The sequence below is a fragment of the Pseudophryne corroboree genome, chromosome 7 (assembly GCF_028390025.1).
Source record: "Pseudophryne corroboree isolate aPseCor3 chromosome 7, aPseCor3.hap2, whole genome shotgun sequence".
In the NCBI taxonomy this organism is placed as follows: domain Eukaryota; kingdom Metazoa; phylum Chordata; class Amphibia; order Anura; family Myobatrachidae; genus Pseudophryne; species Pseudophryne corroboree.
Genome location: NC_086450.1, coordinates 446,063,637 through 446,135,146, shown reverse-complemented (window position 1 = coordinate 446,135,146; position 71,510 = coordinate 446,063,637). Strand labels below are relative to the sequence as shown.

General features: G+C 49.0%; 2 protein-coding genes across 6 annotated transcripts; one reads left to right on the top strand and one right to left on the bottom strand.

Annotated features, from left to right (window-relative positions):
• Positions 1-28,461: 28,461 nt before the first annotated feature.
• Positions 28,462-39,331, bottom strand: SPSB3 (splA/ryanodine receptor domain and SOCS box containing 3). Of its 5 annotated transcripts, none has more exons than XM_063934994.1 (8): positions 39,077-39,331; positions 37,323-37,466; positions 35,637-35,704; positions 35,326-35,495; positions 35,050-35,237; positions 32,581-32,683; positions 32,359-32,484; positions 28,462-31,859 (listed from the first exon to the last, which is right to left on the bottom strand). In XM_063934994.1, the coding sequence occupies exons 2-8, from the start codon at positions 37,449-37,451 to the stop codon at positions 31,498-31,500; spliced, it is 1,146 nt and encodes a 381-aa protein (XP_063791064.1). In that variant the 5' UTR covers positions 37,452-37,466; positions 39,077-39,331; the 3' UTR covers positions 28,462-31,497. The 5 variants fall into 5 exon arrangements, with proteins under 5 accessions (XP_063791064.1, XP_063791063.1, XP_063791065.1 ...); XM_063934993.1 differs by lacking the exon at positions 39,077-39,331 and adding an exon at positions 38,950-39,062; XM_063934995.1 differs by lacking the exons at positions 35,637-35,704; positions 39,077-39,331 and adding an exon at positions 38,950-39,059 and having other exon boundaries at positions 35,326-35,500.
• Positions 39,332-42,400: 3,069 nt separating this feature from the next.
• NUBP2 (NUBP iron-sulfur cluster assembly factor 2, cytosolic) lies at positions 42,401-62,286 on the top strand. Its single transcript, XM_063934992.1, has 6 exons — positions 42,401-42,481; positions 53,129-53,327; positions 54,442-54,596; positions 55,019-55,129; positions 60,296-60,365; positions 61,558-62,286. Exons 2-6 carry the CDS (start codon positions 53,174-53,176, stop codon positions 61,698-61,700), a joined length of 633 nt encoding a protein of 210 aa, XP_063791062.1. The 5' UTR covers positions 42,401-42,481; positions 53,129-53,173; the 3' UTR covers positions 61,701-62,286.
• The last annotated feature ends 9,224 nt before the right edge of the window (positions 62,287-71,510 follow it).

Sequence of the window (71,510 nt, the reverse complement as noted above, 5' to 3'; positions counted from 1 at the left end):
TCCGGACTCCAGGTCGACAGCAAAAAGGTCGACACACCTTAGGTTGCCGCCAATTGGTCGACACACCTTAGGTCGACATGGACAAAAGGTCGACAGGAACAAGGTCGACATGGAAAAAGGTCGACATGCGTTTTTCAGGAATTTTTTTTCTTTTTTGGAACCTTTTCATACTTAACGATCCACGTGGACTACGATTGGAACGGTAATCTGTGCCAAGCGAAGGCACCATGCCCGGTCACTCTACGAAGAAAACGCCAAAAAAACATAAAAAACTCATGTCGACCTTTTTCCATGTCGACCTAAGGTGTGTCGACCTTTTTGCTGTCGACCCTGAGTCCCAGACCTACTAGGGTAATATCTGTTGGGCTTACAGGTATGTCTAGGAATTATTGACTGGTATTCATCCAGAGTAACAATTGGGAGGAAAAATTTAATTTGTTAACAAAAAAGGTGATTTTTGTTACTTACCGTAAAATCTCTTTCTCTGATTCCATCTGGGGGACGCTGCGCCATTACTTGTGGGTTAGAGGTGTGTGGTTGTGGAGTTTGGCACAGAACTAATAAAACCTGACTCCTCCCCCCTCTAACCCCTCCCATCTCCTTCCTGCCTAGCCAGTACCTCAGTTAACGTTTAGCCAAGCCAAAGGAGATAGATCAAAGAAAATTAACTGGTTAAACCAGACAAACATCTGGGAGGGATCGCAGCGTCCCCCAGATGGAATCAGAGAAAGAGATTTTACGGTAAGTAACAAAAATCACCTTTTCTCTTTCATCCATCTGGGGGACGCTGCGCCATTACTTGTGGGATTTCCCAAAGCAAGCTAATAAGAGGAGGGAGACGGGGACGGCATAGCCGTCTTTAATATACGACGCCCAACAGCGGCAGTCTCCAAACCAAAAGTATGAAAACGGTGAAAGTATGTGTGAAAGTATGAACTGACGACCAGGTTGCCGCCCTGCACAGTTGCTCAACAGATGCACCACCGCGAACAGTTCCAAGAGGCTCCAACAGCTCTAGTGGAATGAGCCCTAATTGAGTCAGGAACCGAAACATTAGCAGACACGTAAGCCTGTCTTATGGCCGAAGTTATCCAACGGGCCACAGTATTTTTGGAGGCCGGCCAACCTCGTTTCGGAGCATCAATCAAAATCAGCAAGTTATCCGTACGCCGGAATGACTCGGTGCGAGACAAATAGACACGTAAAGCTCGAACCACATCCAGGAGAGCTAAATGAGAGTCCTCCCCAGGAGAAGATGTCGGAGTAAAGGCCGGAAGGACAAGGTCCTGATTTAAATGGAATTTTGAAACAACCTTTGGAAGGAAAGAAGGCTTAGTCCGTAGAACCACCCGGTTCTCATGAAACACTAACAAGGGGGGTCTGCAAGAAAGAGCCGCCAACTCAGATACTCGTCTAGCTGAGGCAATAGCCAACAGAAAAAACAACTTTCTGTGTCAGATAACGGAGTTCAACCGATTCTAAAGGTTCAAATGGAGAGGTCTGAAGAGTCGTAAGGACCAAGTTTAAATCCCAGGGAGGAACCGGAGGGACAAAAGGTGGTTGAATCCGAAGTACTCCCTGCAGGAATGTTTGAACCTCTGGAATATTTGCTAGTTTCTTCTGAAAAAGAACCGATAAAGCTGAAACCTGACCTTTTAGTGAAGAAAGCTTTAGGCCCTTGTCGAGACCCTCCTGAAGGAAAGAGAGTAGGCGAGGTAGCCTAAACAAATGCGGAGTTAGTCTCCGTTTTTCGCACCATGCAATGTAAATACGCCATATCCTATGGTAAATGCCAGAGGTCACCGGTTTCCTAGCTCGAATCATCATCTGAACAACCGATCGAGAAAGACCTTTTGCCTTCAAAATCTTGGATTCAAGAGCCAAGCCGTCAAAGCCATCCGATGTAAATCTGGGTGGCGACAAGGTCCTTGAATAAGAAGATCTGGTCGCAGAGGTAGGCGAAAGGAGTCTCCGACGACCATACTGCGCAGTAGAGTGTACCACTGTCGACGCGGCCAATCTGGAGCCACTAGAATCACTGCGAGACCCTCTCGCCGAATGCGTTGAAGTAGACGCGGGATCAGTGGAATTGGCGGAAACACATATCCCAGTTGAAACTGCCATGGAGCAGTTAGAGCATCGATCAGGAATGCCTGTGGATCCTGAGTCCTTGCGCCGTAGTGAGGAAGTTCTGCGTTGAGGCGAAACGCCATCAGGTCTGTCTGGCATTCCCCATCGGTCCACTAGAGAGAGGAACACCTCCTGATGAAGTTCCCATTCTCCCGGATGAATCGTGTGATGACTCAAAAAGTCTGCTTCCCTCCTGGAATGTGGATCGCGGAGATCACCGGAACCCAACGTTCCGCCCACGCGAGGATCTGAGCGACTTCTCTCATTGCGGACCAGCTGCGAGTTCCTCCCTGTTTGTTGATGTAAGCCACTGCGGTGGCATTGTCGGACTGCACACGAACTGGTTGACCCTGTACCATGGTTTGAATGTGAAGGAGTGCATACCGAATCGCCCTTAGTTCCAGAATGTTGATTTGCAATTTTGACTCCTGATTGCTCCTGATCACTGGAAGTGATGAGTCTGGAACACTGACCCCCAACCACTGAGGTTTGCATCCGTGGTGACCATCATCCAAGACCAGATCGTGAAAGGTGTACCCTTTTTCAAATTCCGACTGTGAAGCCACCATTGAAGAGACTGACGAGTCTTTACCGACAAGCGGATCAACTGTAATTCGAGACGCGGTTCCGTCCGAGTCCAACAGTTGAGAATATGAGTCTGGAGAGGTCGGGCATGAAATCTGGCATATGGAACTGCCTCGAAAGAGGATACCATCTTGCCCAACACCTGCATACATCTGAGGACCGACACTACTGGTAAGTGTAACAGGGTTCGGATTCTGGACTGTAGTCCCTGAATCTTGTCCGCCGGAAGAAACACCTTCTGGCTGTTGGTGTCGAATAGAAGTCCTAGAAAAATCATTTTCTGAGAAGGAAGTAGAGATGACTTTTGGAAAGTTGATTATCCACCCGAACGACTGTAGCGTCTCCATCGTGAGATGCAGGTTCTGAGTGAGAATCTCCGCTGATGGTGCCTTGACCAACAGGTCGTCCAAATATGGAGTGATGTTGACCCCTTGACAACGGAGAACTGCGACTACATGACCTATGACCTTTGTAAAAACCCGGGGAGCCGTAGAGAGACCAAAGGGAAGAGCCTGAAACTGAAAGTGCTCCGGGCCCACTGCAAATCTCAGTAGAGATTGATGTCCTACCCAAATCGGGACATGTAAGTAAGCGTCTTTTATGTTCTTGAATTTTTGGGTTGAGGGATACGGGTTGAGAGCCTTCAGATTCAGAATGGTTTGAAACGAACCATCCGGCTTGTCTACGAGAAAAAGACCTGAGTAAAAACCCCGACCCCTCTGATGAGAGGGAACCGGAATGATTACTCCATTTTGTAAGAGGGTTGTTATTGCCTGAAGGAGAGCTTGACGTCTGGAGGGATCGTCTGGGAGAGGTGTTATAAATAGTCGGGTTGGGACTGTTTCTTCGAAATCCAACATATATCCTCTGGATATGACTCCCATTATCCACCGATCCGGTTTCGATAGGAGCCACACATCCTTGAACTGAAGTAACCGGGCCCCAACCTTCTTTGATCCCTCCAGGAGACCTGAGGCGTCATGGCTCAGGTTTGTCGGCAGGCTTACTGGCCGGCCTGCGAATAGCCTGGGATCCTCTTCCTCTGAAAGACCCCCGTCTTGGAAATCTGTAGGAAGCACGAAAGGATTGGAAACTACCTCTGCCCTGTGTACGAAAGGACCGAAACCTTGTAGGTTTTGGTTTGTGAGGTGCAGATGGAAGGAAAGGACTCTTTCCTCCAGTAGTGTCTGAAATAATCTTCTTTAACTCTGATCCAAAAAGAAACTCACCTTCAAAAGGCACTGCCGTCAAGGTTTGCTTTGAGTCAGAATCAGCATTCCAAACTCTAAGCCACAAGGAGCGTCTTGCGGATACTGTCAAGGCTGAAACCCGAGACTGTAGCGCAACCGAATCCAACCAGGCCTCACCCACATAAGTGAGGGCCTCCGAAATCTGCTCTGCTAATTGGATGGCTTCTGACGGATCGTCCGACTGCATTCCCGATACCACCTGTGCAAGCCATTCATCCACGGCCTTAAGTACCCAGGCACTCGCCAGTACTGGACGGAGGGAAACACCTGATAAAGAAAACATAGATTTTAGTAATGCTTCTATCTTCCTATCGGTAGTGTCTTTTAAGGTCACAGACTGTACCGACGGAATCACCGTAGCTTTTGCCAGATGTGAAATAGGAGCGTCTACCTTTGGGGCCGTCTCCCAAAATTTTGTATCTTCCTCCGTAAAGGGATATAGAAACTTTAACTTTTTAGGCGCCTGAAAACGAGAATCCGGCTTAAGCCAGGGTTCTTTTAAAATATCTGCAAAGTGAGAATAAGAAGGGAAGGCAGTAACCTGTCTCTTCTGTCGTTTGAAAAAAGGGGGAAGGAGTCTCCTCCACCGCCGCGTCCTGAATATTAAGAGTCTGACGAATGGCTTCTATTAGCAATCTAACTTCCCAAGCCGAAACTTCATCCCATTCAGGATCTACCTCCCCCTCCTCCAAAGGAGATGACAGAGTGTCCGCCTCCTTACCTGGAAACGCTATAGCTGGTAACGGCTGCGATCGCTTAGTAGCAGTCGAACTGCTGGCCGCATTTACAAACTTATTTAAGGACTGAGTTAAATCAGTGATACTCCTGCCCATATTCTGGGCCCACAAGGGCTCCACCTGAGTCCGAGCAGATTCAGTCTCTCTAGACTGACGCCAATCTGAAATTGCACCAGAACATGCTGTACATAGGGTACCCGCGTCAGTACTACCTTTTTCTAGCTTTGAGCCACACTGAGTGCAGGAAAATTTAAACCACTGAGGCCGTTTTTCCCTTTGAAGGTTTGTCCGGTTTACTAGTCATTTTCTCTATTCTGAATGTACTAAAGAAAGTAGCATACAATTGTGACTAGTGACCTTTCAATAGGAAATTTATAGCTTGAAGAGATCTCTGGGACTGTAACCCAGTATGCTGGCTCTCTTTGCTAAGTAATAAACAGCCTTAGCCCATTAGCTTGATTGTAATCTCCCCCTATGAATAGCCCCTCTATACTTGCGGTTTTGTAAATAAAGTCTCCCCCTGAGAGGCTCTCCTGTACTGCACAGCGTCCCCCTCGGAAGATGGCGTCAGGCAAAGTGACGCGCGCGCGGGCAGAGCAGGGCGGGAAGCCGTCCCTGCACTCCTGTTACTACGCGATCAACCGGAAGTTCGGGCTGCCGCGCGTTGCTAAGAATAGCGACTTACGCGGCGGCTTCTCCGGGATCCCCGTCCGTCCCCACAGCCCCTCAGACACTACTGCGGGTGTAGGGATACAGGTCTCCGGCATAGCTCCCGCTGGTGGGCTTGCGCCGGGGGAGAGGGGGTCGGGAGAGGGGGTCGGGGGGTGAAATATTAATAATCAATAAAATAAATCAAATAAAAAAAATATATATATATTAAATAAAATAATAATAATAAAATAATAATAAAAGCAGTTTGGGGACAGCCCAATACTGTCAGTGACAGATTGTGGCTGTCCAGTACCTTTTTGATCTGTCGCTTTAGTGAATAAAAAGGCCCCAGTGACCAAGGTATGGTGGCCCTTTCTGACAGCATCCTTGTTCCATTTATACCTGTCACCTGTAGACAGGGACTAGGTATAGAAAAATAAGAAAGGAAAAAAAAAAAAAAAATCTAAGGAGAAAGAAAAACTGTGTCTGTACTCCACAGGCACAAAACTAAAACTGAGGTACTGGCTAGGCAGGAAGGAGATGGGAGGGGTTAGAGGGGGGAGGAGTCAGGTTTTATTAGTTCTGTGCCAAACTCCACAACCACACACCTCTAACCCACAAGTAATGGCGCAGCGTCCCCCAGATGGATGAAAGAGAAATGCCATTCTTTTCTCCAACCAGTGGTCTGACATGGCTGCTCCTTAAATGAACCAAAATGTAGTTTGGTAGTGTACTAGAGTGATAAAGCTAAATATTTATCTTATATAAAACCCTTTAAGAGGTCTAAGAACACAGTACGCTATTTACGTATGAAGTACCGTAAGGGTACGCACGTTGCGTAACGATCGCTTAGCCGTAGTCGAGACGCTCAAGCGTCACGTTCGCTCACGGCCAAGAGATCACAGGCAGGCACGCTATTGGCTGCCGACTAACGTAATGATTCGCTATAGCGTAGCGGACGCTCGGGACCACGAGGAGATCACCAGCGGCGCTGACGCTCACAATGTTAAACCTTTATATCTAAACCATAAACAGTGTATTATGCAGTAAGACCTTAGTGTAGTGATAGAGTGTAAATGCAACACAGTATATCCTTATTAACTTAAAAGCTGTTCGAGCGTCACCGACGCTCTGAGAATACTTAACACTATAAGAAATACACAGGTACCGTGCTTAGGGTCCAACGCCATATATATATATATTATGAATGTTATACTTGCAAAAGAATTAATACAATACAAGTCATACACTACAATATAACATAGACTAACTAACCAGATAACTACACAGGAAATACAATACAATACTATTACGTTTTAAGGGAAAATAAGAGAGAAAGAGGAGAAGAGAGAGAGAGATATGGCTCACAATAACAATAAGTACAATATGATTGCAGCGAAGCTTACACATGTGAGGAACAATCGCTGTGCAGTTAGTCAATGCTGAATACCGCATGGGATGGAAGCTAGACTCCATTTTGAGAAAGCCCCCATGATTCCAAAGACTGCACCACATGGTTGAAAGGGGGAGGGGAAAATACCTGGCAGCAGCCATTTTAGATTTGCAGGTCCAAACACATGGCACTCTCTGCTACACCACAATCACATAGCCGAAGACACAAGACTCCATTTTATTCCAAAATGTCCAAGCCTCAGAACAATGCATATGTTCTGATTTTACAATTCCAAACCATCTAAATCACCTTTCACAATTTCAATCCAACTTCCTAGAACCATCTTATTCAATTTCACATTCCAAACAACTTCAGTATCTCAATAACCAGAGCATATGAGCTATCACAAGACCAGACCACCAGGTACCCACAAGTATCAGCCTGCCACTGCTACAAGCACATATTCAAAAGTACTGCATGGTCTTATTCATGATTAACAAGATATATTATAACAAACCAGCACAATCTATTTTAAATCACCATAGGCAAACAAATACCACAAATACTATGCTACAGATTGTCTACTGTTCCAATTCATCACAGACTTCACAGAGTATCAACACAAACACGTATTTAAAACTATTCTATGCCAATCAGCCATGAGATATTGAGATTATGATACTTAGCCTTTTGTAAGGAGCCTGGTGATGATCCAGCCATGCTTGCTGTGTGTAAGGTAGCTGTGTGAGTGAGTTACAGTATATCTGTCCTCAGAGGCCCCCACAACTGACCCCGACCCCCCCAGACAGGAACTATTCTCCTGTGTGTCTGTTCCTGGGGGAGGGGTCTCTCTCTCTCCTTTATGATTGAGTCACTATTCTCTTTGTATATGCTGATCAGGTTCAGCCCTGAAAACTTTCTAACAAAGTGATCTTAGCTTTTATACATATAATCATATCTATCCGCTGCAATGTCCCACAACTTCACAACAGGCATCAAACTAACCCACACATCAATCTGCTTGCTTCAATACCAAACATGACGGGCGCATCTGGTTCTGTTCAAATAATACACATTCATGACATCAATTCATCAGCCAATTCTAAATCTCCATGATGTCTGGTGCCCGACATTATTATAACCATGTACTGTATGAAACAAGCGCCGAATCCATCTCCGTGCCATGTCCGAGCAAATGCGTGTGTTACTATATATTGCTGTGCTCGCTGCGCATATTTGCAAGTATAGCGACTTAAATGTGTGCAGTTTGTATGTTCTCTCTATGTAATATTTTTGACTTTGACAAGAGTCTGGGAGCATTGTTGATGGTTCTTGGAAACTTCTTCTACCTGCCCTTGGTCCTTCATCCAGACTTACCTGGATTTCAGGTCTTGAATGGCAATTTGTTGTGTGCCTGAGTGTACGATAATTTTTGATGTCACCAAGGTTATCAGTTTCCCCAAAGTGCGTGAAAGAGAGAATGATTTGTAATGGTTGAGAGTTTGATTACATCTGTATCTCCTGTGGGTTAAGTTAGTACCGAAGTGGGCCAGCTATGGTCGAGGAGAGGAGCTAGGGTACAAACAAGATTTAGTTTGACAATTAGTACCTAAAGCAGCACCCTCTATACCCCAAGGTTTCAGTGTCCCCCAGCGTAATTGATTTAATGGTCCAAAATTTTTTTAACATATAGAATTGATACTTTGGGCCTTATTCAGGTTTGTTAGCAAACCAAAATAGTAAGCAATTGGGCAAAACTATGCTGCACTGCAGGTGGGGCAGAAGTAACATGTGCAGAGAGAGTTAGATTTGGGTGGGGTGTGTTCAAACTGAAATCTAAATTGCAGTGAATAAATTAAGCAGTCTGTATTTACCCTGCACAGAAACAATATATCCCACCCAAATCTAACTCTCTGCACGTTACATCTGCCCCACCTGCAGTGCAGCATGGTTTTGCCCAGTTGTGTGCTTTTTTGATTTGCTAAGAAACCTGAATCAGACCCAGAGTCCTCCATTTAACAAAATTTATGTAGTAAGTGGTAGTTGTAGCTTTAAAATATGTTTAATATATATTTTAGGCTGCTGCCTTTTACATTGTGCACTTCTATTTTAAATCTATACTACGTTTACGTTTTCTATTAGTTCTTTCACGTAAAAAATGTTTTCGTTCACTCAGTACTTTGTTTGGAAAGATCTTACCTGTAAGACTTTTTCTAGGAACACCCTCAGTTTCAATACTTCTATCTGTTCATGGACAGCTGTTTCCTTTGCATAGTTTTGGTTTCTATAAGAAATGTAATGGGCACAACTGAGTTGATGCGCACTAATCACATTAAGAAGGGCTTTGTAATCTACAGTTTTGTTTTAAGAAAGAATAACCATGTACAATCTCTTCAATAATTAACATGACTCTATCTCAAAACTCTCTACTACTATATTATGACCTAAAAGCTAAATTCATATTGTTACTCTTTATAGACTCCAACTACTATAAAACAGATACTTCTCACTTTTTCGATAAACATTATTTCTCCTTCATCCACTAGGGGACACTGGAGCGCAGTTACAATGGGGAAATAGTAGGCAGTAACTGGGAGCTGGCACTTTAAAACTCTAACACTGTGGCTAGCTCCTCCCCTACTATGTCCCCCCTCCAAGCCAGTCTTTGTTTTGTGCCCAAGGGAGCTGGTCACTCTTCAGTTTTCTCTTAAGAATTTTCTTTTTTACTTTTTTTTTCTTCACAGACTGGCAGCTCTGCCTCTGCCAGTCTGCACCACGGGAGCTGCCGACGGGGTCCCATCGCAGCTGCATGCGGCTCGGGATAGTCCCCAGCTGAAGGAGACACTGAGCTCTCAGGAGCTGGCCGGACACCGCGGCGTGTGCTGGGGCCGCTCCGTTGGCAGAAGATTCCGGCAGCGGTAAGTATATGCGGCCGGACAACGCTGCGCGCGGTGCGTGTCGGGGTCACTCCACCAAGAGCAGCAGTGAGTAAAAAGCTGTACTTTATTGAGCACTATGGTGGCTATTATATTATGTACTGCTGGCACAGCACACTAATAGCAGGGACATGTATGCACTCTGGGCAAAGCTGCGTTGTGTCTCTGCTCCAGGTCCCCGCTTCCCCCGCACAGATCCCCGCTCAGCGCGGCTCACAGAGCCAGCATGGGGATACCGCTGGAGGTGCGCTGCAAGTTTGAATCTGGCGCCATTACGGGGGGGGCGGAGCTTAGTCCCGCTCTGCTTCACCGGGCTAAGCGCGCGCTGGCGGCCATTTTACAAGGCTGTAGCGCAGAAAGGAGACGCTCAGATGCTTCGTTTGTCACAGTGAGAGAGTTACAGTGGGGACAGGGGGGCACCTATACTTTATGAATGCTGCACAGTAGCGTGCAGGATACCTAGGGCTGCTGTGGCTGCGCTTCTCCCCCTCCCCCCCCCCCCCCCTTTCCCTTCTGCCTATTGCTTTGTTTGTGTGGGGAGGGTGACAGGTGCTGCCATGGCTGGTAAAGGCTCCAAGGCAACACAAAAACAGGGACAGGCTGATAACTCCCTTTTATGTGAGGATGGTGGGTCAGGACCATCTGCTCAGTCCTCACCAGAACCCCAGAGCACCCGTTTGGACAACACAGCTCACACAGGTTATGTCCCTGTTGACTGGGGAACTAAAGGCCTCTCGGGAAGATAGAGAGGCGGCCTGGTTCCGACAGCTTGTACCGGAGCCAGAACCAGCAAGGGCAATTTCCCTGGCAAAATCAGTTGAAGGGCTCTCTAGGGCTGTAATCCCTTCCCAAGCCCCGTCCTTTAGTTCCCCCCCCCTCCCCCCCCTACAGGCTTCTAAAAAGAGATTGCTAGCCCCTGTGTTGCAGGAATCTGACAATGATATGCCTCAATTAGATGAGGCGGTGGTAGATATACAAGATACTGATGACGATCAGGTGTACGAGGACTCTGAACCAGTAGCTCAGGGTATAGAGGCTCTTATTACTGCTATTCGTTCAGTATTACAGGTGGAAGAGACGGAGCAGGACGCCTTACGCCCTTCAAGGTTTGGCGCCAACCAATGCTTGCCGGTGACTTTTCCAGTTTGGGAGGAGCTAGATGCGCTCATAACGACAGCCTGGAAACATCCAGACGCAAAGTTTCAGGTATCAAGGAAAATGTTGTCTTCCTATCCTTTTCCCGCAGATAGCAGGAAGCGTTATGAGACCTCTCCGATTGTGGATCCTTTGGTGTCTCATCTGTCAAGAAGACTGTTCTGCCGGTTCCTGGAGCGACTTCGCTTAAGGAGGTGTCGGATAGGAAGTTGGAATCCACCTTGAAGACTATTTACTCGGCGGCGCAGGTAGGTTGTTGGGTCAACAAGGCGATGGAAGCTTGGGTGGAGCAATTGTCCTCTGGAATTCGTGACAATTTGCCGGCGGATCAACTGATATAGTTGGCCGAACACATCCGTGAATCAGCCCTTTACCTTTTGCGAGGCTTCCAAGGACATCTGTATTCTCTGAGCTAGGATTTCCGCTCTAGCAATTTCAGCCCGCAGAGCTCTCTGGCTGCGGCAGTGGCAGGCGGATACAGAGTCCAAAAGGGCAGCAGAAGTATTGCCCTTTACAGGAGAGGTCTTGTTCAGTAAGGGTCTGGATGTCTGGATTTCTTAGGCCACTGGAGGTAAGTCGACTTATCTTCCTTCTGCTGCTCCAGCCCCTCGCAGGCCATATAGGGGTACCTCCTTTCGTGCCCCTTCCAGGTTTCGAGGCCAGGGGAGGAGCTTCCGCCTCCCGTGGCCATAGGGGTAGAGGCAGAGGTTCCACAGCCTCCACCGCTACTACCGCATGACTGGCTTCCCTCCCACCTGGGAGACCACAGGGTGGGAGCTCGTCTGTGGGATTTCAGGGAGGTCTGGGTACAGTCCTGTCCAGATGCTTGGGTCAGGGATCTCATAATTTGCGGTTACAAGCTCGATTTTCAAGCCAGACTGCCCCAGCGTTTTTTTACCACGGGTTTACCAGTTTCCGACAACAGAAGCTTCTATCCGCAAAGGTACTGATCCCTGTTCCCTCTCATCTTCGGAAACGGCTATTACTCAAGCCTGTTTCTCGTACCGAAGCCGGACGGCTCGGTCAGGCCAATCCTGAACTTGAAGGATCTCAATCCGTATTTGAGGGTATTCAAGTTCAAGATGGAGTCCCTCTAGTCTGTTATTGCAGGGTTGGAACAAAATGAGTTTCTGGCGTCCTTAGACATCAAGGATGCATACTCACATGTTCCCATTTGGCCTCCTCATCAGGCTTTTCTCCGGTTCGCGATACAGGACGCTCATTTCCAGTTCCAGGCCCTTCCGTTTGGTCTCTCTTCTGCTCCCAGAGTGTTCACAAGGGTCATGGCGGTCATGATGGCCCTACTTCGGAAGCAGGGTGTGACGATTGTCCCCTATTTGGACGATCTGCTAATTAAGGCACGCTCGGCAGACCTGTTACTTCAGAATATCCGGATAAAGCAGGACCTTCTGATTCGGCACGGGTGGATCCTGAACTTCCCGAAGTCTCACTTATGCCCCTCACAACGGTTGCTGTTTTTGGGGATGATTCTCAACACGGTCCGTCAGAGGGTTTTCCTTCCTCAGGACAAGATCCCGTCTCTGCAGGTGCTGGTAAGGTCGGTACTTCGACACTGTCGGGTGTCAGTGTATCTGTGCATTTGCCTTCTGGGAAAGATGGTAGCGACGTTCGAAGCTCTTCCGTACGGTCGCTTCCACTCTCGACCGTTCCAGCTGTGTCTTCTACGTCAGTGGTCGGGATCTCATCTGTTCCTTCATCAGCGGGTGACTATCTCTCCAAAGGCACGGTCGTCTCTTCTCTGGTGGCTCCAGTCGGCGCATCTGTTGGAAGGCGGTTCGGCGTTTGGTATTGGACTCTTCTCACCACGGACGCAAGTCTGCGAGGCTGGGGGGCAGTGACCCTCGAACATCGGTTTATGGGGCACTGGTCAATTCACGAATCCGCTCTCCCCATAAACATTCTTGAACTGAGGGCGGTATACAACGCTGTACTTCAGGCACATCACCAGCTGCGCGGTCGAGCGGTCAGAGTTCAGTCCGTCAACGCCACAACGGTAGTGTACATCAACAGTCAGGGCGGCACTCGCAGCCGTGCGGCGATGAGGGAGGTCACCAACATCCTTCTCTGGGCGGAGGAGTATGCTCATTCCTTCTCGGCGATATTCATTCCAGGAGTGGACAATTGGGAAGCCGATTACCTCAGCCGACAGGACATGCACCCGGGAGAGTGGTCACTCCATTCCCAGGTGTTTTGTCAGCTGGTCCGCCGGTGGGGAAAACCACAAATCGATCTCATGGCGTCCCGCCTGAACCATCAGCTGCATCTGTATTGCTCTCAAACGAGGGATCTGGCGGCGGCGGGCGTGGATGCCCTCACGGCTCCTTGGAATTTCCGGTTCGTTTACCTCTTTCCTCCTTTCCCGTTGTTGCCTCGGGTTCTACAACTCATCAAGAGAGAAAACACTCTGGTCCTCCTGGTGGCTCCAGATTGGCCGTGCAGGGCTTGGTACTCCACCCTACACCTGTTGTCAGTAGCCGAGCCTTGGCCCCTGCCACTATGGGACGATCTGCTACAACAGGGTCCTTTTCTTTATCCAGACTTACGCATGCTACGTTTGACGGCGTGGCTGTTGAGAAGGCCATCTTGGAAAGGAAAGGGATTCCTCGTACGGTTATACCTACTGAGCTTCGGGCTAGAAAGTCAGTTGCATCGTCTCACTACTACTGCATTTGGAAGGCTTATTTAGCCTGGTGTGAACGTAGACGTCGAGAGTTTTCTTTTTCAGTTTTTCGCTTAGCCTGCCTTCTCAGTTTTTTGCAGGTGGGTTTCTCGGCAGGACTACGACTGGGTTCACTAAAGGTGCAGGTCTCTGCTCTTTCGGTTTTCTTCCAGAAGAAATTACTTTTGCTGCCAGAGGTTGACTTTTTTTCTTTCAGGGAGTTCTATGGATACAGCCTCCCTTTCGCCCTCCAACAGCACCATGGGACCTCAATCTGGTACTCTCTTTTCTGCAGTCTTCGTTGTTTAGAGCCTCTGGAGTCAGTGGAGATGAAATATCTTACCTGAAAAGTGGTCCTTCTCCTGGCTCTGGCTTCAGCCAGACGGGTGTCGGAACTTGGGGCTCTCTTGTCGACCTCCTTACCTGGCGTTTCATGCGGATAGGGCCGAGCTCCGTACTCGCATGTCTTTTCTACCTAAGGTGGTGTCCGATTTTCACATGAATCAGCCACTTGTGGTTCCGGCCCTCTCGGTGGACTCTCCGGATTCGAGATCATTGGACGTTGTCAGGGTGCTCAAGATCTATGTGGAAAGGACTTCGGCAATTCGGAAGTCGGACTCTTTATTTGTTCTATACGATGCTGCCCGCCGTGGTTGGCCGGCTTCTAATCGGACTTTGTCCCAATGGATTCGGCTGACCATCAGACAGGCTTATTTGGCAGCTTCTCGGGAACCTCTGTCTTCAATTTCAGTGCACTCTACGCGCTCTGTGAGGTCCTCGTGGGCGGCTGACCGCGGAGTCTCCATGACTACTTTACTTTATGTCGGGTGGCTACTTGGTCGGGCCAACGTATGTTTGTCAAATTCTACAGGTTTGACACTTTTGCGGCCTCTGCATCACAGTTATGCCGAGCGGTTTTACAGGACTCTCAGCGCTCTCCCTCCCGTCTTGGGAGCTCTGGAACGTCCCCATTGTAACTGCACTCTAGTATCCCCTAGTGGGTGAAGGAGAAATCAGGATTTTGGTACTTACTGATAAATCCCTTTCCCAGATTCCACAGGGGACACTGGACACCTACCCAGCGCTATTTCCTCCTTTTTCGCTTAACGGTTTGCAGATCACTATGTGACTGCCTGTTTGGTTCAAGTTAACCTTTTTGTTTGGTTAGGTTTCCAGGTTTGTTTCGTTGTTATCCTGGTTTAGATGGCGGCGTTAACCTCCTACTTTAACATTTGTTATTCCAGCTCTCCTCGGGCACAGTTTTACGTAGACTGGCTTGGAGGGGGGACATAGTAGGGGGAGGAGCTAGCCACAGTGTTAGAGTTTTAAAGTGCCAGCTCCCAGTTACTGCCTACTATTTCCCCATTGTAACTGCGCTCTCATTGTCCCCTGTGGAATCAGAGAAAGGGATTTATCGGTAAGTACCAAAATCCTGATATATGAAATACAATGCAAGCACTAAGTTATCCTTCTCCCCAGTGCTTAAATTCAGATTTAGAAATGGAGGCACAAAATGCGTTCCCATGGCAGTCCCATAGAAATGTTTGTTCCATTCACTATTACATTTCTGTTCTACTGTGTATTTCTCTAACGTCCTAGTGGATATTGGGGAACTGTACTTAAGTACTGTGGGGTATAGATTGGGTCCACTGAAGCCTGGCACTTTAAAAACCTTTTAGTGTGTGTATGTGTGCGCTGGCTCCTCCCCTCTATGCCCCTCCTATCAGACTCCGTTTAGGAAAATGTGCCCAAGGAGCCGGGTGCGTTCCTCTGGAGCTCGAGAGTTTCCTTTACTTTTTTATTTTAGTGTTTTTTCATGTAGTACTGGTTGGCAACCAGTCTGCCTGCTTCGTGGGACCGAACCAACCTCCTGAGGGTTAATGGCTCGTAATCCCAGCTGACAGGACACTGAGCTCCTGAGGTGCTGATCACACATCGTTAGTATGTATGCCCACACCAGCAGCTAGCCGCCACACTCTAACAGATGCCGAAGTTACAAGGTACGGTGAGTGTTGAACCGGGGTCCCGGTTAGCGGGTTCCCGGTGCAGTTTGGTGGCATCTCACGCGGCGGTCACAGGGAAGGTGCCATTTCCTGCTGCTGCAGATCACAAGGCTGCATGCACGCTGCTCCTCCACAGACCCAGGCTGTTACAGACTCTGTACTGGTACCAGGGGGTCATAGTAAGGAGGTGGGGGGGGGAAGGGGCACCTCGGCTGTAGCGCCGCTGCACATAAGATAGTGTGAGCCACATACTCGGCTATGCACTACGCTGCTGTGTTTGTGTGCCAGTATCCTTTTTCTATATATCACTCCAGGCTCTGGGGTCTGTGTGGAGGTGTTTCAGGGGTTTTTCGCTGCATTGTCATTGTGAACATCATGTCTGCTGACAAACTGATGTGTACTGCTTGTAATTCTACTTTCTTCTGAGGGGTCTCTCATGTGTGAACAGTGTTCATTATCCCCTAGGCCTAGGGGAAACAGCTCCCAAGCACCTGACTGGTTGGATACTTTTAAGATCATGATTCAGAATGTAAATTCAGAACTGGCTGCAGCTAGGAGAGAAAGACAGGTGTTGAGACAGTCTGTGGATTGTATTGCTAAAGCTGCTGATAACAGAAAGGCTTCTCAGCCTCCTCGGTTGGGCTCTCTTAAACGCTCACTTCCACAGGTGCTCCATTCTGATTCTGATTTGCATGATTTAGATGAAACAGATTATATGGATGGGGACAGCTCTCTGTCCCTGAGGGTGGAGGCCCTCATTTATGCTGTGAGGGAAGTTCTTAACATACTGGATCAGGAGGCAGAACCTGATGAAGAATTGTACTTTAATGTAAAGCCAAAATACCCTGCCACATTTCCTTTGTCAAAGGAATTAAACTCCCTGGCAAGGGAGGCATGGGTGAATTCTGACAAGAAATTCAAAAATCCTCAGAGGTTGTTATCGTCCTTTTTCCTTCCCGCTGGGGACCGGAAGGCATGGGAAAATCCCCCGTCGGTAGATAACTCCGTGTCCAGACTGTCACAAAAATTGGTACTGCCGGGGCCGGGGGCAATATCCCTGATAGACCCAGCTGACCGTAAAATTGAGACCACTCTCAAAGCAATATATACGGCAGCGGCCGTAGCACAACGTCCCATAGTTTGTGGTTGGATTTCAAGGGTATTGGTCAAATGGTCTGATAATATTATTAATGGTTTCGACTCGCTATCCCAGGATGAGATCATTACGCTGCTGCAACACATACAGGATGCTGCAAACTTTATGAGCGAAGCTGTTAAAGAATTGTGCAGATACATGACCGTACTACTGCTATGACTGTTTCGGCCCACAGGGCTCTGTGGTTGCGACATTGGTCAGCGGATGCGGATTCCAAAAGAGGGGTGGAAAATCTTCCCCTTACAGGTGATGCTTTGTTTGGAGATGAGTTGAGTAAATGGATCTCTCAGGCAACAGCGGGTAAGTCCACCTATCTGCCGTCACCTCCACCTCCTGCTAGACGCTCTTACTCTGGACCCACCTTGCAGTCCTTTCGTGTGGCAAGAGACGGGGGCCAAGGAGCCTCCAATGCTCCTAGAGGATCTCGTGGTAAGTCCCGAAAACCTGCAGCTTCCTTGGACTAAACCCCCGGAACCTCTACCACAAAGCCTTCCGCATGACGGTTGGCCCCAACAACAGGGCGACTTTTTGGTAGGTGCTCGCCTTCAGCACTTCACCAACGTGTGGGCAAAGTCCTGCCGGGATCCTTGGGTGAGGGACCTCATTTCTCAAAAATACCAGCTGGAATTTCAAACACTTCCTCCTCACAGATTTTTCAGATCAAGCTTGTCAGCTTTACCCGCAGCAAAAGTTACCTTGCAAGAAGCCATTCGGAAACTTTTACAGACGGGAGTCGTGGTTCCAGTACCTCCTCTGTTAGACGACAGGGGGTTTTACTCCAGTCTTTTTGTCGTGCCAAAACCAGACTGTTCGGTGCGGCCCATCTTAAATCTGAAGGATTTGAACCCTTATCTATGGGTTTTCAAATTCAAGATGGAATCCCTGCTGGCAGTGGTGTCCGGTCTAGAAGAGGGGGAATTCTTGGTGTCCCTAGATGTTAAGGATGCTTACCTACACATCCCTATGTGGCCTCCTCATCAGTCTTACCTCAGGTTCGCCATCTTGGGCAGCCACTTCCAGTTTCAGGCCTTACCCTTTGGTCTCTCCACAGGACTTCACAAAGGAGATGATGCTGGAACTGCGCAAAATGGGTGTCAACATTGTCCCTTACTTGGACGATCTCCTGATAAAAGCAATGTGCAGGGACAGTCTGCTGAAAAGCATCGACCTGACAACTCACCAGCTGACGAATCATGGATGGATTCTGAATTTTCGGAAATCTCACTTAGAACCGTCTCAACATCTGCAGTTCCTGGGAATGATACTGGATACAGTGTCTCAGAAGGTGTTCCTTCCTTTGGACAAGGCATTAGCTCTCCAAGCTATGGTGTGCTCAGTGCTCCGACCCCACAAGGTCTCAGTACATCTTTGCATACGCTTGCTGGGCAAGATGGTGGCCACATATGAAGTAGTCCAATACGGCAGGTTTCATGCCTGGTCTTTTCAACTGGATTTGCTGGACACATGGTTGGGGTCTCATCTGCACATGCATCGGATTGTGACCTTATCTCCAAAGGCCCGGATTTAGCTATTATGGTGGCTACAAGTTCCTCACCTGGTGGAAGGCTGGAGTTTCGGTACCCACTCGTAGACTCTGCTGCCAACGGATGCAAGCCTCTGGGATTGGGGGTCTGTGACCCAGGGGGCCCAGTTCCAGGGGAGGTGGTCGAGTCAGGAATCAACACTACTGATAAACGTCCTGGAACTCAGGGCGATTTACAATGCTCTTCAGGCCTCCTATCTCCTCCGGGATCAAGCTATCCAAGTTCAGTCGGACAACGCCACGGCGGTGGTATACATAAACTGACAAGGGGGAACAAGAAGCAAGGCAGCAATGCAAGAGGTGTCAAAAATACTCCTCTGGGCGGAAGCCAACCCCAAGGGTCATCTCAACCATATTAATTCCAGGAGTGGACAACTGGGAGGCAGACTTCCTCAACAGGCACGACGACCTCCATCCAGGGAAATGGGGCCTTCATCCTCAGGTGTTTCAACAATTGATTCACCAGTGGGGGTGTCCGCAGATAGGTCTAATGGCTTCTCGCCTAAACAAAAAGCGACACAGTTACGGTTCCTGAACAAGGGACCCGCAGGCTGTAGCAGTGGACGTGCTGACGTCTCCTTGTGATTACCAGTTGGTTTAACTGTTTCCTCCAATCCTGCTCATTCCAAGGATTCTAAAAAGACTCAAGGGAAATTCTAATTGCCCCGGATTGGTCTCGACAGGCCTGGTACGCAGACCTCCTGACCATGTCTCTGGAGGAACCCTGGCCTCTGCCGCTTCAAAAGGATCTTCAGCAAGGACCGTTCGTCTATTCAAACTTACAGTGGCTACGTTTGACGGCTTGGAAGTTGAGAGGGAAATTTTATCCAGAAAGGGCCTTCCCTCCAAGGTTATTTCGACTATGGTAAAGGCCCGTAAGACGGTTACGTCAAAACACTACCACCGTCTCCCCCAGCGACCCCCCTCAAGCTAACTTAATAGAACTGGACAGTGTGTAAAGAGGTGCTGTGCCTGCCCACTGAGACTCCTCCTCAAATTATTTTAGACCGACACTGCTTTCTTCTCATATTAGGGACTTGATGGGCCCTCTGCGTATTCCTCCATACTTTCCGCCTCTTTCTCTGTCTTTAACTGCCTCACTTCTCTGTTCTGGAATTTGTTTACCTATGTGTCACTTTTGGTGCTCTCTCCCTCTGTGTACCACAATTTTCTGATCTATGCTATTCCATCTGTGCCTGAAGCGTGTATTCTGTCCCACTATTTCTTGAGAAGTTTCTCCTGTTTCCTCTCTACATTCACTGGACGCTCCCTACCTTCCCCCCCACCCCCTCCTTTTTATTTAAGTTTTACTGTATACCTATATACTATGTTATATGATGTACTACTATTTCCCTTTTCTTTTTTCTGTACCCCATAAAAATTTGTTTTTCCTCAATAAAAATTCTTGAAGTTAAAAAAACAAACAAACACTACCACCGTATCTGGAAGAAATAGGTTTCTTGGTGTGAGGGTAGAAAGGTTTCTCCCGTGGAATTTTGAATTGGTAGTTTTCTGCTTTTCCTCCAAGCAGGTGTGGATATGGGCCTACGACTGTGCTCCATCAAAGTACAGATTTCGGCGCTCTCTATTTTCTTTCAGAAACAACTCTCGTTGTTGCCAGAGGTGCAGACTTTCCTGAAAGGGGTTCTTCATATACAACCGCCTTTTGTCCCTCCCACGGCTCTGTGGGATCTCAATGTGGTTTTGTCCTTTCTTCAGTCGGATTAGTTTGAACCTTTACAAAAGGTGGAATTGAAGTTTCTCACTTGGAAGACTGTCATGTTGCTGGCATTGGCGTCTGCACGGTGTGTCTCTGAATTGGGGGCCTTATCCTGTAAGAGGCCGTACTTAATTTTTTATGAGGACAGGGCTGAACTCAGAATCCAACCTCAATTTTTGCCTAAGGTAGTGTCAGCTTTTCACGTGACTCAGCCTATTGTGGTTCCGGTGTTGGCTTACGCTTCTGTGGACCCAAAGTCCTTTGGATGTGGTGAGGGCTCTGAGGATTTATATGTCAAGAGGACAGCTCGTCCTTGGAAAGCTGACTCGCTGTTTGTCCTTTATGATGCCGCCAAGATTAGCCGGCCAACTTCTAAGCAATCTATTGTTCGCTGGCTCAGGTTGACTATTCAACAGGCCTATACTTCGGCGGCTCTGCCTGTGCCGACATCTATTCAGGCCCACTTGACGAGGTCGTGGGTTCTTCCTGGGCGGCTGCCTGGGGTGTCTTGGCCTTGCAGTTGTGTCGAGCTGCTACTTGGCCTGGTTTGAACACTTTTTTTTTTGTAAAGTTCTATAGGTTCGACACCTTGGTCAAGGATGACCTTCCGTTTGGGCAGACTGTTTTACAGGGGTCTCGGCACTCTCCCACCTATTTTTGGAGCTTTAGGACTTCCCCGCAGTACTAAAGTACAGTTCCCCAGTATCCACTAGGACATTAGAGAAAATAGGAATTTAATACCTACCAGTAATTCTTTTTCTCGTAGTCTGTAGTGGATACTGGGCGCCCGCCTCAGTGCTTCGAATCCTGCTTAGTTGCTGTAAGTGTTTTGGTTTGTCCGCCATTGCGGTCCCTTGGTTGTGTTGGGTTAGCTTTGCTATCCTTGTTGCTATGGACGTTGCTACCATCTGTTCCTGTTAGGGCTCCTTTGTTGATTATGGTTGTGTGTTGGCTTGTTGCCTCACCGCTGTTGTATAGGTTTCTTCTCTCACAGTATGTGCGTCTCCTTGGGCACAGTTTTCCTAGACTGAGTCTGGTGGGAGGGGCATAGAGGGGAGGAGCCACCACACACACTAAAGGTTTTTACAGTGCCAGGCTCCAGTGAACCCGATCTATATCCCATGGTACTAAAGTATAGTTCCCCCAGTATCCACTACGGACAATGAGAAAAGGAAATTACCAGTAGGTATTACATTTCTATTTTTATCAATTGAATGTCCATTTACAAATGTAAATTTAGAACATATTAAAATGTAAAGATTTTTATGGTCTTGCTAGCATTGTATATACCATGTTTAATGTACATTCATCATCAGGCACAGTATGCCCAGGTACGCATTTAGGGGTGAATTCAATTGTCCACCATAACGCAGTAAGTTTTCGCACATATCGCGCTAAAATACCACTTTTTGTCATTACATACACTCCCATTTACCATGTAATCCAATCAGAAATTTGTGAAAATGCCTTTAGCTTGATAATTAGTGCTGGCATTAAGGGTAGGTTAAAATGGGGAAATCTGCCTGTACCCCAAAAACTAATATAGGATAACAGTATATGTCTATTAGCGGCCATAATAAAAGCATTTGGTGTTATTAAAAATTGAGCAGAATGGCTGTTATAAGCATTTTTCTATATGTCCCATAACTTGTACCCCAATATCCTGCATTTTTTCTCCCCAAAAATTTTTAAGCTAATTAAAAACTTCTAAGAGCTTGTTTAGTGATTAAGAGGAGAGAAGAGGCGGGGTGGTGGGAGAGGTTCTGAACATAGTTCTGACATTTTTACCTTAAAAATAGGAATTTGGTACTTACCAGATAAATCCTTTTCTTTGAATCCATAGGGGGCACTGGAGTACTCTTAGGATATGGACGATGCGTTAGCAGGGATAGGCACATTTAAATATTTAAATGAGTAACCATTTCCCCCCTCATTACTCCCAAGATGCCTCAGTGTTATTTTGCTGAGCCGAACAGGAGCGAAAGAGAGGATGAACAATGGAGAATTACATATAAAACATTATGATAACAAACAACTAGAAAGTTGCAACAACAAAAGATAATCTAAACATTCAAACAAGCAGGTGGTAATGTGTTCCATAAGATAAACTGGACTTACCACAAGCCAGGTGAAACTGCTCTGGCCGGGCATCTAGTGCCCCCTATGGATTCAAAGAAAAGGATATATCTGGTAAGTACCAAAATCCTATTTTATTTTTCATCCACTAGGGGGTCACTGGAGTACTGTTGGGATGTACCAACGTTTTCTCCTTGGGCGGGATAGCTGTTTGGCACCTGTAACACTAGACGACCAAAGCTAGATGCGGATGCTGCAAAAGTATCCAACTTGTAAAAGCGCACAAACGTCTGCACTGACGACTGTGTAGCTGCACGGCAAAGTTGCATCGTGGAAACACCACGACCTGCTGCACCTGACGTTCCCGTGGAGCACGTGGAATGTGCTAAAAGTGATGCAGGCGGTTGTAGACTAGCATGAAAGTAAGCTTGACGAATGGTCAGCTTAATCCACCTAGCCGAGGTCTGTTTAGAAGCTGGCCAACCTATCTTGACTGCATTGTAGAGAACAAACCATGTATCCGTTTTACATAACGTTGATGTTCGAGCTACATAAATTCCGAAGCGCACGAACCACAGCCAAAGTAGCTGGATCCTGCTCCTTCTGAAAAAACAGGAACTACGATTAGTTGATTTATGTGAAAAAAGGATACTACCTTTGGTAGAAAGGCGGGATTCGTCCGAAGTTCCGCTCTGTCATCATGAAACGCCAGATATGGTGCTTTGCATGACAACGCACCCAATTCAGAAACACGTCTTTCCAAAGCTAAGGCTAGGAGAGAAACTGTTTTCAAAGTAAGAAACCTAAAATTTACTCGTTGTAATGGTTCAAAAATTGAAGACTAAAAAATTTAATACTAGATTCAAGTCCCATGGAGCTGTAGGTAGATAAACGGAGGTTGAACTCTAAGGACACCTTGCAGGAAAGTTTGAACTGGTGACAAGAGCCAAACGCAGCTGAAAGTAAATTGACAAAGCAGATACCTGCACCTTTAGTGCTGTTAAATGCAGTCCTTCATCTAACCCTGTCTGTAAAAATAGTTAAAAAAAACGACAGGATAACTTGAAAGAAGATGTCAGAAACTTCCGAGATTCACACCACGCAATATATGCTCGCCAAATCCTTTGATAATGAGCTGCTGTAACTGGCTTCCTAGCATGTAACATGGTTGGTATAACGGACTCTGGAATACTCTCTCATCTTAAGGGATCGGTTTCAACAGCCACCCTGTCAAACGTAGCCCTGCTAAATTGGGGTAAAGAAACTAACCCTGTTGCAGAAGGTCTGAAAGTAGCGGAAGCGGCCACGGATCGTCTGCGAGTAGACCGCAGAGATCAGAGAACCAAGCTCTCCGAGGCCAATGAGGTGCCACTAATATGACTGTCGTGGACTCTTGATCCGCTTTAGCAATCGGAAGCAGCGGAAATGGAAATAGATGCACGAAGCTGTACGGCCACGCTATTGTGAGAGCATCCATGGCATCTCGCTAAAATCAGACACACAAGTATGTGTCCAGAACTAGAGATCCATTAGATTCACCAGTGGGTAACCCCACCGCTGGACTAACATCCTGGAACACTTCTGGATGTAAAGCCCATTCTCCTGAATGAAAATCCTGACTACTGAGATAATCTGCTTCCCTGTTGTCCATTCCTGGAATGAACACTGCCGATAATCACTTGGTGATACTCTGGCCAATTCAGGATTTGAGCAACTTCTCGCATGCCCATGCGACTTCGAGTCCCTCCTTGTCTGTTGATGTATGCAACTTCTGTCACGTTGTCCGACTCTACCTGAACTGCCTTTTGCAGAGCGTTGAAAATTGCTCCGAGTTCCAGTACATTTATTCACCGTAATCTTTCTCGGTCTGGCCATAGACCCTGAAACTGACAATGTAGGACCACTGCTCCCCAACCTCTGAGACCTGCATCTGTCGTCAGAATTATCCAATGCCAGACTCTGAACCTTTTTCCCACTGTGAGGATTTCTTATTTGGAGCCACCAGAGCAGCAAAACTCTGGCCCTTGGAGACAAACGCACCATTTGATGAATCTGTATATGAGACCCAGACCACTGTGCCAGAAGATCTAGCTGAAAAGGACGTGAAAGAAATCTTCAGAACTGGGGTGATTCAAAAGACACCACCATCTTTCCTAACATTCGAATGCACAAGTGCACCAAGACTGTCCATGGTTTGAGCACTAACTGTACCAGATGATGAATACTTTGTGCTTACACCTGTGGAAGGTAAATTTGTTGACCTACAGTATCCAGAATCAGTCCCAGAAATTGAGTTCGCTGACACACGACAAGGCTTGATTTTTTTTTAAGTTGACAATCCAACCGTGCTGAACTAGGACCCTGTACGTTATTAGTAAAGTATTTTGAAGGAGTAGTTGTTGAGACAAAGCCTTGATGGGTAGGTCAACTAAAACAAAATCACCAAGTAGGCGCACAATACCAATGATGTAATAAGCGTTTGTGACCATAAAGGTATCCGGATTTAAATAATGAGGGTACAGACGAAAGGGCCACACTTGACCATTAAGTGTCCCACGGAGCACGACATCCATCACTTTCAGCCGTCCGTTACAAGTCACCGGTGAATGATCCAGCCTGTGATTCAATCATTCCACTCTAACTCTCCTTGCATTTGGAACATTGTTACCTCCTGCCCGGCCGGGCGTTGCTCAGCAAGCTGGAGGATCTGTATGGTGGTCTGATACAGGCAACTGGTGCTGCACAGAAAGAAATGGCTTTCATCTGAATATACCGCTGACGGATGTCTCACCCATGCACAGGGTGATAACAAGCGGTTTCTTAACCATTTATCCCGTACAGCAAGAGATCATTACGTCTCAGTGAGTAACATTAATCGGTTGGTTTATTTTGCTCCAAGGAAACATTATTTAAATCCGGATACCTTTATGGTCACAAACGCTTATTACATCAGTTTACAGGACTTCCTTTTCATTTAAACTGTCTGATAGGGTTAATCTCTCACATTAATTCCATATCTTACAGAGACGGGTTCTCCTGCATTTCAGTGTCCCTTTCACTTATTAATACACTTTATGTGTGAATTATAAGGTATAATACCTCAGTTATATGCTCTGTGTAGTGTTGTGTTTTTTAATCAGTTTGTCATTGGTTTTATGTTCATAAATTGTGTTTTTATCAACATCATTGGTATTGTGCGCCTACTTGGTGATTTTGTTTTAGTTGTTTTACTTTCAGGAGGCCGGCTACCTCCTTACCAAGTGGCTGCCATTATCAGTGCTATATTTGCACGACCCTGTTCAGCGCCTAAAACCTTTTTTTCGTTTGATGGGTAGGTCGTCTAAGTACGGAACTATCATCACTCCCAGGGATCTGAGATGCGCCATCATCACAGACATCACTTTTGTTAATACCAGAGGCGCTGATGAGATGCCAAACAGTAATGCCTGAAATTGATAATGGTTTTGCTGTACTGCATACCTTAAGTACCCCTGATGCGGTGGCCATATTGGAATGTGTAAGTACGCATCCTTGAGATCCAGCGAAATCATTAATTTCTTTGGTTCTAAACATGCAATCACTGATCGCAGAGTTTTAATCTTGAATCTGTAGTAAGTGACTTACTGGTTGAGCCCCTTTAGGTTCAATATCGGTCGGAGATTGGAATAAAAACCTTGACCTCATTTGTGTACTGGTACCTGAATCAAAACTACTGAATCTACGAAAGACTGAATAGCGTTCTGCAGAACTGTCTTACTGTCTCCTGCCACAGGCAGACCTATCGTGAAAAACCGCATTGGTGGTAAACAATTGAACTCAATTTTGTGTGCACATTGCGGATCCACCCATCTGTTGATGTCTGAAACCACGCCAAGTAAAATGTTTGAAGGCGTGCTCCCAAAACTGAAGATCAGAGATGGGCTGGAAGCCTGTCATGCCACTGGTTTGTCAGCTGGCTTTATTTGACGATTGTTAGTGATTTGTTGAAAACCACGTCTACTCTGAACGGTTGTTCAAGCACAGCCTCGAAAGGACTGAGGTCTAAAAGATCTGAACACTGGTCCAGCGTACTTCTTTTTTTAGGAACTGGTGTGGACAACGGTAGGATTACAGATCCACCCCCGCTCTGACTGGTCTTTAAGTGTTGATGCAGCTGGGACTGGAATGGGTAACGTCTTTGAAAGTTTTGAAACAGAAGAATCCACTGGTGGTGAATTTTCCCATTTAGTTGTCATAGCACTGTGGGTAGGGGTAGTTAGACAGAAGTCGCTTTGGCATAGAAAAGCGTTTATCTAGATTTTGCCATGCTTCCATCAACTGTTTTATTAGGAGAATTGGATAAAGGAAAACACACAGTTGCCCTTTGTCTCTTAGCAAATACAACGTCAACTTTTGACAGAGCCTCCTCTGTCTTCGTGAAATCTAGCACCTGGTGTACCACCCTGATAAGATTATCAATAGCTGGGCTGCCAGTGACCTCCCTATCTGATTCCTGGCCCAATTCACCTTCTTCGTCTTCTGCCTGAGATACAAGGTCTTGCATTAAATCGTCAGAGTGTAAAATCGAGGAAACCGGTAAATTATGAGACAAATGGTGACTACTCTTAGGATTGGACTTTTGTAAACTCTGCAAAGTTCCCAGAATATCCTGAGCCCACTCTGGTTGCTCAGTCAGCATTGACCCTAATCATACTTCGCTACCTCGTGGTCTTTCCGTGACGCCCAATCGGCCATCACACCGGCCATCAGAGCCCAAGGAGGATCAGGGCAGGGTCCTTATTTGGACCTGTCTTTGCAAGCCATACTGTGCAAGTGGAAGTTCCATTATCACAGTTATCGCAGACAAGCTGCTTTTTTGAGTTTGTGTTTTGCTTTTCCAGTCATCATGCACACAGACAGTAATACAGTGAAACAAAAGTCCTCACGACTCAGTAAAAAATGACTGGTGTGTATAAGACCGAGTGCATCGCACCCTGGTACAAACTAAGTTCTGTTAAGTTTGTGCTTCACTGAAAAACCTATTAACACCCCTGCCCCTTCCAGTGGTCATGTGTTGTAGGACTGACACCAAATACTTGCAGGAAGTCATTATAAAATGGCATCAACAGCATGTGGTTTTCTTTGTTTTTAAAACATACACCAATATATCCATAATAAAAGGTATACATTGTCACCATAGGCTTAAAGAGCCTGTTTTCCTTCCTCGACTATGAAACCAGGTTCAAATACTGCACACAGTTTAGCCTCTTAGCACACTGTCCTGTTATGGTGAGGGAGATCTCCAGTCTGGGGCAACCATTATATTTCCACCCACCACTTATTGGACCGAGTGCAGTGAGCCACGGTGCTGTCCTGCTGAGCGCAGGACACCCTGACTAGTGAGACTGGGGAGAAGGAAGCCGGGCACTAGCCAGCAGCATATACCCCTTAAGCGGCGGCAGCACTTTACATAGTGCAGTGGTGGCCCCAGCTAGGGAGACTGGGGAGAAAGAAGCCGGGCGCTGGCCGGTGGTGCAGTGATGGGATGTGAGGAGGACTGGAGATGGACACAGCCCAGCATTAACTCCCCCCATCATTACATACACCCTACACACGGCAGCCAGGGCTTCTCTGCAAGCACCAACCTGCTCCTTGCAGCCAAGGCTGAAATTAGCCAATGCCGATTTAGGTCTATGGAAGTGCTTCTCAACTAAGCGCAGACAAGCCATTTGCTGCTGCTAGCAGCACATACAGTCCCGGACCCATGCTTCTCAGTAAGCTGGGAAGGGACTGTCTCTTGAAAAATAAAAAAAAGTTTAAAAGTAAAGTCTGGAGCCGAGTCCAGAACTTACCTTCCCTGGTAGGCACAAAAAAAACAAACACACACTGAGGCATCTTGGGAGTATGGAGGGAGGAGATGGTTACTAATTTAAATATTTAAATGTGCCTATCCCTGCTAACGCCCCGTCCATGTCCCAAGAGTACTGCAGTGACCCCTAGTGAATGAAAAAGAAATAGGAATGTTCCCCAACTTTTCACCTGCTCGGGAGGTGGTTGAAAAAAAATCTGCATTAAAACTAAGGATACTTATTGGCAAAAGAAGCCTTTTTTTTTTTTTTTTTTTTTTTTTACACAAAAAAAAATCTCTTTATGGAGCCAGAGCTGTCTGTTGTCCTTCTACCGCCTCAGCACAATTTTTCAAACTGGAGGGATGGGGGCGTAAAGGGGGAGGAGCCAGCTGTGCACTTTTGGGGTTTTTTGAATACATTGTGCCTCCAGTCTCCATTCTGCACACCCAGCTGTCTAATTTCCAGTGTCCCCTAGCGGTTGACAGAGAAAAGTCAGATATCGTCCGGCATCCCACCCCTCTGGCGATTTTGGACTTGCGTCCTGCCCCATGTGTCTAAGTTGGCGACAGGACTGAAGCTCTGGCCTAACACATCTTTCAACAAACTGTAACACATTGGTTTAAATAAGAGATCTTTATCTGTACACATCTGGCCATGTTTTTGCACACATTACATTTTCCGTCTCAAAGAGATTTTTTTTTTTTTTTTTTACACCAATATAAAGAGCAATGAATGAATTACAGAAAGACAAATGTAAAATTGCAGCTATGAACTAGGCTGTTCTGTTGTCTGCTCTGTATTGTGTGTGTGGACACGGCAGTATCGCTTGTGCGTGTCAGTGTGTCACCGAGTGTCTATAAGGGAAGGAGGAGGTCGTGTGAAGGAGCGAAACGCGTTGGTGTTCCGGCAGAATTAGCCGTGTGCTTTAAAAAAATCATGTCTATAAATATGCACCTGAAAATAGCATATGTATGCCATAGGCTAAGGTATGGGCATACTACCACCCAGACACGCTTACACCCAGTCAGGCACAAGAAAAGACTATTTGTCTTAAAGGGTGAGCACGGATTCACGATTAAGCTGCCTTTAAATAAATAATAAAACAAAAATGCAGCAGCATTAATACTCATTCAGGCATCTGAATGTAAGTAGCAAAAAACCTTTCTCCCACAAAATGACATATTATATGCACGTCATTCACAAACGCTACAGGGGTGAATCCGCCATCAGACGCCAATATCTAGCGCTACGACCATTATCAGTACACTCAGGCCCAGCGAATGCAGTGGATGACAGGCCAATTATACATACACGACCTTTCCCTCCCCATTCACAAGTGTCTGAATGCAGACGTAGGTTCCACAGACGGACATTCGCCCAATTCAGCATCATCCCCTTGGTGGGGAAGCTAAGACTTAATACAACAGGAATACAAAATTAAAAGTTCTACACTCTATAAAATTCACAGACTGTTTTTTGTTGTTGTTGCTTATATAGATTACATTATAACCAATACCTGCGTTGCTGAACAGGTTTTCTGGATTGCTCACCTTGGATCCATGTATTGTCGGTACTTGGTGCATGTCGGTTTCATGCTTCCTACAGACCATGTATGTGTCCGAGCTTTACCCAACAGAGTGTAATCTCTGATAAGCAGGGCCCACCCGTACCTAGTTCTCACAGCTGTGCATATAGCCTGGAAAGCCTCAGATTTCCCCGGGGAGGAACCTTATAAAGTAACGGAAATAACATCCTTACTATAGATCGATGTATGGGCACCCAAGACTCCGTGAGACCAGCACCCTGTCAGTGTGTGCCTAGAACAGGTTTGGGCGATGAGTGCCAGGCTCAGAGATGGTACGAGAACATCAAAGCAAAGGACGTTTAGTGACAAGTCACAATAAAAGCGCCTGTATTGGCCGCCCATGACTGTAATAGCAAAGCTGGACTTTCTCTGATCACTGGAAGATCTGCTACTAATTTATGCTTAAATGATTGAGACAAATTAGAATATAAAACTCAACCCCGCTTATACAAAGTTCTTATCCTGCATTCCGCCATAGTATATTGCTTCATTCAGACACGTACAGCTACTTAAATTAAAGTACAGTAATGGCTGATAGCCGCGTGCACGTAGGGTGGAACGGATTAGGACCAATCTAATTTGTGAGAAGTAAATGAATGAGCTACTCGGCCACCGCAAACAGCACACAAACTAGGTGGAATTAGTTCCTACACAGTCAATATTTGGAGTCATTCTATTATTCACCAGCGTTGCATTTGGCTTTATGGCGTTCTCTTACAGACAGTCGTCACTACAGGGAGCCGGTCTCCGATCCCGAAGGTATTTGGTGGTAATAGTCTTATCTGCTACAGGTCTTCTCTGGGCAGAGTGGTAAACTAGAAAAGCAGAGTGATCACATGTATCAAGCGTTTGCGGGTAGGACGACTACTACTATTCGTGAACGCAACATACCAGCTGCCACCCAGTACCATGGACCAGCCGGCTGCCAGTAGGATCACTCCTACCTCCCGCAACCACACGCCCGCTGACTGCCTGTAGGATCACTCCTATCTCCCGCGACCACACGCCCGCTGACTGCCTGCAGTATCACTCCTACCTCCCGTGACCACCCGCCAGCTGGATGCCAGTACGATCACTCCCACCTTCCGTGACCACACACCCGCTGGCTGCCACTCCCACCGCACCCAGCTAGCAGTAAGATTACCCCTTGTGTGGCTCACACAGCACAAATAGAATGATCATCAGAAAACCAGTGAAAGAAAATAAATACAGTTATACAGAGCCCAGGGAGGACAATCCCACTGATGTTACTGGTGTGGGGGAAAGGATGTGTGCCTAGGTTCTGTAATCCACGCTATATTTTCTCTTTACATTTTACATATACCCCGCAGACCAGACCCCTTCAGCTCACTGCATCACCTACGAACGCTGTCTAAAGACTCCCATATAGGAAACCGATTCAGATACATTATATAACTGTTGCCTTAACCGTTCCTGAACGAGACAGCATCCAGTTGCCCCTCCACATTGATTCTCCAGCATTGATGTAGGACACAGCACTGAGAGCAGCTTTGATCACCTATATTAAGGTAGGGAGATCCCTTCTGACTTGTTAACCGATAAAGTATCAGGACACAGCGGCTGTAAGGGGGCTACATCCTATAACATCCCCTATGTTGGGCCAGTACATATGGAAGCCATTGAGTGACAAGGACTGAGTACGACCCTCAGGGCTGCCTCCATCAGCAGAAGAGGGGCCCGCCGCTGTACAGACCCTGGTACATTGCTGGTTGATAACAGACTCGGAGAATTCGGAGCACATCCAGGGCTGCATACACTATAACCGTTTGAGGGCAGCTGTTCCACATTTGCACCACCTAAGGCAGAAGGTTTGCATGACGCCAAACCAACAAGCCAGGCTGGAGCTGTCCGCCTCTAGCACCAACATCCAGGTATTACAAAGTCACAGGACGAGAAAGCAGCTCCTGTTTTCCCTTCATGAAACATTTCTTTCCTTTGGAGAAGAGACCTCATTTTATTTGTCCTGTACAAAAGTTCACAGTGGGACGTAATGCCAGGTGGGGGGGGTAAAAGGGTACACAAGGGCACCCCCTTGCCGCCATCTGCTGTTAGATCCTGCGGCAACGCTTTCGCTGGCAGTCCTCGGCCCCGGGTGGGCAGCTGCTGTCCGAGTCGCTTCCGCAGGAGGCCGTGGCCGAGGTGTCATTCTTCCGTTGCCTGGAAGGGGTAATGCCCATCTGCAAAACCCACCCCAACTTGTTACTCAGCACTTGCTTAAGACCAGGAGGGAGAGGTAGGGCTGCCAGAGAGTCCACGTGGTCGGGCAGGAGCTGCCGCAACCGGGCGCAGCACAGGTACTGAAGGGAAGTACGGCAGCAACATGACCGGATTACTTTCATGCTGCTTTTAGCGGCTGTGGAGCAGACCATGGGGAAGAGCTTCTTATTCCTCAGCTGGGTGGCTGCTACACCTAGGAGGCAAGAGAAATAAACGTTATACAGTACAAACATAGCCACCATATCCACTATGGTAAATGCGCTGCTCCATGTCACTTATACTTAGGCTTACCATACGGTCCCTTTAAACTGGGACGCACATGAATTACACAGGTTCTGTGGCTGATTAAAACCAGGGGAAATGCAGGCTTGAAGTCAGCCAGCCACAGAACCTGTGTAATTCATAATAGTCCGGTTTAAAGGGATAGAACGGTAGGCCTAATTAACTGCTGTGGAATACCGGATATGGGAGTGTTGGATTGTTCAGGTGGATCGGATTACACCAGGATTTATGGAAATGCAGTCTGTGACATCACTGCGACATCAAGGGTTGTTCCTAATAAGGGAATAGGCTACATTCTCTTGATAATGGGTTTGGTCTACAAAATGGCTGCCTCCGCTGTGAGGACACTTTCAAGGAAGTTTTCTGAAAAAACCCAAAAGCTAGAACATATACAATAAAGTAAAAGTTACCGATGCACTTCCTGTTCTTGTAGAAAGTCAGCACCCCGTGCCAGGTGTCCAGGTGCACCCCGATGATTGACCCCTGGCCGAAGCGGGAGGAGAAGCTGCTTTTGTCGCCTTTGTGCTGGAGCAATCCTGGCAGACAGGAGATAGGAGGAGACATGTGGGAACACTTACACGGATGGTATTGTGTCCTCTCCAGTTATAATGTGTGTGCGTCACTGCTCTTACCTGTGTAGGAGAGACCCCAACTCTCTGCATCTTTGCCCAACAAACTGCAGAAGGTGTGGCGGTATTTGTCCAGGTTCACATCGGATGTTCCAATGCCGACCATCTGATAAAGCAGAACACAAACAACCAATACTGAGAGGTATTATAGCAAGGTGACCTGCGCCAATGCAGAGCGTGCCATTACTCTGCATTATAATCTAACCTATACCGGCACAGGGAGGAACATTTCTCTGCCGCACTATTATAGAACCTGCCCCAACACAGGGAGGACCACCGCTCTGCCACCCTATAATATACTCTGGCCCGACACAGAGAGGACCACCGCTTTACCACCATATAATATACTCTGGCCCGACACAGGGAGGACCACCGCTCTACCGCCATCTAATATAACCTGCCCCGACACAGTGAGGGCCACTGCTCTGCCGCCCTATAATATAACCTGCCCCAACACAGTGAGGACCATCGCTCTGCCACCCTATAATATACTCTGGCCAGACACAGGGAGGACCACCGCTCTACCACCATATAATATAACCTGCCCCGACACAGGGAGGAGCACCGCTCTGCCGCCCTATAATATAACCTGACACAAGGAGGACCACTGCTCTGCCACCCTATAATATAACCTGCCCCAACACAGGGAGGACCATCGCTCTGCCACCCTATAATATAACCTGCCCCGACACAGGGAGGACCACCGCTCTGCCACCCTATAATATAACCTGCCCCAACACAGGGAGGACCATCGCTCTATCACCCTATAATATACTCTGGCCCGACACAGGGAGGACCACCGCTCTACCACCATATAATATAACCTGCCCCGACACAGGGAGGACCACCGCTCTACCGCCATCTAATATAACCTGACCCGACACAAGGAGGACCACTGCTCTGCCACCCTATAATATAACCTGCCCCAACACAGGGAGGACCACCGCTTTGTTCCCTATAATTTAAACCTGCCCCGACACAGGGAGGACCACTGCTCTGCCGCTCTATAATATAACCTGTGCCAACACTCGGAGGACCACCGCTTTGCCGTCCTATAATATAACCTGCCCAGACACAGGAAGGACCTCCGCTCAGCCGTCCTATAATATAACCTGCCCCAACACTCGGAGGACCACTACTCTGCCGCCCTATAATATCCTGTAATCAGACACAGGAAGGACCACCGCTCTGCCCCCCTATAATATAACCTGCCCCAACAAAGGGAGGACCACTGCTCTGCCCCCCTATAATATAACCTGCCCCAACAAAGGGAGGACCACTGCTCTGCCCCCCTATAATATAACCTGCCCCAACAAAGGGAGGACCACTGCTCTGCCCCCCTATAATATAACCTGCCCCAACAAAGGGAGGACCACTGCTCTGCCGCCCTATAATACAACCTGCCCCGATACCGGAAGGACCACCGTTCTGCCGCCCTATAATATAACCTGCCCCAACACAGAGAGGACCATTGCTCTACCGCCCTATAATATAACCTGCCCCAACACAGGGAGGACCACCGCTCTACCGCCCTATAATATAACCTGCCCCAACACAGGGAGGACCACCGCTCTACCACCCTATAATATAACCTGCCCCAACACAGGGAGGACCACTGCTCTGCCGCCCTATAATATAAACCTGCCCCGACACAGGGAGGACCTCCGCTCTGCCGTCCTATAATATAACCTGCCCCAACACAGGGAGGACCACTGCTCTGCCGTCCTATAATATAACCTGCCCCGACACAGGAAGGACCACCGCTCTACCGCCCTATAATATAACCTGCCCCAACACAGGGAGGACCACTGTTCTGTAGAAACAGTGTTGGAGCAAATTAGTATACACAACACACATGCACTCACCTCCTATAGCGCATATACAGATATATCAAAAACACAAATAGTATACTCTATTACATTATCGTGGCTAGCTGAGTATGTGGTACAAATATATAACATCTAAACTCCGCACCAGCTTTAGCTCAATGTTATTATCCTGTACTGAGAGGACTGCGATTGGCTCCCAGACTACCTTACCTTTCCTTGCATCATTACGGGCCCAGAGCAAAACCCAGAATCTACGTAAACTCTGGCACTGCTTGCCAGAACTAGGCTTATAAATGGTGGCCGGATGGCTACAAAATGTTATACACAAGGAAGTTGTAACAGATCCGTGCCATAATATCCCAGGTCTAATGCGCAAATCCTATTAGGAGGTAGCTGTCATTTTAACAACATACACTGAGTCCCACCTCTACATTGGTGTGGAGCTGCATTACTTTGAGCCTCCAGCAGAGGTCCTCAGTACAACCAAGCGCTGAAGTTTGAGTGTTTGCACCTCACAAACGGCTGCTATCCTTGGACTTTTGTTTAGCTTCTACTCTTGGCACCATGACATAATAGAAGGTCTATAAGACAAATAATTACTTTTTAAAGATTATTGACCTCTGCATTAAGAGAGAGGACATACCATGTCTGTGCCGTATACCGGGGAGGTCATCTTAATCTCCCAGAAGTGTTGACCCTTGGCGAGCATCTTCGTGCCGCGGATCGCGGCTGTGCCACAGCTGTACTCCATGTGGAAGCTGACTTTCCGGTTGTCGCAGCTCAGCACCGTGGCCGTGGATTTACTTCCGTCATCCCAGACCCAGTCGAAATCTGAAACGGGAAGCATTGAGGGTATAAAGTGCCGGGGCGGGAGATACAGACAGCTAGTTATACAGGAGATATCTCTCCAGTGCCTTACAGTCATCCTCCTCTCCGCACTGGCAGTTCTTTATCTGCTGGAAGGTGTGCAGGCTGGAGCAATAGGCATCGTTCTGACTGTCGCAGCTGCAATACGATTCGCCCGTCACCGGCACGGCACTGGGGATAGCGGGAGGAAAGTGCAGCATCTCCATCTCAGAATCACTGCTACTGTGCTATGGAAGAGGAGAAAGCAACAGGTCAAGCGAGATACACATGCCTGATGTCATTATAATCCACTATTTATATAGCGCCGACATATTCTGCGGGTTTGTGTAATAACGAGCCGTATAACAAGAGGGATCCGCTGACCTGTGATGTGCAGCAGCTATATACTGCATGTGGCTGGGATGTACAGGACTCGTATATTGCTGGTGTCTCTGTGGACAGTATACACAGCATGACACGGATCAATGGATCTCTACGTCGGTCTATTTTCTCGGTTATATGTGAAAACAGGAGGTGAGAGTTCTACAATCAATAGGCGGTTGTGCTCTCACCTACTGCGCAGAGTATACATGCAATCATGCCGACGGTCATTGAGCAGCAAATGTTAAAGTGGTATTCCACCTTCAGAGACCTTTGTCGGACAGATTTGGTTTTTTTTGGTCCCCCGTGGATATGAGACCCAGGAGAAAATGGAATAGGTCCGGGATATTGTCCAAGAATGGCCGTACTTTAGAACCAGGTTGGTTTTACCTTGTACGTGATTGGCACATAGAAAATACAGCCATTCTCGAACAAAGGGCGTCATTCAGGTTGGATAAGCAAAACGCGATCCTGACGCAAAAATTACAAAGAGGGTGCGGGCGCATGCGCAGGGCCCGTCCTGCGCTTACATTTTCTGCGGCCACTCCGCAGGGCCCGTCCTGCGCTTACATTTTCTGCGGCCACTCCGCAGTAAATGCGAATGCCTCTGCCTGTGAATCAGGCAGAGGTGTTCGCGGGGCGGGAGGGGGGCAGCAACACTCCGTTTCCTAGACGGAGACCGAGCGTTGCGGGGGAGGGGCACAACGAAAACGAGGACGACGGCAGTCGAACGGGGGCATGGAGAGGGTGTGATCGGGGCGGCTGCGTGACGTAATACACAGCCGTGAGATCACAAAGGTGGCATCGACCACAATTTTGCGTGGTCTCAGGGGGAGCCGGCAGCCCCGAGCATGCGTTCAAAAGGATTGCAAATTCTGCTACTTAACAGAATGTGCAATCCTTACCGAATCGGGTCCTGAATTATGTTAAGACCATGTGGTCGACCACTATTGGGTGATACTGACATGGCCAACGACAAATAGGCGACATATGAAAAAAAGGTCGACACAGGACAGGTCGACATGGATTTTTGAACTGTTTTTGGTGTCATTTTTACCGTAACATGACCAGGAACCCCAATTAGCGCACCGTGTTCGCTCGCCATGCTGCGGGCAAGGTGCCTTCCTCCGCTACCGCTGCGCCATGCACAGGTTACTATTCACAATCGTAGTCCACATGGATGGTACAGTATGAAAAAGTTCTAAATTATTTTTTTTTTGCCAAAAACCATGTTGACCTTTTCATGTGTCGACCTGTCCTGTGTCGACCATTTTCATGTGTCAACAACTTGACCATGTCAATGTCGACCTAGTGACTGTCGACCTGCCAAACGGATACCCTGGGGCACTGGGTAGAGAGCAGGCCTCTCTATGTACTATGAACCGCTGCATATTTCCAGGCTGAAGGGTAGAATGCACACAGCTAAGTATTTTGACCTGCTTGAGATTCCATCAAGGTGGGGCAAGAGCTTTAATGAAGGGGAAGGGGGGGTATTATTTGGCATTTCAACAGAGCCACAGTGCAATACCAGGTTAACACCAAACAGTATATTGTACCTGTATGGTTCAGATCTGAACAGTACAATTTTGGGGCATTAGTGGCGCTTTAAAATAAAAAAGTAAAAATACAATCAAGATAGAGATTGACCTTTAACCAGCAGATACAACGCAATGAAGAGTGCAGGTATACCTGTCCATCAGAGTCATACCCCCAGGTGTCGTCTCCTGTCTGGAGAGGCGGTGCCCGGGCATCCTGGTCTCTACGTACCCCGCTCAGCACAAATCGCCAGGCACGGCTGTTACGCGGGCGACGTGCCATGTTGCTCAACCGAAGCTAGAAAATCCAAAGAAGAACATGACAAGACGATACAGACTAGTGTAGGCTTTGCTGCATCTATCCTTGCCTGACTGAGCACTTCACGCTAAGCTGGGATCCTTATGATCTGCAAAAGTTTTTAGAATCCTTGGCTGCAAAGACAGAGTCTCTTCCGTAGCTGCGTTCAGGCTAATAGTACCGCAACCTCGCAATACTTCTATTTCCAAGCAATTCCCCTATTGACCGTTGAATATCAGTCTTTGGAAAAAATCAGGAGCATTGCTGTAAAGCTGAAACACTGCATAGCTATGGGCTACAAGCCATAACAGAAGAGACGTACATTGGGGAACGTTTCTAAAGACAGTTTTACAAAAGAGATTGGGGCTCAGACTGTTCTTATTGTCCTGGAACGGTTTGGAAGATGACAGCAAACATAATTCATTGCTACAGCTGACAGCAAAGCTTGCACACAGTAATACAGCGGTCATAAAGGCCCCTCATTCTGTAAAGCGCACGCTTCCAGGTCACTCTACAGGCAAAGCTCTCTGTCTACTTTTACATCAACAATGTACAACATGACAGTCACAAGGGTGGGCTCCCGGGGCGGGTACGGGTGTATCATGTGCATGTGACATAAGGCATTGGTTATAGTGAAACATTTTATTCACAATTTGTGGCTGCAGCTTAGAGGTCAGAAGCTAAAAGTACAGATTTTCAGATTGGCCACAGCTTGAACCCTAATATCTGATAGGGGGGGGGGGGGCACTAAACAGCTGATCCCAAAGCCACCTAGTGGCCTACCAGCAAGCTGCAGCTGACAATCTCAACATTCACTCTCCCCTCCAACAACAAAACCAGGCCATACTATACAGATCATTCTATGTGTACTAGAGTACAGCCGTGATGGGCTGAAAAGCAAAGCAGAGGCTGGGGGCAGGGACAGTTCTATACAACCCCAGAGTACGTGGCTTACAGTTTAAGAGGCACCCCGCATAAAGGCTGGTAATCATATGGGCACTGCCCACAATGCTGTTCTATACATCATCCATGTCATGCAATAATAAGTCCTGTGCAAGGAGAATAGAAGCCACAGGTCCTAAAGTCAGTCTCCTATCCTTGGGGGCAGTCACTATAATATATATTTATTATATATATGTTTTAGCCTAAAACAGAGTGCTGGCACTTGCAGTTCCACAGAGACTGAGACACTACAGGTATACTGTAGACATCACACAGCACATGTGACATACACCCCAAGCCTGGTAGGGCATGCTGGGACTCATAGTACCACATTAGTCAGAGGGAGCCACAGGTTGCCCAGCTGTAGTGTCACATAACACAGGGGCTGGGGGAGAACTTATGCCAGGGATAGGACAATGGCTCTTGCTCTCCTTATTAGGCAGTAATGACATGGATGCTGTATAGGACAGGCTGAGGGGCAGTGCCCAGGCCAGTATCAGCCGTTATGGGGGCACTATAGAGAGTTGCTGGGCTATAGCACCGGCCGCAGCTGCTGTGATCGGATCATGGCCTATCCCCTTGTCTCTGCCTCATCTTCCACCCTTCCTGCTCTCCTCAGGCCAGGCCTGTCCGCACGGCCGCTGTCCCCCGCTAACCCCGGCACCTACCTCTCTGGCCGGACTCTCCGACGTCACTAATAACCCCTGAGATCCCCCTGCCCTCGGCAGCCTGCATCCCTGCCCCTCGACACGGTTGGACGAAAGAGTACTACGATCAGTTCCACGCTGCCTCGTTATTGGTTGGAGGAGCTGTCCGTCAGCATAGTAGGGCGGGGCCAGCGGGCAGTCGCTACCGCTGATTGGAGGGATCCGGCAATTCCTTTTACAGCAAAGGGCACGCCCAACGGTCGCGTTTACAGTATTGCAGTCACATGACTGCTGGCTGCCGGCCTCTGATTGGACCAAACACCCCGCCTCCTGGAAGGTCTCTTTCCTGTAGTGACAAATGCGGCCAGCCAATAGTGGAGAACGGCGCTCTGTATTCGTCGCTGATTGGGGCGCCTTGTGACAATCTCTTCACACGCGGAAGTGACTGTTCAGTATGGACACAGCAGCCGTTTAGGAGAAAAAGAAGAGGGGATTCTGTATTGTCGACGCACAGAAAAATTTATTAATTCTAAAAAATAGCCTTTATTAGATATGTATTAAAATATGAATATGATTAATTCATTCCCAACTACAGTGAAACATAGAATTAAAATCACAGACAAACAGGTAAGTGAATCTAAACAAAAGATTGAAAATGTGTAAATAAAGATTTTAAAAAGCGTGTCCACGTGTGTTTGCAAGTATGTCTTAGTATTCGGGGGTTACTATATTGGTACAGACACCATCAATGTTTCTACATCCATCCAATGTTATTCGGCCACTGTCAACATCAACAGTGTCGGTACATACATATAATGTCGACCACTATTTGAATCTAAGATGTCTGTGTCTATTGTTTTGAATTCCAAACACTTTGGGATCGTATATAAGGTGAAACTTCAAGTTCCTCACTTTTGTTATTTATGGTGACTATAGGTCATCTGTGGATATACTCACAGATCTGATCCTCTTAGAATCTATTTCTGATATATTGAGAGCCTCTCACATTGGCTGTCAATATTATTGGGGTATCTATGCATGAAAACATACAGCTTCAGAGAGTATATTATTCCCTGCTTATATAAAGAACAACTGTCTTATACAGTGATGTTATTTGTATATATGGTGTCCACCTGTGTTACACAGATTTCAAAGATACTGCTTGTGTTAGGGGTGTTGCAGCCCCAATTGTACTAGTTAGAGAACAACTGTCTTATACAGTGATGTTATTTGTATATATGATGTCCACCCGTGTTACACAGATTTCAAGGATACTGCTTGTGTTAGGGGTATTGCAGCCCCAATTGTACTTCCAAAGCAGACCGTTTATCAATACGGTTTATTCCTTATACATCAAATATTAGCCATGGTGTCCAACTATATTACACATATTTCACAGATACTGCTTATATTAGGGGTATTGCAGTCCCAATTATACTTCCAAAACAGACCGTTTATCAGTACGGTTTATTCCTTATGCTTCAGATATTAGCCATACCATTTAGCTGATGATGTTATTATACTGTATAATAGTTTTAGTTTTTAAATTTTAAACAAGCTGATTCTCATGCATAGTACTCTCAATTAACAATAAGGGATAGGTCTTATTTACTTATATAAGTAAAGGGGTGATCAGAAATTATCAAAAATTATCAGAGAATATAGTGACCCATATATATATTCATTAGATCCACATTTATTAAACTCAGAATGATGTGTGTTTTGTTACAGATATTTAATGGTGTTTATCATTGGATAGAGTTTTGGTTTTACACTGTGCCCCAAATTCTAAGGTGTCTATCGTTGTTGGTAGTTATAGCATCACAATATATTTAATATATATTAATGAAATTTGTGAGCTATTCATGCACTGCTTTTAGCAGTAGTCACTTCGGACTGTTGAGTCTGTCTATTAGTGTGACAGAATTTTGCTACAATGTATGCACTTAAAGTATCTTATTCAGAGCATGCAGCTGCTATGCTCCTGAATGTTGCCAATTGTTGCAGTGTGATACTATTGTAACATAGGCTACTTTATCAGTACTTGCTTCAAAATGGCTGTTAAAATCTGTACTATTGCAGCTACACTATTGTTCATATAGATTATAGTAGTGTAAACGCTTGGTATTCACAATGCTTTTACAGCTACATACATTCTATCCTATAGGCTCTGACTGTCTTAATCGTGGCAGTCTATGTAAGCAGGTCTGGATATGACATGCAGGTATGAGCATGTGTCACTGTACTTAATACAGATAGCTGCAATCTATTGTGCCTGATTTTCTTTATTCATTAAACTGCCAGCTGACGTCTCATGTCAATTTATATAATTGCATCATAGCTTTCTGACTGTCTTTAATCGTGGCAGTCTATGTAAGCAAGTCTGGATGTGACATACATATATAACTGTGTTTGATACAGATGGCTACAGTCTATTGAGCCTATTTTTTCTTATCAATAAACTACCAGCTAACGTCTCTAATCAATTAGTATAGTTGCATCATAGCTTCAAACACTAAAAACGCGTGGACACGCTGTGCCCTACACGCGTGTTTCACTGCACTTATGGCAGCTTCGTCAGGGAGCAACCGCAGGAGGTGGTGAGTGTGTCTCCCCTGGCTCTGCGTCACATTCCAGCTCCGTGCAGCACTACAACTCCCAGCATGCCCTGCTACAGTCACAGCATGCCCTAACAGCAAAGCTGTAGTATGGCATGCTGGGAGGTGTAGTTCCACAGAAGCAGGGCTCATCTGTATCATGGGTGTCTTTTTATTTTATTCAACCATAAAATAAATTTTTCATTCATTAAAGTCTGCACAAGTCCGTATCTGTGAGCTGAGGCAGAGTAGGGAATCTGTGTCTATCTGGCTGGTGTGGTACTACACATCCCAGCAAGCCCTGATCTGAAGACACCTGGGTTATTTCCATTGGCAGTATGCATAGTTGCCACCATCCAATATGTCACCTTAGTGGTTGAGTCCTGGCTAGAATGAATTGTTAATATTTGCAACGTGCAGCATGGTGACACGGTGGTTAGCATTGTTCCGTCACAGCACTGGAGTCCTAAGCTTCAGTCCTTAGTCCTATCTGTGTGGAGTGTCTGTGTTCTTTCCCGGCTCTAGCACTATATAAGAGGCCATAACTTTACCTCTTGTTTCAGCATGGTGGCACAGTGGTTAGCATTGTTCCCTCACAACACTGGAGTTCTAAGCTTCAGTCCTTAGTCCTATCTGTGTGGAGTGTCTGTGTTCTTTCCCGGGGCTAGCAGTATATATACATGAGGCCATAACCTTACCTCTTGTTTCAGATGGCGGTAATCTCGCTGGTGTGCGGCACATCATTCTGGTGTTGTCAGGGAAAGGAGGCGTTGGCAAGAGTACCATCTCCACTGAGATTGCCCTGGCGCTGCGCCATGCTGGGAAAAAGGTGGGTGTGACCCTGTACTAATTAGTCTTACGTTTAAGTTAGCGCTTGGTAGGTACAATTATAGTTAGAAAACAAAAAATAAAAGTTTTGGTAACAGTTTATAATAAAAGGCATTAGTTGCTACCAATGAATGTGATAATTAGTTATTCTGTACTGATTTATAACTGAGCAGTATTCCCTCTAGCAAGGGTATATAGCCAGTGGTTACAGGTATGATAGGGGTTACTCTGACGTAGGGGTCCACGGGGGGCCTATTCTTCATATTTATAATGAAGATTTAAGAAACCGAAGCATTGTTGAACACAAGTCGTCCGTAATTACACGGATAAAGATGTGGATACTGGCCAATAGGCAGTGCTGTACCTGTCTAGGCAACTGCACCGCCCCTGTCCATACACATGGTTAGATAGCTGTCACTATGCAGGCACACTTGCTCATGAGATCCATCTGAATACAGGTGTAATTACACTTCTCCTCAGCCCTTGCTTATGTGTGAATGCCCCGTTATAAGCATCCTCTGACTGTCTGCCTTATTCAGAGATGGTCGCATACCTGATTTTTTTTTTCTTCCCCCGCTGTTGAGCATTTATTGGGAGTCTGCGCATGCGTCGGGATGGTCTGGAAGCGGCGTTCACAGACAGGATTTATTTGCAAAGTGTTGATAGTTAAAGAGCGTTTGGGGAGGTAACGGGAGAGTGGTGGCAAAAATGCAGGAGTGTTACGATCATTAGGGGGCATTTTTGAGGTTGCTGCTGCGATCCTGTACGCAGCTGCAATGGCTCTGGCATCTTACTAGGTACGGCCGTGCTGCGCAACCATAGGGGTACTGGGAACTTTGATAACTGAGTGATTTGTGACACTGGGTCTGTGTACGCTGCCGCTGGGATATGCAAAGCTGATGGCGGGCGTTTCCATACAAATCCAGGCGGCTGCGGCATTTGCATGTTTCTGCACAGCGGCTGCGTACACATTCTCAGCTGTGAGTGCATTTGCCTACATCTGTGGATCCGGTCCTGAATCCATCCCCTGTGGAAATTCTACCATGGGAGTAACTCTGTCAGTGGACAGGACTCCAGTAAAGACGTCCTAGTCTTGTGCAGTCCTATTTCTTTTCACAATGGCTCGGCTTCACGTGGATTGGAGTTTTGTATTTTAATTTTTTCTAACGTCCTAGAGGATGCTGGGGACTCCGTAAGGACCATGGTGATAGACGGGCTCCGCAGAAGACATGGGCACTTTAAGAAAGAATTTAGTTCCTGGTGTGCACTGGCTCCTCCCTCTATGCCCCTCCTCCAGACCTCAGTTTGATACTGTGCCCAGACGAGCTGGGTGCTTTTCAGTGAGCTCTCCTGAGTTTACTGATAAAAAGTATTTTGTTAGGTTTTTTATTTTCAGGGAGCTCTGCTGACAACAGACTCCCTGCATCGTGGGACTGAGGGGAGAGAAGCAGCCCTACTCTCTGAAGCTAGGTCCTGCTTCTTAGGCTACTGGACACCATTAGCTCCAGAGGGATTGGTACGCAGGATCTCACCCTCGCCGTCCCCCTCGCAGAGCCGGAAGATAGAAGCCGGGTGAGTATGAGAAGAAAAGAAGACTTCAGAGGAGGCAGAAGACTTCATGATCTTCACTGAGGTAACGCACAGCACTGAAGCACACCTCACATACTCCGGTCACTGTAAGGGCGCAGGGGGGGGGCCCTGGGCAGCATTATAAACCTCTTATTGGCAAAAGGAGCATATATACAGCTGGACACTGTATATATGCATGAGCCCCCGCCAATTTTACACTTTTAGCGGGACAGCAGCCCGCCGTCGAGGGGGCGGGGCTTCTCCCTCAGCACTCGCCAGCGCCATGTTTTTCTCCACAGCACCGCTGAGAGGAAGCTCCCGGACTCTCCCCTGCTTATACCACGGTAGAAGAGAGGGTTTTAAAGAAGAGGGGGGGGCACATAATTCGACACAGATAATAACAGCGCTACTGGGTAAACATTAAATTGCTGTGTTTTTTCCTGGGTCATATAGCGCTGGGGTGTGTGCTGGCATACACTCTCTCTCTGTCTCTCCAAAGGGCCTTATGGGGGAATTATCTTCAGATGAGCATTCCCTGAGTGTGTGGTGTGTCGGTACGTGTGTGTCGACATGTCTGAGGTAAAAGGCTCTCCTAAGGAGGAGATGGAGTAAATGTGTGTGTGAGTGGTGTCTCCGTCGACAACGCCGACACCTGATTGGATATGTGAAATAAAGTGCTGAGGTAAATTTATTGCACAAAAGATTAGAGAACAGACAGTGAATCTACACAGGTCTGTCCCTATGTCGCAGGGACCTTCAGAGTCTCACAATGCTCACTATCCAAAATAATGGACACTGATATCGACATGGAGTCTGACTCCAGTGTCGATTACGATAATGCAAAGTTACAGCCAAAATTGGCAGAAAAGTATTCAATATATGATTATTGTAATAAAAGATGTTTTGCATATCACTGATGACTCATCTGTCCCTGACACGAGGGTACACATGTTTAAGGGGAAGAAAGCTGAGGTAAATTTCCCTCCTCTCATGAAGAAAAAGAGCGGGAATCTCCAGACAAGAAGCTGCAGCTTCCCAAAAAGAATTCTCAGGGAGTATCCTTTCCCTACTAGGGCCAGGATACGATGGGAATCTTCCACTAGGGTGGACAAAGCTTTGTCACGTTTACCCAAAAGGTAGCGCTGACATAACAGCTATCCTCAGGGATCCTGCAGATAACTTGCAGTAAAAGTACTTTGAAGTCCATTTACACACATTCTGGTACACTACTCAGACCGGCGATTGTGTCGGCATGGGTTTATAGCGCTGTAGCAGCGTGGACAGATACCTTATCAGCGGAGATTGAAACCCTAGATAAGGATACCATGGTATTGACCTTAGTATATGTGTGTGTATGTGTGTGTGTATATATATATATATATATATATATATATATATATATATATATATATACCTTGTGATTCTGTGCCTGGCCCTCTAACGCTGGGCGGAGTCACAGGCACAGATCTGGGTGGCTGGATGCAGGCCAGGAACAGTCCCCTCCCTCGGTCCGCCCAGTTCCCTCCCCATCTCCGCCCAGTCCCCTCTTTCCCTCCTCCCTGTACACTCCCTGCACCCTGGTTACACTGCAGCCAGTGAGTCTTGCGACTGTCGCACACTCCGGAGGAGAATGCCGTGGACGATCTCTGACTGCCACTCCCTCCCCCACCCGCAGCACTCCCCGCCCCCCCCCCCCCCCCCCACCCACGGTACACGTCCCTCCCCCACCCATAGCACCCAAAAACCGCGGCGCACCCCACCCCTCCCCCACCCGCGACACCCCCATACCCTCCTCTTACCCACCCGCCCCTCCCCCACCCGCGGCTCCCACAGTATCCACAACATCCGCCCCCCACCCGTGGCACTCCCACTCCCTCTTCCACCCGCAGAACCCCCGCCCCTCCCCCACCCGCGGCACTCCCGCCCCACCCACCACATCCATCCCCCACCCCGCCACACACTCCTCCCCCACCCATATCACCCACAACCTGCAAAACCCCCGCCCCTCCCCCACCTCCATACCCACCTCCCGCCCCTCCCCAACCCGCAGCACCCCTGCACCTCCCCCATACCCACTTTCCCCACCACCTTCCACCCCGCCCGCGGCATCCACCACATCTGCCCCCCACTCGTGGCACACACCCCTCCCCCGCTCGCTGCACTCCTTCCCCCAAACGCAACACCCCCGCACCTCCCCCATACCCCCCTCTCCCCCCCGCTACACCCCCGCACCCTCTACCCCTCCTCCACCCGCGGCACTCCCACCCGTAGCACCCACACCCGCAGCACCCCTACAGCGCATCCAGACCCCCGCCACACCCCCGCAGCCGCCACTCCCTCAACCACAGCACCTCCGGCCCCCTCCCCCACCCACATCTATAGACACCTTACCCCATTCGTGGACCTACCACACCACCCGCAGCACCTCTGGACCACCTCCCACAGCACCTCCGGACCCCATCCACGGCTCCCCTGCAGCCACCCGTCCTCCACCCACAGCACTTCTAGCACCTATCACCCAACCTCATCCCCCCCTGCAACACCACCTCCCCAAACACCCCGCCCACTACATCGCCCCTCCCCCACGCACACCACCTCCAGACCCCCTCCTTCATCCACAGCCCCCCGCACCCACCCCTCCCCCACCAACAGCATCTACACTCCCCTTCCGCACCTCCCCCATCCGCACCTCCTCCTCCCCCACCCACAGCACCTCTGCACCCTTTCCGCCATCCGTGCCACTGCACCCACCCCTCCACCACCCACAACACCTCTGGACCCCCTCCGGCACCCACCCCTCCGCCACACGTAGCACCTCGGACACCATCCTCAGCCGCTACAAGTGATTCCCTGAATCAGGGTGATCATTGGCACGGATAAGCACCTCCACCTCACTGAACCCACCCCCTTTCCAAAACCCCCCCACACACACTGAACTTCTGTGAGTATAGTTGCTACCAGTGCACACTGGATTAATAAAAAAAGTAATACTGTGGCCATTATGTGTCTAAGCGACACTGCTACCTGTGGCCATTGTGTATACGTGGCTCTGCTACCAGTGGCCATTGTGTGTATAAGTGACACTGCTACCTGTGGCCATTGTGTGTATAAGCGCCACTGCTACCTGTGGCCATTGTGTGTATAAGTGGTGCTGCTACCTGTGGCCACTGTGTATATAAGCGCCTCTGTTACCTATGGGAATTGTGTGTAGAAGTGGCACTGCTACCGGGGGCCATTGTGTGTATAAGCACCACTGCTACCTGTGGTCATTGTGTGTATAAACTGCTTTGCTACCTGTGGGCACGTTGTGTATAAATGTCTCTGCTACCTGTGGGCACTGTATGTATAAGCGGCTCTGCTACCTGTGGGCACTGTGTGTATAAGCGGCTCTGCTACCTGTGGGCGCTGTGTGTATAAGTGGCTGTGCTACCTGTGGGTATTGTGTGTGTATAAGCGGCTCTGCTACCTGTGGGTATTGTGTGTATAAGCTGCCCTGCTACCTGTGGCCACTGTGTGGATACGTGGCTCCGTTACCTGTGGCCATTGTGTGTATAAGCGGCTCAGCTACCTGTGTCCATTGTGTGTATACGTGGCTCTGATACTTGTGACCACTGTGTGTAAAAGCTGCGCTGCATACACTAGCAGTATATACTACACTATGTTATTCTTTGTGTCCTGCTGCCTCTCTTCACGCCCTCACAAAAGGCTACGCCCCCATGACAATCGCACGCCCTTCCCCCTTGCAATATTTACTCACTAGCATAAACTTTTTTGCAGGTAATACTCCATATAATAACAATTATAGCACAGATGAAGCCTGTATAGGGGTTAACGGGTCGTAGCCTCTTGCAACGGTATTTTCTAACACCTTGCCTCTCTTTATCCTCTCCCTACCACCCTGACTCTCCCTATCCTTTACCAATCGCACAGCGTTTCTGTACATTCCCTGTCTCCCCCCTTACGCCTCTCTATTTTTTTCTCAACAGGACCCTATTTCTGTATGCCTTCAATACTGCCCTGCATTTCTGAATCTGATATCTACCGGCCTGCGTATGTTCAGAGGCGTGCAGGGGTTAACGGGGCGTAGCCCCTAACGACGGTGTGAAGAGCGCCCGCAGGGCGCGATGAATCACCTAGTGTGTATGTGTGTATGTATATATATATATATATATATATATATATATATATATATATATATATATATATATATATTGCTGTCTGCTAGACGTGTCCTGTGGAACATGAAATGGACAGGTGATGCCGACTAAAAGAGGCATATGGAAGGTTTACCTTACAAGGCTGAGGAATTGTGTGGGCTCTCGGACCTGGTCTCCACAGCTATAGCTGGTAATTCTGATCTTTTGCCTTATATTCCTTCACAGCCTAAGAAAGCACGACATTATCAAATGCAGTCCTTTCGGTCGCAGAATAACAAGAAAGTACGAGGAGCGTCCTTTCTTACCAGAGGTAAGGGTACAGGGCACAGCTAGTTCCCAGGAACAGAAGTCCTCCCCGGCCTCTACTGCATCCAACGCATGACGCTGGAGCTCCGCTAAGGGAGTTCGCCCCAGTGGGAGCACGTCTTCGACTCTTCAGCCACATCTGAGTTCACTCACAGGTGGTTCCCGGGGCAATAAAAAATTGTTTCTCAGGGTTACAAGCTGGAATTCGAAAGGTGCCTCCTCACCGGTTTTTCCTTATCGGACCTACTGGCTTCTCCCCCAGGAAGGGAGAACATATTATATACATTTCACACATTGTATCTCCAACAGGTGGTGCTCAAAGTTCCCCTCCTGCAACAAGGAAGGCGATATGACTCAACCTTGGCTGTAGTCCCGAAACCGTACAGTTCGGTCAGACCTATTTTTAAAATTAAAATCTCAACCTATACGGGAAAAGGTTCAAATTTAAAGTGGAATCGCCCAGAGCGATCATCGCCAGCCTGGAAGGGGGGGATTTGATGGTATATCTAAACACAAAGGCTGCATACCTTAATTTTCCCATTTATCCACCCCATCAGGCGTACCTGACAATTGCGGTACAGGATTGTCATTATTAATTTCGGGGTAATTGGCGGAAATAATGGTGCTCCTACGCAAGCAAGGAGTCAGTTGTTCCATACTTGGACGATATCCTAATAAGGGCGAGATCAAAAGAGCAGTTGTTGAACAGCGCGTCACTTTCGCTGAAGGTGTACCAGCAACACGGCTGGATTCTCAATTTCCCGAGGTCACAGTTGGTTCCTATAACTCGTCTGCCCTTCTTGGGTATGATTCTGGATACAGACCAGAAATGGGTTTACCTTCAGATAGAGAAGGCCCAGGAACTCATGACTCTCGCCAGGGACCTATTGAAACCAAGACAGGTGTCAGTGCATCACTGCACTCGAGTCCTGGGAAAAACATTCCCTTCAGCAGGTTCCATGCGAGGACTTTCCAATGGGACCTACTGGACAAGTCGTCCGGGTCACATCTACAGATTCATCAGTTGATCACCCTATCCCCCAGGGCCAGGGTATCTCTCCTGTGGTGGCTGCAGAGTGCTCACCTTCTAGAGGGCCGCAGATTCGGCATTCAGGACTAGATCCTGGTGACCACGGACGCGAGCCTCCGAGGCTGGGGAGCAGTCACACAGGGAAGAAATTTCCAAGGTCTTCAGTCAAGTCAAGAGACTTGTCGTCACATCAACATATTGGAACTAAAGGCCATATATAACGCCCTACGTCAAGCGGAGACCTTTCTTCGCGACCAACCGGTTCTGTTCCAGTCAGAAAACGTCACCGCAGTAGCTCATGTAAACCGCCAAGGCGGCACAAGGAGCAGAGTGGCGATGGCGAAAGCCACCAGAATTCTTCGCTGGGCGGAGAATCATGTAAGAGCACTGTCAACAGTGTTCATTCCGGAAGTGAACAACTGGGAAGCAGACTTCCTCACCAGACATACGTCCTGGAGAGTGGAGACTTCATCAGGAAGTCTTCGCACAGATTGCAGTTTGGTGGGGACTGCCACAGATAGACAGGATGGCGTCCCGCCTCAACAAAAAGCTGCAGAGTTATTGCGCCTGGTCAAGAGACCTTCAGGCAGTAGCGGTAGACGCCCTAGTGACACTGTGGGTGTTCCAGTCAAAATGTGATAACCTGCGCACTGGGATCTATTTGTGTGGACGAGCTGCTACACCTTCAGGTGACTGACCTGATGGGACTATATAGATAATTGGGAATGGTGTTGCGCTCAATCCGGGTGATTGGTCTGTTTATCCAATTAGTTGGTTAATAAGATAGGAGCCCTTGATTTCTTCAAGTATGGATAAGGATAAATAAATAATAAATGAGTAATTGGATGGTTAACGGTTAATTGAATATAAACCCTTAAATTCAGCAAATACTGGTGCGTATGTGATAAAATGATCAATGCATATAAATTTGAATGAGAAACTAATATAAAATAAAAATCAAATAAATTATGTATCAATTGGGTGCTTGGTGGTCCTATGTTTCAGATTGAAATGTATTGAAATCAATGATGATCATAAAAATTAGGTAACAATGTAACAATTTATTGTATTTAACTAAATAACTAAATAATGTGAAGAGGAGTGCTGGATGGCACTGATACGTAATGTCACTCTTGGTCAGCAAATAGTTTCAAACTAGCGGCGTCCCGCATGCATTTATTACTGTCTCTGTTAGAGTGCACTCTAGTTTTTCAGTCTCACAAATAGCGCTTATTCTGTATGTGCCACACTTGGAATCTTCATGGTGTGGGTATGGGGCAATTACACATGGAAGGTATGATAGGGAGGCTCTGGACTAATCTTACAGGCCGGCCTCAGCTTCCCGTGGTGCGCCTTGGAACAGACACCCCCTGAGAGCCGAGGCGCCGCACCGGTAATCTCGTCTGAGGCGAGGGAAAAATCAGAGAGCGCTCTCCGGAGCCGCCTAGTGAGTGACCCTCGCCGCAACAGAGGCTCGCTTCCTACCTTCTCCTGTGTTTGCCAAGTCCCGTCACCGGCTTGTCCGTCTTCTGTTGCTCAGCAACCTGGTCCGCTTCCGGGTTTCTCCCGATCACGTGACCAGGTCTTGTTAGATGTGAAGCTCGATGTATCTGGTATGCAAAAGTAGTTCTGCAGAACTTGAAAGTCTGTATGTCTTTACTCCAACGCGTTTCAGCCTTTCCAAGGCCTTCCTCTGGGAGAAGTGGTGTTCCAGTCAGTCTATGTATTTCCTCCTCTTCCTCTCATACCCAAGGGTTGAGAATAATAAGAAAAAGGAGGAGTGAGAACAATCCTCATTGTTCCAGATTGGCCACGAAGGATCTGGTATCCGGATATGCAGGAAATGCTTACAGAAAATCCGTGGCCTCTTCCTCTAAGGCAGGACCTGTTGCAACAGGGCCCATGTCTGTTCCAAGACTTACCGCGGCTGCGTTTGACGGCATGGCGGTTGAACGCCGGATCCTAGCAGAAAAAGGCATTCCGGATGAGGTCATTCCTACGCTGATAAAGGCTAGGAAGGACGTGACATCTTAACATTATCACTGTATATGGCGAAAATATGTATCTTGGTGTGAGGCCAGGAATGCTCCAACGGAAGAATTCCATCTGGGCCATTTCCTTCACTTCCTACTAACTGGAGTGAATTTGGGCCTAAAACTTAGGCTCCATTAAGGTTCAGATTTCGGGCCTATCCATTTTCTTTCAAAAAGAGTTGGCTTCTCTACCAGAAGTTCAGACGTTTGTAAAAGAAGTGCTGCGTATTCAGCCTCTTTTTGTGCCTCCGGTGGCACCTTGGGATCTTAACGTGGTGTTAAGTTTCCTAAAGTCACACTGGTTTGAAACACTTAAAACGGCGGAGTTAAAATATATCACGTGGAAGGTGGTCATGTTATTAGCCTTGGCTTCGACTAGACGTGTGTCAGAATTAGGGGCTTTGTCACATAAAAGCCCCTATCTGGTTTTCCATATGGATAGAGCATAATTGCGGACCCGTTCGCAATTTCTGCCGAAAGTGGTATCATCTTTTCATATGAACCAACCTATTGTGGTGCCTGTGGCTACACGTGACTTGGAGGATTCCGAGTTACTTGATGTGGTCAGGGCTTTGAAAATTTACGTGGCCAGAACGGCTAAAGTCAGGAAAACTGTAGCGCTGTTTGTCCTGTATGCATCCAACAAGATTGGTGCCCCTGCTTCAAAGCAAACTATTGCTCGCTGGATTTGTAACACAATTCAGCAGGCGCAGTCTACGGCTGGATTGCTGTTACCATAATCGGTCAAGGCCCATTCCACTAGGAAGGTGGGCTCTTCTTGGGCGGCTGCCCGGGGGTCTCGGCACTAGAGCTGTGTCGAGCTGCTACTTGGTCGGGTTCAAACACTTTTGCAAAATTCTATAGGTTTGATACCCTGGCTGAGGAGGACCTCATGTTTGCTCAATCGGTTCTGCAGAGTCATCTGCACTCTCCCGCCCGTTTGGGAGCTTTGGTATAATCCCCATGGTCCTTACGGAGTGCCCAGCATCCTCTAGGACATTAGAGAAAATAAGATTTTACTTACCGGTAAATCTATTTCTCGTAGCCCGTAGAGGATGCTGGGCGCCCGTCCCAAGTGCTGACTTCTTCTGCAATACTTGTATATAGTTATTGCTTACATAAGGGTTATGTTATAGTTGCATTGGTCTTGCACTGATGCTATGTTGTTTTCATACTGTTAACTGGGTAGTTATCACAAGTTATATGGTGTGATTGGTGTGGGCTGGTATGAATCTTGCCCTTGGATTAACAAAATCCTTTCCTTGTACTGTCCATCTTCTCTGGGCACAGTCTCTCTAACTGAGGTCTGGAGGAGGGGCATAGAGGGAGGAGCCAGTGCACACCAGGAACTAAATTCTTTCTTAAAGTGCCCATGTCTCCTGCGGAGCCCGTCTATCCCCATGGTTCTTACGGAGTCCCCAGCATCCTCTACGGACTACGAGAAATAGATTTACCGGTAAGTAAAATATTATTATTATAATTATATATATATATATATATATATAAACATTTTTTTTTTATTTATTTTTTTAATGAACACGTGCATTGTGCAGGTGGGAATACTGGACGTGGATTTGTGTGGACCCAGTATCCCGCGCATGCTGAACGCCCACAATAAAGACGTCCACCAGTGTGACAGTGGCTGGGTGCCGGTCTATGTGGACCAGGAGAAGAGTATCTCGCTCATGTCCATCGGCTTTCTACTAGAGCGCCCCGATGACGCCGTAGTATGGAGGGGGCCCAAGAAGAATGGTATGGAGCACAGCCTTACTTATAATTATATGAACATAACTGGTATTGGGCATTGGCTGCAGGGATATGTCCAGCCTTGCATGTATTCATAATACAGAAACATACATTGAAAGTGAGAGGAAGCCTTGCTTATACCCCTTTCAGACCTAAATCCCGGGAATTTCCCTGCTCAGTCCCGGGTTTTTCACCTCTGAAAAATCCTGGGTTTTTGCTGGGACCCCCTTTCCCACAAAACCTGAGACCTGGGAAATTCCCGCATCGACCCCTTTCAGACATAAGCCCGGTCAGCCCTTGCATTCTGTAAGTCGAGGCAGACAAGGCTACTCTCATGTCACATGTCTTGTACATACGCTGTCACACGCACACACACATACTTGTCAAATACACACTCATGCCAAACTCATACACACATACATGTCACTCACTAGCCACCAGACCTCGCCACAATGGCTGTGTCTCTGTTGCTAGGCTGCATCAGCTGCTTTTTCTAAATTTTGCAGCACGGACCGCAGCAGCTGGCGCACGCTCCCTCCAGGCAGCCCCACCCGCTCCGGCAGTAAACGCCAATCAGAGGCATCTAGGTGCGACCTCTGAGTAAATTCCAGAGTCACACCATTCGCACTTAGCCCGGGTTATTTACCCGGGACGAAAGACCCGGTAAAAACCCAGGTCAATTGCAGGATTGTCAACCCAGGAACATGTTCCCGGTTTGGTGGCTTTCAGACATACCAAAATCCCAGGTTGATGCGCGTTCTTGTGCAAAAACCCGGGATTTTGGAGGATGTCTGAAAGGGGTATAAGAGAGCTGACAGTCTAATTATTGACGCTACGGAGCCGTTAAACCACTAGTGACTAAGAGTCTGGAATGTTCTCTGTTCCATTAGCAATTGGTTCTCCCTCAAACTCAAGGCGTGAAAGCCAGGTACTGTAATAGGAAGAACTTTGTCCTGGTCTTATAGAGTATTACCCGTAACATCACCTGTACAATATGATTAGTCACATGACCATCGTGCTCTGTATTGTACCGGTCATTATAGTAAGTTGTACCCAGGGTTCCGGAATGTTTCTGACACTTTCTAATCCTAGAAACTCACGCTATCTCCATTTCTCCTAGCGATGATAAAGCAGTTCATCAGTGATGTGGCCTGGGGAGAGCTGGACTTTCTCATCGTTGACACCCCACCAGGGACATCCGATGAGCACATCTCCACTGTGGAGGCTCTGAGGGTCTTCAGCCCACTGGGGGCTGTGCTGGTCACTACTCCACAGGTACTTTATGCCGTGTATTGAGTTGCACGCATCTTATTGTAGTGCAAACTTAAATCTTGCATTTAGACGCAGCAGGAGCAAAGATGCCGCAGTCCTCATCTTCACCCCTTGCACCGCGTTTATGGTGGTGCAAAATGTACATGTTGTAGCGAATGTGTATCAAGATCCGGGTAACGAATAAACAAGTCTCATTGGGAAAGGGGCCTGCTTACCTTGTGCCTGCACCGTGCTGCTGTGTTTATACCTGTGATCCGTAAGGGTAGTCCTCACATGCATTGCAAGATACATGCAACTCCAAATACAGAGTGCGCGAATGCCCACTGAGAACAACCTGTACCAAAACACATCTCTCCACTGTGCAAGTTCTGTGCAACTCTAAATCTCATGTGTGGTTTATTCTGACTTCAGATTATTACTTGCAGGCAGTGTCTGTGGGAGACGTGAGGCGGGAGCTCACATTCTGCAAGAAGATGGGGCTTCCGGTGATCGGGATTGTGGAGAACATGAGCGGCTTTGTCTGTCCGCACTGCACGGTGAGCTGCAGAGCAGGTCTTGTTAGCAGGATAGACCGGTTTGTCTGCGAGTTTGAGTAAGGTTTGTGTACAGATTTCCACACGTATGCATAGTTGTACACAGCTATGTTTTTGGGCGGCCCCCTAACCTTGCTCTTGATTTTATAGCAATGATCGTTATCGGCACACAGCTGCACCATCTGTAGACTAGACGCAGAAGATGGCGTCTGTAAATAAGCGCAGTGACGCACAACGCTGCGCAGCCTGCAGTTCTGATGTCACGCACTTTGGGAACTTTGCTTATGTGAGAACACCCAGTTCTGCCTCCTCAGCCCCTGGCTGAAACTCTCTATTGCCTGTACTTGCGCACGCTCAGCTCTATATCAATACCCAATGTACACTCGGCGAACATGCTTGCGTTCAGCCTCAGTCCCGCTGTGTGTAAGCTGGGTCCGGAGATTAACGTCTTGGAATGGGTTGGGATTCCTTTACCTGCAGCCGGGATCCCGACCGCCAGAATGCAGACGGGGTGGGGGTGGGAGCGAGTGCAACAAAGCCCCTTGCAGGTTTGGTGGCTTCCTGCACTCGCCACAAGTTCTATTCCCACTCTATGGGTGTCGTGGACACCCACGAGTGGGAATAGCCCTTGGCCCCCTGCCGCCATTTTGGTGGCCGGGATCCCAGCATCGGTATGCTGACCGCCGGGATCATAACTACATCCCCTTGGAATGGCTGTGACACGGGGATGAATATCCTGGAAAATCTGAAGGACGCTCTCAGACCTGCAGTACATGTAGGAAGACCGAGCGCTTTCTGAGCACGAGGACGCTTGGGGCCTGATTCCGAGTCAGATGCTTCATCTTTGGACGCAGCAGCGATGAGAAGATATTCTAGTTCTGCTGGAGGTGTCAGAGGACAAGACTCCGCCCTCACAGTATCGCAGCCCTCGGCCGTCTCTGTAAGCCTCAGCTTGCTCAGAATGACCGACGGGACTGCTCAGCCGGGGCCAGGAAATCTGCGTCGGAAGAATTGGGAGCCCTGGTCGCTGTGGGGCACTGTCACTTGGGAGCCCCGGGCGCTGTGGGGTGCGGTCACTTGGGAGCCCCGGGCGCTGTGGGGTGCGGTCACTTGGGAGCCCCGGGCGCTGTGGGGTGCGGTCACTTGGGAGCCCTGGTCGCTGTGGGGTGCGGTCACTTGGGAGCCCCGGGCGCTGTGGGGTGCGGTCACTTGGGAGCCCTGGTCGCTGTGGGTTGCGGTCACTTAGGAGCCCTGGTCGCTGTGGGTTGCGGTCACTTGGGAGCCCCGGGCGCTGTGGGGTGCGGTCACTTGGGAGCCCCGGGCGCTGTGGGGTGCGGTCACTTGGGAGCCCTGGTCGCTGTGGGGCGCGGTCACTTGGGAGCCCTGGTCGCTGTGGGTTGCAGTCACTTGGGAGCCCTGGGCGCTGTGGGGCACTGTCACTTGGGAGCCCTGGGCGCTGTGAGGCACGGTCACTTGGGACCCCGGGCGCTGTGGGTTGCGGTCACTTGGGTCCCTGGGCGCTGTGGGGCACTGTCACTTGGGAGCCCTAATCGCTGTGGGGCGCGGTCACTTGGGAGCCCCGGGCGCTGTGGGGTGCGGTCACTTGGGAGCCCTGGTCGCTGTGGGTTGCGGTCACTTGGGAGCCCTGGTCGCTGTGGGGCGCGGTCACTTGGGAGCCCCGGGCGCTGTGGGGTGCGGTCACTTGGGAGCCCTGGTCGCTGTGGGTTGCGGTCACTTGGGAGCCCTGGTCGCTGTGGGGCGCGGTCACTTGGGAGCCCTGGTCGCTGTGGGTTGCGGTCACTTGGGAGCCCTGGGCGCTGTGGGGCACTGTCACTTGGGAGCCCTGGGCGCTGTGAGGCACGGTCACTTGGGACCCCGGGCGCTGTGGGTTGCGGTCACTTGGGTCCCTGGGCGCTGTGGGGCACTGTCACTTGGGAGCCCTAATCGCTGTGGGGCGCGGTCACTTGGGAGCCCCGGGCGCTGTGGGGTGCGGTCACTTGGGAGCCCCGGGCGCTGTGGGGTGCGGTCACTTGGGAGCCCTGGTCGCTGTGGGGCACGGTCACTTGGGACCCCGGGCGCTGTGGGTTGCGGTCACTTGGGTCCCTGGGCGCTGTGGGGCACTGTCACTTGGGAGCCCTAATCGCTGTGGGGCGCGGTCACTTGGGAGCCCCGGGCGCTGTGGGGTGCGGTCACTTGGGAGCCCCGGGCGCTGTGGGGTGCGGTCACTTGGGAGCCCTGGTCGCTGTGGGTTGCGGTCACTTGGGAGCCCTGGTCGCTGTGGGTTGCGGTCACTTGGGAGCCCTGGTCGCTGTGGGGCGCGGTCACTTGGGAGCCCTGGTCGCTGTGGGTTGCGGTCACTTGGGAGCCCTGGGCGCTGTGGGGCACTGTCACTTGGGAGCCCTGGGCGCTGTGAGGCACGGTCACTTGGGAGCCCTGGGCGCTGTGGGTTGCGGTCACTTGGGTCCCTGGGCGCTGTGGGGCACGGTCACTTGGGAGCCCTGGTCGCTGTGGGGCACGGTCACTTGGGACCCCGGGCGCTGTGGGTTGCGGTCACTTGGGTCCCTGGGCGCTGTGGGGCACTGTCACTTGGGAGCCCTGGTCGCTGTGAGGCACGGTCACTTGGGAGCCCTGGTCGCTGTGGGTTGCGGTCACTTGGGAGCCCTGGTCGCTGTGGGGCACTGTCACTTGGGAGCCCTGGTCGCTGTGGGTTGCGGTCACTTGGGAGCCCTGGGCGCTGTGGGGCACTGTCACTTGGGAGCCCTGGGCGCTGTGAGGCACGGTCACTTGGGAGCCCTGGGCGCTGTGAGGCACGGTCACTTAGGAGCCCTGGTCGCTGTGGGTTGCGGTCACTTGGGTCCCTGGGCGCTGTGGGGCACGGTCACTTGGGAGCCCTGGTCGCTGTGGGTTGCGGTCACTTGGGAGCCCTGGTCGCTGTGGGGCACTGTCACTTGGGAGCCCTGGTCGCTGTGGGTTGCGGTCACTTGGGAGCCCTGGGCGCTGTGGGGCACTGTCACTTGGGAGCCCTGGGCGCTGTGAGGCACGGTCACTTGGGAGCCCTGGGCGCTGTGAGGCACGGTCACTTAGGAGCCCTGGTCGCTGTGGGTTGCGGTCACTTGGGTCCCTGGGCGCTGTGGGTTGCGGTCACTTGGGAGCCCTGGTCGCTGTGGGTTGCGGTCACTTGGGAGCCCTGGTCGCTGTGGGGCGCGGTCACTTGGGAGCCCTGGTCGCTGTGGGTTGCGGTCACTTGGGAGCCCTGGGCGCTGTGGGGCACTGTCACTTGGGAGCCCTGGGCGCTGTGAGGCACGGTCACTTGGGACCCCGGGCGCTGTGGGTTGCGGTCACTTGGGTCCCTGGGCGCTGTGGGGCACTGTCACTTGGGAGCCCTAATCGCTGTGGGGCGCGGTCACTTGGGAGCCCCGGGCGCTGTGGGGTGCGGTCACTTGGGAGCCCCGGGCGCTGTGGGGTGCGGTCACTTGGGAGCCCTGGTCGCTGTGGGGCACGGTCACTTGGGACCCCGGGCGCTGTGGGTTGCGGTCACTTGGGTCCCTGGGCGCTGTGGGGCACTGTCACTTGGGAGCCCTAATCGCTGTGGGGCGCGGTCACTTGGGAGCCCCGGGCGCTGTGGGGTGCGGTCACTTGGGAGCCCTGGTCGCTGTGGGTTGCGGTCACTTGGGAGCCCTGGTCGCTGTGGGGCGCGGTCACTTGGGAGCCCCGGGCGCTGTGGGGTGCGGTCACTTGGGAGCCCTGGTCGCTGTGGGTTGCGGTCACTTGGGAGCCCTGGTCGCTGTGGGGCGCGGTCACTTGGGAGCCCTGGTCGCTGTGGGTTGCGGTCACTTGGGAGCCCTGGGCGCTGTGGGGCACTGTCACTTGGGAGCCCTGGGCGCTGTGAGGCACGGTCACTTGGGACCCCGGGCGCTGTGGGTTGCGGTCACTTGGGTCCCTGGGCGCTGTGGGGCACTGTCACTTGGGAGCCCTAATCGCTGTGGGGCGCGGTCACTTGGGAGCCCCGGGCGCTGTGGGGTGCGGTCACTTGGGAGCCCCGGGCGCTGTGGGGTGCGGTCACTTGGGAGCCCTGGTCGCTGTGGGGCACGGTCACTTGGGACCCCGGGCGCTGTGGGTTGCGGTCACTTGGGTCCCTGGGCGCTGTGGGGCACTGTCACTTGGGAGCCCTAATCGCTGTGGGGCGCGGTCACTTGGGAGCCCCGGGCGCTGTGGGGTGCGGTCACTTGGGAGCCCCGGGCGCTGTGGGGTGCGGTCACTTGGGAGCCCTGGTCGCTGTGGGTTGCGGTCACTTGGGAGCCCTGGTCGCTGTGGGTTGCGGTCACTTGGGAGCCCTGGTCGCTGTGGGGCGCGGTCACTTGGGAGCCCTGGTCGCTGTGGGTTGCGGTCACTTGGGAGCCCTGGGCGCTGTGGGGCACTGTCACTTGGGAGCCCTGGGCGCTGTGAGGCACGGTCACTTGGGAGCCCTGGGCGCTGTGGGTTGCGGTCACTTGGGTCCCTGGGCGCTGTGGGGCACGGTCACTTGGGAGCCCTGGTCGCTGTGGGGCACGGTCACTTGGGACCCCGGGCGCTGTGGGTTGCGGTCACTTGGGTCCCTGGGCGCTGTGGGGCACTGTCACTTGGGAGCCCTGGTCGCTGTGAGGCACGGTCACTTGGGAGCCCTGGTCGCTGTGGGTTGCGGTCACTTGGGAGCCCTGGTCGCTGTGGGGCACTGTCACTTGGGAGCCCTGGTCGCTGTGGGTTGCGGTCACTTGGGAGCCCTGGGCGCTGTGGGGCACTGTCACTTGGGAGCCCTGGGCGCTGTGAGGCACGGTCACTTGGGAGCCCTGGGCGCTGTGAGGCACGGTCACTTAGGAGCCCTGGTCGCTGTGGGTTGCGGTCACTTGGGTCCCTGGGCGCTGTGGGGCACGGTCACTTGGGAGCCCTGGTCGCTGTGGGGCACGGTCACTTGGGACCCCGGGCGCTGTGGGTTGCGGTCACTTGGGTCCCTGGGCGCTGTGGGGCACGGTCACTTGGGAGCCCTGGTCGCTGTGGGGCACGGTCACTTGGGACCCCGGGTGCTGTGGGGCACTGTGGCACTCCGACACTTCGGCTTGCAGGGGGAGAAAAAAAATGCTGCTGTGTTTTGCTCCCACAGTAGCACTTACTGTTGTCTCTGTCTTACCGCAGGAATGCACAAACATTTTTTCCAAAGGAGGAGGAGAGGAGCTGGCACGGCATGCTGGGGTCCCATTTCTAGGTAAATAGTATAATCTCTATACTGGGAGGCGTAATGGTGCTGTGTGTGTGTGTGTGTGTGTGTGTGTGTGTGTGTGTGTGTGTGTGTGTGTGTGTGTAGGAGGGGGTAGAAGGTGCTGGCTTGCTGTGTGTGTGTGTGTGTGTGTGTGTGTGTGTGTGTGTGTGTGTGTGTGTGTGTGTGTGTGTGTGATTTGCAGCTGCGGGAGTGTGAATACTACCACGATGTGTGCATTACACAGTGTGCACACACTGAGGCGCTGTTGTGATTGAGATGCACAGTATCAGTAATGTGTTGGAACAGTGCTGGGTGTTCCTAGGCCCTCATCTCCTCCCATATGAGGCTATGGGGGTCATTCCGACCCGATCGTTCATTGCAGCGCAGCGATCGGGTCAGGACTGCGCCGGCGCATGACAGCCGTCGGTGCCTAGCGATCGCCTCTGAGACAGAGGCGTTTGCTGGGCGGGAGGGTGCTGAACCTGCCATGTAGGGGGAGCGGTCCGGCCAGCGCAGGCGTGGCCGGACCGTTGGGGGGGGGGGGGCGCATTCCGCTGCAGGCCGGGGAGCGACGAGTAGCTCCCGGCCAGCACGCTAAAGCTGCGCTAGTCTGGGGCTACTCTTGAAGTACAAAGGCATCACCGCTGTGCGATGCCTTTGCACTTCTGTGGGGGGGGACGGCACTGACGTGCGGGGCGAACTAGCCCTGTGCTGGGCGTCCACCCTGCATGTCTGTGTGAATGATCGTAGCTGTGCTAAATTTAGCGGAGCTACAATCAACTCTAAATGACCCCCCATATACGGATGGAGAGACTGCACCTGGCATAGGAAGGCTGGCAGTGCTTCTGCCGACGCCACCGTACACATATATACAAAGCCAGTCCCAAATGCCGCTCTTCCTTCGTTGTTCTAGTAATAACGCTTTATCCGCCTGTGTAAGGAAGCGATCCCCTGCGATTAGCAGTGATGATGATAATGGAAGCACAAGTGGTTGATTTGTGAGCGCAGAGTAATGGCCATAGAAAATGGAACGTGGCTAAATTGTGGGCATTGGCTTTTTTTTTGTGGCTTTTTCTGTTTACCAAAATCTCTAGGAAAGTTTTTTGTTTTGTTTTGTTTATCGCAAACTTTTTTTATGTTTAAAATCCAAAAAGAAATCGCAGTTTGGTGATCTCTCCCCCCCTCTCTCTCTGTGCAGGTTGTGTGCCTCTTGATCCCGTTCTGACACAAAGCCTGGAGCAGGGGAAGGATTTCCTGCAGGAATTTCCCCAGAGCGCGGCTTACCCTTCCATCACCAGCATCGCTCAGCACATCCTAGGCCGTGCTGCTCACAGTTCCTGACCTAAGGATGTGCAGGGCAGCAGAATACAGGAATACTGAGAAACGGGCAGAGAGACACTTTTATACTCCAGCCCTGTCTTCTCATACAAAGTCCAGACAGAAGTGGCGTACGCTTGTACCAGCCTGTCCAACATGTGACAATGGTACAAATCTCTCTCTCTAAGGAGTCTATGTAATAAGCCTTGGAGAGAGAGATAAAGTATCGGCTCCTAACTGCCATTTTTCAAACACCGTCTGTGACATGTCAGTTAGGAGCTGATTAGCTGGTAATTTATCCCTGTAAACTTTCTCTCTCTCCAAGGCTTAGTAAATAGACTCCTTTATTTGACTTTGCCACATGTCATTCCGTTACTTGTTGATGGTGCGGAAGCCGTTTGCCGCACAATACGCGTGTTTGGGCAGCTTTTGCGGCCATGCCAATTGTGAGCCCTTTCTCCGATTACAGGGATCTTTGCCTCATTCATGCACAGCTATCAGGAATGTGTCTATAGAAGTACATAGGGTCCTATCGCTAGTGTTCATAGTGATAAGATCCTAGATGGTGTTTGGTCGTTTCACCGAATATTAATAAAGAGTTAAATATTGAGTTGATAAAATCATTTAACTTTAATAACAGCAGTTTACAATGAGTTTTGCAGAGAGTTCTTGCGCTTTTTAGCACTGCGCATGTACCGCGGCTGACCGCATGCAGCATTGTACACATCTCGCTTGTTTCACCACTTGCAGCAGGATAGGTGTGACTGGTCGGTAAAAGGGGGTGTCCTGTGGGCCTGTCCTGTGCATGAATGAGGAATTGCAGGTCATGGTGAGCGGAAGCTGAGACCCGCATGGTATAGGGTGCACACGTGCTCTGATAGTGAGGATGCATACTTGCACAGGTGGATGGGGGAATGCAGCCGTATAGATGTGTGCAATTGTCAGTGCAGTGCGAACAGCCGCATATATCTCCGCACATGTAGCTGTGAATCAGCCCTCAGTGTGCCACTGCATCATCATTGTGTATCGTGCTTCCAGTCGGCACAGTCTGGCAAGTTTTATTGTATTTGGACATAAGGGTGTGCGGCCCACACAAACACCCGTACATCACAATAGCAAAGATCGTTACTGACAATCAGCAAGAAATGGACGTGGGGAAAAAAGTGTCAGGATTTGTTCATTTCAGTCTCTCTCATCAGACTTTTATCAGAGGCAGAGAAAATGCAGATTGGGAGCAGCATATATATTGTTTGTTCTAGCACCCTGCACCTGTCACAACCCATGCAGTTCCTCGTTCCTGCTTGGGGTGTCTCTATCTGTTCTGGTGCTTCTAGCACACTCTGCTCTGTATCTCAGCACTGAGATACAGGCCAGAGTGTGCTAGAAGCACCAGAGCAGAGCGCAAGACGAGGAAACTGCACAGGTTGTAACAGGTGCATGGTGATAGAAAGAATAATATAGATACTAGAAAGGACTGAAACATCAGAGTAAATTGTACATGATGAGCAGACTTTGGTGCCCTGTTGTGAAGGAATATTCCACAGTGGAGCATACAGAGTGGCAGCCTTTATCAGCCACCGACCCCTGCGGATCACCAACCTCCGGAGAACAACATAGCAAAAAATAAAATGGGTCAAGTTGAAAACGGCGCTACCTCGGTTTATTTAGACACATGGGGCAATATTTACTAATATTCGTGTTTTGGCCGTTTTGAAGGGTGTTTGAACTTGAATGGTATCGGGTGCATTTTACTGCAACTTTTTGAATCCTGATACGATCATTCACTAAGCTGCCGAGTTTTGCACAATCGTTTTTTCCGATGTCGATGTGATTCGTAATATCAGGCAGTGTTTTACGGGAGTGATGAGTAAAACACTGCCTGAAAAAACACAAGGAATCCCGGCCGGATCTGTGAGATCCGTGCCAGGCTTCATTGTGTACCTTAAAAAGTTTATTAAAGTCTTTTAAAATCTGAAAAAAATTGCGTGGGGTCCCCCCTCCTTAGCATAACCAGCCTCGGGCTCTTTGAGAAGGTCCTGGTTGAAAAAATATGGGGGGGGAAATGACAGGGGTCCCCCCATATTTAATCAACCAGCACCGGGCTCTGCGCCTGGTCCTGGTTCCAAAAATACGGGGGACAAAAAGCGTAGGGGTACCCCGTATTTCTGAAACCAGCACCGGGCTCCACTAGCTGGGGAGATAATGCCACAGCCGGGGGACACTTTGATATCGGTCCCTGCGGCCGTGACATTAAAACCCCAACTAGTCACCCCTGGCCGGGGTACCCTGGAGGAGTGGGGACCCCTTCAATCAAGGGGTCCCCCCCCTCCAGCCACCCAAGGGCCAGGGGTGAAGCCCGAGGCTGTCCCCCCCCCATCCAAGGGCGGCGGATGGGGGGCTGATAGCCAAGTGTGAAATTGTGAATATTAGTTTTAGTAGCAGTACTACAAGTCCCAGCAAGCCTCCCCCGCAAGCTGGTACTTGGAGAACCACAAGTACCAGCATGCGGTGGAAAACCGGGCCCGCTGGTACCTGTAGTACTACTACTAAAAAAAAAATACCCCAATAAAAACAGGACACACACACCGTGACAGTACAACTTTATTCCATACATGCACACCAACATACACACATACTTACCTATGTTCCCACGAGGCTCGGTCCTCTACTCCATGTAGAATCCTAGGGGTACCTGTGAAAAAAATTATACTCACAAAATCCAGTGAAGAATCTGGCCTTTGAATAATCCACGTACTTGGCAAAAAAAAAAAAACGCAAACCCGACCACGCACTGAAAGGGGTCCCATGTTTACACATGGGACCCCTTTCCCCGACTGCCAGGACCCCCCCTGACTCCTGTCAAAGAGGGTCCCTTCAGCCAATCAGGGAGCGCCACGTCGTGGCACCCTCCTGATTGGCTGTGTGCTCCTGTAGTGTCTGTCAGGCAGCACACGCCTATGCGCTCCATTGTAGCCAATGGTGGGAACTTTGCGGTCAGCGGTGAGGTTACTTTCGGTCAAGCAGGGATTCCGGCATTGGTATGGTGACCGGCGGTCTAGAATTAGCTTCACCCGACACAGATGACAGCTTCAAGTGACATTACACAAATGAATCATTTATACTAAAAAAAAAAAAAAATCCTATCAATAAGTCTCATTATAATAAACATATACTATCTACCTCAATGTTTCAAAAGTACCAACAGAAATAATACAAAGGTAATAAATATGGTCAGAGGACACTGGAGGTCCCTGTGGTTATTTCTGGTTGATTAAATATGGGGAGACCCCTGTCATTTTTTCCCCCATATTTTTTTTAACCAGGACCGGCTCAAAGAGCCCGAGGCTGGTTATGCTAAGGAGGGGGGACCCCACGCAATTTTTTTTTTCCAGTTTTTACACTAAACAGACCCTTTCCCATAGATAACCATGCACAGATCTCACTGATCCGTGCATGGATATCCAAACTCGACTGGAAAAAGCAGGTCTATTTTATTGCTGCTTTTTTTTAACGAATCGAAAAAAAACAGACCCGCACTTGAGCACTCAGAAACTAACACCCAAATACGAATGAATAGTGAATGCCCGTATTGTATGAAATAACAGCCGCGTTTGACCGATGGTCTATTCATTCGTATTTGTGAACGCTGTCATTCAAACCATTACGCATAGTCCAAACACTGCCGAGATTGGTGCTTAGTGAATTCCCGGATTGGGACTTAGAAAAAAAAACACAAATCGGGCAAACTCGGATTTTTAGTAAATACTGGCCCTGCAGTCTACCGTATCTAAATCTCCAACCTCTATGAACAGATGGAGAGAAAACTGCTGCACATGAAATTCTACAAAAACAGTGTAAAACCCCCAGATCAAAAGGAATAATATCCAATGTAGACTTCATTGGAGTACTGCTGTAAATGCGCAAATTCCCTTTGTATAAGGTTTCTTAATAGCTCCTCTTATTAACTGCGCTCACATTCCGATTTCTTCGTGCATTCACATAAAGATTTCTTTTCATGTCACAGAAAATGGGCATGGAGACATCCCACTTTATACCAACATTTGCATGAATCGTTCTTGTGGCACTCACATAAAGGTTTCTTTAAGTCTTCTATTTCTTACTCCGGAACGCTTCCTTTCTTTATCAGTAGTGCATAGACAGGAATGTCCCCAAACACTTCCCCTCAGTGTGGCATGGTTAATGATAAAAAAAAAATTATAACATCCAATCTTCTACACGGTATCCGTTCACATGGTCGACCATGTTATGGTCGACAGTCATTAGGTCGACCACTATTGGTCGACATGGACACATGGTCGACACATGAAAATGGTCGACACATGAAAGGTCGACATGATTTTTTAAACTTTTTTTTCTTTTGGGGAACTTTTCCATACTTTACAATCCACGTGGACTACGATTGGAACGGTAATCTGTGCCGAGCGAAGCGGTAGCGGAGCGAAGGCACCATGCCCGAAGCATGGCGAGCGAAGCGGTGCACTAATTGGGGTTCCCAGTCACTTTACGCAAAAAACGACACCAAAAAAACTAAAAACAAAAAACAAAACTCATGTCGACCTTTTCGTGTGTCGACCATTTTCATGTGTCGACCAATAGTGGTCGACCTAATGACTGTCGACCATTCATACCGGAACCCTTCTACACAAATTGTAAAATCATGTAAAAGTCAATGGAATATTGACACGTAATGACAAATACAGGCATGTGTCATTTGCTAAACAGATTAACCATAAAACATGGACAGTTGGTAAAAAAGCTGTAACCTGTACATGAGTATCAAAAATCCGGGGACTCCGTCAGATAAAATAAACTCCCACGTGCTAGAATTGCAATTGGTCAGGAGTCCCGCCCCCTTACAGTCCCGACAGTCAGCGTGCCGACTAACAGGGATTATTCCCACTCGTGGGTGTCCACGACATCCATATAGTGGGAATATAACCTGCGGCAAACGCAGCTCACCATCGAGCCAGCAAGGGGCTTCGCTCCACTCGCCTCCCCCGCCGCCCATTTGCAAGCAGGGATTCCGGCGTTGGTATGGTGACTGGCGGTCTAGAGTTAGCTTTACCCGACACAGATGACAGCTTCAAGTGCCATTACACAAATGAATCATTTATACTAAAAATAAAAAAAATCCTATCAGTAAGTCTCATTATAATAAACATATACTATCTACCTCAATGTTTCAAAAGTACCAACAGAAATAATACAAAGGTAATAAATATGGTCAGAGGACACTGGAGGTCCCTGTGGGATATTTCTGTAACCCACAAGTGCTGTATGATAATCCTTGGATCAGAATAACTACAATCAGCTGTGACTGACGCGTTTCTCCGATTGTTTCCCGTTTCAACAGAGAAATATCTTGTCGGGGTACCATCTGGTGCTTAAATACCCTGTTTAAATCAATCATTTATCATTGGTCTTAAATATCAAATTACTGTTGCTGATGCTCGATATAATATCTGTAAAAGTTTAAGGCATTTTAATTTTCATTAAAGTAATCCTAACATTTAAATACAGTCTATAATAAAAATTCACAATCAAAACATCACACCATAGCAGTGCTGTTTCTGCACTATTTATGAGGCAGAAGGGCTGGACCTCTAGGCCACTACGAGAGAATAATTACTTTGAACATCTTACGTTTTAATCACTGGACAGGTACTGATTGATGTGCAATTATGTACAAGGCTATTGCTATGGATATTTGTTTTTCATGCTCACTGTAACTTTAGCCACGCTCATTTGGGTTTTGCAAGCTAGATACAATTTCGGACGGATTCGGCATGTGCTCCTAACACATGAGATTGGCCCCCTGATCTGTCACAATCTCTGCTTAATTGAAGGGAAACAAAATTACATCATAGGTGATGACACCATGACCTGGGCACATTAATGTACGGGATGGAAGCATGAGAAAGGACAATTTAAGTAACTACATTAAACTGATATCCAATTAAAACATTCAGGGGGAAATCATTTTTTTTTATTGCTGGCAGCTTGATGACCCTGACACTACAATGAGCCTGTGACAATGCGACTAGTTTTAAATAATGTACTTTCGGTAACCGCGTCCTGCATGCATTAAATTTAAGCTGATCAAGGCGAGGCAGCCCGCAATAACGGCTGTTGTGTTTGTAATATCAATTATTTTACAGATCTTCTCTCAGCCATTCACACTAAACAGCCACTATCAACTAAAACGGCCACTACCAACTAAATCGGATCAACTAAAACGGCCACTATCAACTAAATCGGATCAACTAAAACGGCCACTATCAACTAAAATCAGGATTTTGGTACTTACCGATAAATCCCTTTCTCCGATTCCACAGGGGACACTGGAGCGCAGTTACAATGGGGAAATAGTAGGCAGTAACTGGGAGCTGGCACTTTAAAACTCAAACACTGTGGCTAGTTCCTCCCCTATGTCCCCCCCCTCCAAGCCAGTCTACGTAAACCTGTGCCCGAGGAGAGCTGGAATAAACTAACGTTAAAGTAGAGGAGGTTATGTAAACCAGGATAACACAAAACAAACCTCGAACCTAACCTAACAAAAGGTTAACCTGAAACAAAAAAGCAGTCACATAGTGATCTGCAAACCGTTAAGCGAAAAAGGAGGAAACAGCGCTGGGTGGGCGTCCAGTGTCCCCTGTGGAATCAGAGAAAGGGATTTATCAGTAAGTACCAAAATCCTCATTTCTCCTTCATCCACTAGGGGCCACTGGAGCGCAGTTACAATGGGGACGAGCGGGAGAGCGCTGAGAATCCTGCCAAACTGCGATGCAGAGGCCGCAAAAGTGTCAAACTTGTAGAATTTGACAAACGTATGTCGGCCCGACCAAGTAGCCGCCCAACATAAAGTAGTCATGGATACCCCACGGGCAGCCGCCCACGAAGGCCCCACAGAGCGCTTAGAGTGCACTGAAATTGAAGACGGAGGATTCCGAGAAGCTGCCAGATAAGCTTGTCTGATGGTCAGCCGAATCCATCGTGACAAAGTCTGCTTAGAAGCCGGCCAACCACGGCGGGCAGCATCGTATAGAACAAATAAAGAGTCGGATTTCAGAATAGCCGAAGTCCTATCCACATAGTTCTTGGGCGCCATGACAACGTCCAATGATCTCGAATCCGGAGAGTCCACCGAGAGGGCCGGAACCACAAGTGGCTGATTGATGTGAAAATCGGACACCACCTTAGGTAGAAAAGACATGCGAGTACGGAGCTCAGCCCTATCAGCATGAAACACCAGGTAAGGAGGTCGACAAGAGAGAGACCCAAGTTCCGACACCTGTCTGGCCGAAGCGAGAGCTAGAAGAACCACCTTCCAGGTGAGATATTTAATCTCCACTGACTCCAGAGGCTCAAACAACGAGAATTGCAGAAAAGAGAGGACCAGATTGAGGTCCTGTGGTGCTGTCGGAGGGCGAAAGGGAGGCTGTATTCGTAGAACCCCCTGAAAGAAAGTCTGAACTTCCGGCAGCAAGGCTAACTTTTTGTGGAAGAAAACCGAAAGAGCAGAGACCTGCACCTTTAGTGAACCCAGTCTTAAGCCTGTCGAGAAACCCACCTGCAAAAAACTGAGAAGGCGATCTAAGCGAAAAACTGAAGGAGAAAACTCTCGACGATCACACCAGGCCACATAGGCCTTCCAAATACGGTAGTAGTGAGACGATGTGACTGACTTTCTAGCCCGAAGCATAGTATGTATAACCGTACGAGGAATCCCCCTCCTTTTCAAGATGGCCTTCTCAACAGCCACGCCGTCGAACGTAGCCTTCGTAAGTCTGGATAAAGAAAAGGACCCTGTTGTAGTAGTTCGTCCCGTAGTGGCAGGGGCCAAGGTTCGGTTACTGACAACAGGTGTAGGGTGGAGTACCAAGCCCTGCGGGGCCAATCTGGAACCACCAGGAGGACCAGAGCGGTTTCTCTCTTGATGCGTTGCAGAACCCGAGGCAACAGCGGGAAAGGAGGAAAGAGGTAAACGAACCGGAAATTCCAAGGAGCCGTGAGAGCATCAACGCCCGCCGCCGCCGGGTCCCTCGTTCGCGAGTAATAAAGAGGCAGCAGTAGGACACCATGAGGTCGGACTAGCTGGCAAAACACCTGGGGATGGAGTGACCACTCTCCCGGGTGAATGTCCTGTCGGCTGAGATAATCGGCTTCCCAATTGTCCACTCCTGGAATGAATATCGCCGAGAAGGACAGAGCATTCTCCTCCGCCCAGAGAAGTATGTTGCTGACCTCCCTCATCGCCGCCCGGCTGCGAGTGCCGCCCTGACAGTTGATGTACGCTACCGTCGTGGCGTTGTCGGACTGAACTCTGACCGCTCGACCGCGCAGCAGGTGATGCGCCTGAAGTAGGGCGTTGTATACCGCCCGTAGTTCGAGAATGTTTATGGGGCGAGCGGATTCGTGGATCGACCAGCGCCCCTGGAACCGATGTTCGAGGGTCACTGCCCTCCAGCCTCGCAGACTTGCGTCCGTGGTGAGGAGAGTCCAATCCCACACTCCGAACCGCCTTCCTTCCAGCAGATGTGCCGACTGGAGCCACCAGAGAAACGACGACCGTGCCTTTGGAGATAGCGTCACCCGCTGATGAAAGAACAGATGAGATCCTGACCACTGAAGACACAGCTGAAATGGTCGAGAGTGGAAGCGACCGTACGGAAGGGCTTCGAACGCCGCTACCATCTTTCCCAGAAGGCGAATGCACAGATACACTGACACCCGACGGTGTCGAAGTACCGACCTTACCAGCGTCTGCAGAGACAGGATCTTGTCCTGAGGAAGGAAAACCTTCTGACGGACCGTGTCGAGAATCATCCCCAAAAACAGCAACCGTTGTGAGGGGCATAAGTGAGACTTCGGGAAGTTCAGGATCCACCCGTGCCGAATCAGAAGGTCCTGTGTTATCCGGATATTCTGAAGTAACAGGTCTGCCGAGCTTGCCTTGTCCAGATAGGGAACAATCGTCACACCCTGCTTCCGAAGTAGGGCCATCATGACCGCCATGAGCAGAAGAGAGACCGAACGGAAGGGCCTGGAACTGGAAATGAGCGTCCTGTATCGCGAACCAGAGAAAAGCCTGATGAGGAGGCCAAATGGGAACATGTAAGTATGCATCCTTGATGTCTAAGGATGCCAGAAACTCGATTTTCTCCAACCCCGCAATAACAGACTGGAGGGACTCCATCTTGAACTTGAATATCCTCAAATACGGATTGAGATCCTTCAAGTTCAGGATTGGCCTGACCGAGCCGTCCGGCTTCGGTACGAGAAGCAGGCTTGAGTAATAGCCCTGTTTCCGATGATGAGAGGGAGCAGGGATCAGTACCTTTGTGGATAGAAGCTTCTGGACCGCTGCCTGTAAGGCAACTCCTCTGTTGTCGGAAACTGGTAAACCCATGGTAAAAAACCGCTGGGGCGGTCGGTACTGAAAATCGAGCTTGTAACCGCAAGTGATGAGATCCCTGACCCAAGCATTTGGACAGGACTGTCCCCAGACTTCCCTGAAGTCCCACAGATGAGCTCCCACCCTGTGGTCTCCCAGGTGGGAGGGAAGCCCGTCATGCGGTGGTAGTGGTGGAGGACTTAACATCTGACTGGGTTGAGGCTGTGGAACCTCTGCCTCTACCCCTATGGCCACGGGATGCGGAAGCTCCTCCCCTGGCCTCGAAACCTGGAAGGGGCACAAAAGGATCGAAATGAGGGACCTCTATATGGCCTGCGAGGGGCTGGAGAAGCAGAAGGAAGATAAGTTGACTTACCTCCGGTGGCCTGAGAGATCCAGGCATCCAGACCCTTACCGAA

Excerpts from the sequence above, each read along its gene's own strand:
- SPSB3 (XM_063934993.1), bottom strand. The coding sequence starts at position 38,976 with ATGATCCGATCACAGCAGCTGCGGCCG. Across the intron at positions 35,238-35,325 it reads GTGCGGAGAGGAGGATGACT|ATTTCGACTGGGTCTGGGAT; the intron begins GTAAGGCACTGG and ends TTCCCGTTTCAG. Across the intron at positions 32,684-35,049 it reads CGGTATACGGCACAGACATG|ATGGTCGGCATTGGAACATC; the intron begins GTATGTCCTCTC and ends CTGCTTTATCAG.
- NUBP2 (XM_063934992.1), top strand. The coding sequence starts at position 53,174 with ATGCTGAACGCCCACAATAAAGACGTCCACCAGTGTGACAGTGGCTGG. Across the intron at positions 53,328-54,441 it reads GAGGGGGCCCAAGAAGAATG|CGATGATAAAGCAGTTCATC; the intron begins GTATGGAGCACA and ends CATTTCTCCTAG. Across the intron at positions 60,366-61,557 it reads TGCTGGGGTCCCATTTCTAG|GTTGTGTGCCTCTTGATCCC; the intron begins GTAAATAGTATA and ends CTCTCTGTGCAG.